The sequence below is a fragment of the Acartia tonsa genome, chromosome 11 (assembly GCF_053477335.1).
Source record: "Acartia tonsa isolate MP-2025a chromosome 11, ASM5347733v1, whole genome shotgun sequence".
NCBI lineage: Eukaryota > Metazoa > Arthropoda > Copepoda > Calanoida > Acartiidae > Acartia > Acartia tonsa.
Window position 1 is genome coordinate 47,990,114 of NC_137270.1, and position 72,089 is coordinate 48,062,202.

The 72,089-nt window shown below is 34.5% G+C and overlaps 1 protein-coding gene and 1 long non-coding RNA gene across 2 annotated transcripts; one reads left to right on the forward strand and one right to left on the reverse strand.

The window, feature by feature from the left end:
- Positions 1 to 18,569: 18,569 nt before the first annotated feature.
- Positions 18,570 to 21,020, reverse strand: LOC145332805 (uncharacterized). Its single transcript, XM_080177868.1, has 2 exons — positions 20,261 to 21,020; positions 18,570 to 19,892 (listed from the first exon to the last, which is right to left on the reverse strand). Exons 1-2 carry the CDS (start codon positions 20,981 to 20,983, stop codon positions 19,641 to 19,643), a joined length of 975 nt encoding a protein of 324 aa, XP_080033994.1. The 5' UTR covers positions 20,984 to 21,020; the 3' UTR covers positions 18,570 to 19,640.
- Positions 21,021 to 49,656: 28,636 nt separating this feature from the next.
- LOC145332336 (uncharacterized) lies at positions 49,657 to 52,435 on the forward strand. The gene is made up of 2 exons (XR_013884160.1): positions 49,657 to 49,887; positions 51,552 to 52,435. It is a non-coding gene; the product is annotated as an uncharacterized LOC145332336 (long non-coding RNA).
- The last annotated feature ends 19,654 nt before the right edge of the window (positions 52,436 to 72,089 follow it).

Sequence of the window (72,089 nt, forward strand, 5' to 3'; positions counted from 1 at the left end):
TATATATAGTACATATAGATGGACAAACTGGCCTAATAATCCGTCAATACATTCCATAGAATAATAGATATAATATATTTAGATAGTCAAACTGGCCCCATAATCCGTCAATATATTCCGTAGAATTATAGATATAGTACATCTAGATGGACAATATTTCCATAATATCATCAATACATTCCATATAACAATATATTTAGTACATCTAGATGGACAATATTTCCATAATGCCATTTATACAGGGTGCGCCACATAAAACCGGACTTTTCTTAAATGGTCATAGCGTCAAAACTACTTGACCAATCAGGATGTTTGACCCCACTATAAAAAGCTTAGGTAATGACCTTTTAGCACAAAAAAATCTTTGGATAAAGATGGGCTCGTACTCCAAGCTGGCCGCGCTCATATTCAACAAGGCAGATTCGAAATGCGCTGGTGATATAATCTGGATTCTCGACTAGGGCCTACTAAATCAGACCTCAGCCCATCTGTAGATGAGGTAGAGTTATGCAACTTGCTGGGGATACTGTTAGATACATAAGTAAGACACTATAAAAGACTAGAAATCTCTATCTAAAATGGCTTGGCTGTAGTACTCCGGCAAAGTGAAACGTGGCAGATTTAGAGATGTCAAAAACGTCAAAAATCGTGTAACATCTTGAAAATTTCTTGGTTCTCGAGGTTAAAGACCCATATGGAACCCTAGCTGAATCTTGATGCTATTTCCAAAAAGGTATAGAACGTCGTTCTAGCTCAACTGTGGTCCAAATAAAGGCCTCCGTGTCAAAGGGTAGCTTAAAGTAGGGTGAATTTGGATCCTGCGGTTACTCACAATCCTAAGGAAATGTGGCCACCCAGCAGCCCGAACTTAATTCAATGGACTTTAGGGCCTGAAGCTACTTTGAAGCATGCACCAATAGACGTGCTATTACCACAAAGACCTCCCTCATTGCCACTATCAAGGAGAACTTCGCCATCTTGTACAGGTACATTTTGACCTGGGACTGCCGGCAGTTGAGGAGGCGGGTAGAAACGGTGATTGATGCTGGCAGCGATTTTATTCAATGATCTAATAGTCATTGCCAGTTTTTAAAATTTAATAAAATCTTTAACCCTTACAGATTGGGGGGGGGGGGTCATATTGACCCCTCCCTCTATTTTTTCAATGTCATTTTTTTTTTGTAGGTAAGATAGAGAGTTGTGACTTCATGACTTTTTAAGTTTAGTAATTACACGTCAGCAAGAGTTGATTTTATTAGGATATCTGGTCTGTGTCGGTCGTGGTGTCCGGTCAAAGTCGGTTGGGTATCACCAAAATTTTAAAAAATTATAAATAAATCTTAATTTCTACATTATGACTTTGTATATAAGGTAGAAACCTAAAATTTTTTTAGTGAATATCAATGACCTTATGAGAAAAGTGGTGTTATGACCGTTTGACCGCACCCTGACCGACTTTATGACCGATTTTTGTCCGGCTTTTACTATAGACATATATCATGAATATTGTGGCTTCTATTACAGCTAGAGACCTATACATTTTTTTGGTAAATCCTTGAGCCATAATAAACAGATAAAAATATTAATTGGAGCCGCCAACCGCCGTTTTACCGCCATAACTGCCGAAAATGGTGGTTTCCGTTATTTTCCGTTTTTTGGCGATGATCAGAAAAAGTTTTTTTTTGTTATGAAAAATAAAAGTTCGTCCTAAAATTTGGTCATCCTAGCTGCAAAATTGGCTGCTCTACAGCTGTTTTAAAATTTAGCGGCTGGCTGCTAAAAAGCGGCTAAGGAGCGGCCTGACCGCTATGACTAGAAAAAGTAATTTTACGTCTTTATCTGTAACAGAAGCCGAGATAGAGGGGGGGGGGGTCAATATGACCCTCCCTCCGATCTATTAAGGTGGGAATAGGGGCCCAATCTGTAAGGGTTAAAATTGACGATTTTATGTTCATTTGTTTACAATTTAGAAAAAGTCCGGTTTTATGTGGCGCACCCTGTACATTCCATTATTAGATATAGTACATCTAGATGGACAAACTGGCCCCATAATCCGTCAATACATTCCATAGAATAATATAAATTTTCAACAATATAATTTCCACAAAATTAACGTTATCCAAACAAATTTAACTATTTATAGAGAAATCTGCAAATGAATTGATAAAATAATTTCCATTTTGTAACAAAATGTGTACACTATCTAACCAATAATAAGGCCGGATCGTCTCCCACTGATTTCCTACTGGATGATTTGGAAAGTGTGTATCTGTATATTTTATATCTATTACATTCCTTATACTTTACTCAATAAATAGATATATAATATACATGGATATTATGACAGGGGAAATATTTCGTTCAAAATATTTCGTTCATTTAGGTGTCTAACATGGAACTCATTTATTGGTCATTTCGTTCATCCAGTAATGGGATTGGGGATAGGGTAAAGTGATTAGATGCAGGGTATCGTTATTTTAGCTGCTGCAAGTTTAACTTTATTAGAGAACAAGAAAATCTGGTGTAACATCCAATTAATAATAAATCTATTACTAAATAGTTGTAGGGATGGTGATATTAAGTTATCAGGGATTTTAAGGGATAAGACAATGAAAAAAAAAAATTTATATTGTACATCACCAAAGATGATAAACAAAATTGTCATTTTTTTTATTTGAGATTAAAAAAACGTTCTAATAGCTAACAAACTAGAAAAAACTTTGATGACCAGTTTAGTTTACAGTCAAATTGGCGGGAGTTTTTGGCTTATTTACATGTTCCTTTAGTTTATAATACATTTTTGGTGATTGATATAAGACTACAAACATAGCTAGATCTATAATATACAGTGTGATCTGTCGGGATAAGACAATGGCCGATAAATTAATGTATTTATTCAATGATGAAATACACAACTACCCCTTCTGTAGATTACACTTAGTGGCATTGTATTATATATAGCTTTCCGCGAATAGTGAAATATTATAAGATTAAAACCATGCCTTGGCTAACTAATCTGGTAATAATTTTATCATCTTTTATTTATATAGGAGTGGAAAATTGTGTGTAATACGAATGCAATATAGAATTTTTTAGCATGGCTGAGAACTGGTTCTAATCCAGCAGATAATAATCAGTTTTTAAGACATACATGAAATCCAAAATATTGACACTCTATGCATATTTTCTATATCTCAGATATTCATAATTCCAAAGAAAAATATTAAAAGAGGAGGTTTAGTGTTTCTCAATATTAAAAATATATTTTTTTATATTAAAAACAAAAAAAATCACTATTGAAAGATATAGATATTTAAAAGAAAAGCTTTTCTATAATTAGAATCGGTCTGTCCGTCTGAGACAGTTAGTTCTTTTAATTAATTTAGCCATGTTTGAATGGTCCTAACGATTTCAAACTTTGCATGATGATTTTATAATAGTTATATATGATTTGGGAAGCATGGCAACTCAAATTCGTTGATTTGTTGTAAACCTTGTTCTAATATAGACATTTTTAACCTATTTCTATATTTCAAACAAAAACTAAATTAACCCTTAACGGTCGGGGGGGGGGGGGGGTGGGCGTTGAACGCCCCCCCATCCGGTTTTTTCTATCTCATTTTCTGTGTGTGAAAGATAAAGAGCCCAAACTGCTTGACTTTTTAAGTATGGGTATGACACATAACTGAGAGTTGGAATTTTTTGAATATCTTCATCCTGGCGGGCACAGGATGCCAGCAAACCTGGCAGGGTCATCCAGGTAAAGAACAAAAATATTTTTTTGACTTAAACAAAGCATTTTATCTTACCAAAATACTAAAATATCCTTTAGTAGTACATCCTCATCTTAAATACAGGTGTTCAATTCAATTTCAGGTTCCAGGTATGATCCTGCAGGTCCTGATCCTCCAGGTCTCCAGAAATCTTTAAAATGCTCCTGTGGCCGCAATTTTTGACTTAGAGACTTAAAATTTTAAACTTAAGCTTTTCTTACATGTCTACATAATGTATTAAAATTTCATAAAGATCCGCCGCCGTTTTCCCGCCGACCGCCGACTGCGGCGGCTGGCAGCTGCCAAGTACAGCTTCGGCCGCTGAAACTTATGTTTTGATATTTAAAATATAAAATTTACATAAAAATAAACATTTTCTGAAAAAAACATTTCTTCTAGCTTCAAAAATAAAAAAATTACAGCCATTTAAAATTTTTAAGTAAAAAAGGACCTAAAAACAAGGGTTGTTAAATAAAAGGGTGAAGGAAGTGGAGGTGCGACCCTCAATTTTCAAATTCTTTGAACGTACATATGAGACTTTTACAGAAATGCTTCGCATCCACAACTATCTATCTATGCTTGATATAAAGTCAACACTTTATAGAGCATATTATGAATACTTGATTGACACGTGCCCTGCAATTATCTAGTAGCACTCAGGGGCAAGACACAATTACTTTAGCTAGGCCCAAGGCATTATTTGTATCAATTTATGCATTCATAGGCCTATCTTTACCTATATGACACCATATATGGGTAACGCTAGCCTATTCATGGTAATCTGTATGTGATTTGCTAATAGTATATGTTTATTAAAGATATTATGTTTATAGTTAATGTAATCATATAAACAACCAGTACATATATGTATGCCTACAACCATGCCTGATTTACGTCACATATTAACACACAGATATTTAATTGCACAGACAAACACTAAAATCCTGGTCCAGAGCTAATGTTATAGCATGTACCTCTTGAATTTATTCAGTTATTTATTAACTCTCCTACCATCAACTTCTCTTTCTGGCTTTAAAAGGTAATGACTTAGTTGTTTGGCATGCATTGTAGTTTAAATTTAGGCCCCTTAGTACTTAGCATGAATTGAGCTCAGGCCTTATGTTAGAACTCTAACACTTAGCACAATTCACTGCTTGGGACTTAGGGCACATTTCTGTCCTACTCTACTTATAATTTTAACACTTATCCTGTAAATATTTTCATACTTAACTTATGCACTTGTAATATAAATACACTTTATAAAAACATTTTCCTTCCTTAATATTTAATATGCTTATATAATTCTGATCGAATATCAAAACCAACCATTTATTCTTAGGTTAAAGCAACATAATACCTCGCGTGGGTCTTTTGTTGAGCTTCCACCAGCTCAACCAAATTCGTATTATACTTGTGGGAATAGAGGGTTAAGCATTCTAAACAAACGAACCGACGATGAGAATGTCTATGTGTATTGCATTAAAATTAGGTTTTAGTAGTACTCATAGAAGAGCGGTCTCCATACCTAAATATGGACAAACGCCCCATTCGCACACACAATGGTGCAACTTACCGGTTGTATCTTGGAAAAATTTTACTTCATAAATTTTTTTTTCTTTTTTTCCTTACTGTACCCGAACCGCCTAAGGCAGGTATTTTTACCAAAATCGAATAATTGTAGTTATGGCAAAATCGGATTTACCAAAACCTGTGAAACTATTTGAGAGCAAGGTTAGGACTATGAGGCGTTTGAAGAGATAGGGACTGAAAGGCACGACACAAATGCAATTGAGAGCCTCGTGTACGAGCAGTTGCACTAGCTGACACTCTAGAGGCCCTAGAGAATGCTAGCATATTTGTGGCCATTGGTCGCCGCCCTATAAGGACACTCGCACTGGTTGACACTCTAGAGGCCCTAGAGAATACCAGCACACCGGCACCTCCATGTCCGCCTCTCTTTAGTAAAACACTTGGGTTGGAATAATCTATGATTGAGCTATGTGCAAAATTTTGATTTTTTTGGACTAAGTCAGAATTTTGAAATTTAGGAGTTGTGCTAGGTGGCGGAGTATATATAAATCTTCGGACTTAGTATGATTTTTACTTATTCGGAAATTCTCTAAGTGTTGAAATACTTGAATCTTTGATACTTAAACCAGAACTTATTAAGAATCAAGCATGGAGTAACTTTTCATTTATAAGCTATCAAAATACTATTTGTAAAGGACCATTTTGAACTGTCTTATTAAATGAAAACTTAGGAGCAAATCCTATAGAACACGGGAAACGCTGTTAGTTGGGATACATATTGTCTTTGGAGCCATGTTTCTGAAACAATATGCCGAAAGCAGTTAGTACTCTTGAGTCGTAGTAAAGGGCCAAAAGATTATTACAAACTTGTAGCATTTATACTCAAGTTAAACTGTACTAATACTTTGGTGCCGTTAGAACCGATTTTCTGAGATTTGCACTTACTTATACATGCCTAGGACTTATATTCTTAATGCAATTCTGATTTATATGCGGATGTATCAAAATAACTATTGCCTCTAAAATTTTGAGTTAAACAAAATATTTCAAAGTCTCAAAGATATTCTCAACATCGATCGGTTGGAATGATATAAGTATAAACAAATTACTGTATGAAATCAGAAATAATTCCAGAGATTTCCTGAGACTCTGAGCAAAATATTCCACTTTTGGACTTAGCACCGTTCTATTTCTTTTGTTACAGAGAGAATCTTGAATTTCTGGACTTATAGTAATTTTTATGAAATTGTGAACTTGGTTGGAAATTTACCAAAATTCGGACTTGTAATAATTACGATTTTTCCAACTAGATTAACAAATTTCATTTTCCACACTTAAAAGAAAATTTTGTCTTAGAGTATTTCTGTCTTAGCCAAAATATTCCAATTATGGACTTAGAGAGATTCTATTTCTTTTGGTGAAGGATAATTCTAACACTCTAATACTTTATAATTTTAAAATCCTTAACTTAGCGAGATTTGCATTTAGTCAAAATACTCCAACAGTGGACTTAGAGTGATTCTATTTCTTTTGACTTATAGGCAATCTCTAAAGTAGCCTTGTGAATGAACTGCTAGGAAATTTCTTCTCAGACAAAATATTCCACGTCTGGACTTAGAGTAATTCTATTTCTTTTGTCTCAAGATAAATTCACTATTTTTGTACTTAGCATAATTTCATTGAAAAGTTTTGGACTTAGTCAAAATTCTCTAATTTTGTACTTAGTATAATTTCATTGAAAAGAAATTTTTTTGGACTCAGTCAAAATTCACTAATTTTGTACTTAGTATAATTTCAATAAGAAAATTTTTTTTGACTTAGTCAAAATTTATTAATTTTGTACTTAAGATATTTTCAGAATTTTTTTTCCTAAGCCAAAATTTATTAATTTTGTACTTAAGATATTTTCAGAATTTTTTTTTTCCTAAGCCAAAATTTATTGATTTTGTACTTAGAATAATTTCATTAGAAACTTTTTGGACTTAGTCAAAATTTTCCAACTTTGGACTTAGAGTGATTCTATTTTATTTTGACTTAGAAAGTTTTTAATTCAAACTTAACTTAGAAAATTTTTTTTTGTTTGTATGTTCCTTACAAACACATACATAAATACAATACACAGTTCACTCAACAATAAGTAGGACATGAAAACTAAATTTTTACTTGCTTTGCTAATGCTAAAATTTCTATTTCATGTGCCGCCAGAATTCAACAGACAACTTGAGAAGAGTTATAAACCATCAATCATTAGTGATAGTGAATATTAGTGATTTAAAAGTATAGTCAACAACCTAAGCCCTATATGTAATAAAAAAAAAGCACACTTATAAGAGACAAAGTTCTAGTAACCAAACGCAGCAAAAGGTTGCAGCAGCCTATATTGGGAATCTTGGGACGTCTCTAAAAGAAGTAGCTAGTAATATTGGAAGTACTCTACTGTCTTTATAAAAATCCGGATTAAAACAAAGAAAGAACATTTTCTTTTTATACCATTGAGAAAATTTAATTTTACTTAGGATTATTAGCATAAAGACTATAACCAAGTAAAGTAAAGTGTGTACATATAGTTTATAATCTTTATAACCTAAAATTGTTACCATTTAGAAAAAAAAGTGCACTAATTCAGCTAATTTGATTTTCAATAATATTTGACCAAATAATAACACCAACCTTGTAGTCTACTTTAAAGAGTCTGATTGACAACTTCCAGCGTATAGATTGATCACCTTGCGTAGGATATCACACTTCAGTAAGACACATAGAATATTGTGTTCTCACTAATTAAGTGGAGTACATCTGGTCTATAATAACCTTGAAAACAAACTGATTATATTCATATATATAGGACAATCTAAATTGAGTCTCAATAACATAGTTATAAGGATTGAAATCACAAGTGAAGCCCCATAATAATTCGCGAATAATACTTAGTAGGATTGGTAGGCATACCCTAATACAACTATAAGTATTGGGTGCGAGATCTTTGATATTCAGGCAAAACTGTTGTAATACTAATAGAATATAGACGATCCTTTGGGAGTGAACCTTAGTAAGTTATATTCATAAAGCCTTACAGGAATAAGCAGATTGTAAGCTACATATCCTTAGAGTGGAGTAAGAATTCAACAAGGATTATAAATTGCTGTTTTTCTCAACAATAACATTTGCTAGGAAAAGTCGACGCCTAAGCAAATAACAGTTAATTTGTGATAGTATATTAGCATACCCAAATTAACTTCGCTGCAAACCTTAACATTCTATTTAACTTTATAGCTAATTTGTACAGCTAAACAACCCACATTAGCTTTATAAGCAAATATAGAATAAATCTAAGTAGAAGTGTTTCTACAGTTGAGCTTAATTAAGGATAAGAGTGCATTAGCGCACACTCCAGAATAAGACTTAACGCTCACTCGCAAGCATTCACGACGTAGAAACAACTGTAGGTGAAGTAGACAATACATACTCATCTATATTTAACAATTTTAAAAGAAAAATTTGTTATTGTAAACAATTTTTGATTGTTTTAACTTTAGGCGCATTATTTAGTTTCTTCTTGTACCTTTGCTATTTAAATCCTAAAATAGTACAACATCTCATAAGCTTCTTTAAAGAACTCATAGAAAGTTTAAAAGCTTTAAGCTAGCTGTAATGCCATTATTTAATAAAAGTAAGAAAGATGACAACGCTGAAAAGGCGAACACTCCACGTCGAGGACGCTCGACGACGCCTGGAAGAAGAACTCCATCAGCTGATGCAGCTTCTGCAGGAGATGATACACGAAGGGAGGAACCGATGCCCAACCAGGAGGAACCAGAACAGAATGGTGAGAGAACCAAGACGCCAGAACCAGACACGGAATCTGTAAGATCCATACCTATGCGCGAGGACTCACCAGACGCATTGATCAGAGATCGATATGTTAGAGCAACACTATCAGATCCTCTGGGAAATTTCCTGTTCCCACAATTCCTGGATACAATAAGACTTTGTAACCCCAACATACGTGTGGACTCGGAAATGATGAGGAACTTCTGTACCAACTACACACAGAGTATGAGGGAATACAAAGAGGAACAAAGACGTGAAGTTGAGTTAGAAGCCCAGCGTATTGTACACGAGGAGAATGACAAACGCACTCAACGACACTTCAGTAACTTCACCAACCAAACTGGAATTAAACCACCAAGCAGCTATGCAAGCAAGAGCACCCTATGCAACGATCAAAAGCTTAAGTTAGCCAATGGAACCTTCCCTCTCAAGCATTGCTTCAAAGGAGACGGCAAGCCACCTTACATTACTGATTATCTGTCAGAGATGAACACTGCTCAGGAATTATGTAACCTCTCAAGATCAGAATTCGAAACCTTTATGCTTAGAACCACAACTGGCGAAGCATATACTACTATCCAGCAGAGTTTCAATCTTGGACTATCTATTGAAAGTGTCTACAATAGCTTACTGCTACAGTACGATATACTCATCAGCCCACAGGAAGCTCAAGCTAAGCTGATAGCTTTTAAGGGAACCAAGGCCATGTCATTCCCTAAGCTTGTCAGTACCATTCAGAATCTTGCCAGCAGAGCCGCTGTTCACTATACAGACAAGAAGGAACGACAGAATGTATTCAACATAACTGCAGTGGAGGCACTCAAACGTAGCTTACCAACAAATAGCCGCAATATAGCATCTGAAAACCATCACAATCTCAGACATGATCTTGGAAGATCCCCCACATATCATGAGTTGACCGCTTCCATGTATCCTAGAACTGAAGACCTAGATATGGACCTACAGCAAAATGGTGTATCAGCCAGTTACAATGGAGATTTGTCGCTTCATAAAAAGACAAACAACACCAACTACTCACATGACAGGGATACAAGAATGAATAGAGACAAACAGCCTGCTAAAGTTGCCGCTACGTCAAGCTAATATAAAAGGCCAACAGTTAGAGAAGTTACTGCTAAACCAGCCTATCCTAAAACCTACAACAGAGAAAACAGGGATAACAGAGATAGACAACCACAAAAGAACACCAAACAAGATTATCATATCTCCTATGGTACATCCAATAAGCGCTATTGCGGTGCATGTGGTCAAAATACCCACAAAATATCAGATGGATGCAGACTACTGTGCGATGACCAAGGACGACAATATCAAACAGCACTAACATCCGGATACTGTCCAAGCTGTCACAAGAAGTATGGCAAAGACCTATACCATGCTCAACACCTATGCCCTGGACGACCAGCGATGATGGAACTGTACCATAGTGGTAAAGTAAGACCCGGTGGTGTGTTTAAACAGGCATATGAAGAATGGGTTGAGGCCAAAGCCAATGGACAATCCAAAGAGCGTGGCAGAACAAGTAGGGTTAACGCTATCACCGTTCGAATGGATCCTAATGACCCTAAGATTTTAGCGGTAGATAGTTCTGCAGCTATTATGGATGAAAACAGGAAAATGTACCTGAACTGCTCCGGATGTATGTCAAATGGAAACTATGATGTATACATGACAGCTTTGTTTGACTCAGCAGCAGACAGAAATATCATGTCAACCAGCTATTTTGGAATGTTATTTGGAGTACAACAAGATGAGGTTAAGAACCATCTGGAAAAGAGTGACATGGTTCTTGTCAGCTATTCTGGACACAAAATCCCAGTAGCTGGAGAAATAACTCTCATGATTCGCCTCACACAGTTCTCAGGCATCTATAGACCAGTACCATTTATGATTGTACCTGAGGAACACAAGAATGTCACACCTATGATCATCGGAATGAATGGCATTAGAGATCTCCAATTAGGGTTGACTTTCGTTGCGGACAACCACCCGCCAGCACCATATCTATACTCTATGTTCCATCCTGGGAGAGTACTAGATAGCCTATTCTGTTCTGATTATGAGTTACAACTCTGCACAGGGACAATTGACAAAATTGACTCTAATGAAACTCAGACTATAGAAATGAACATCAACCATTTCTTCAACTTGGCTCCTGGAACAAAAGTCATTCTCAGCGATGACCACATTGCCAACGATAGAAATGGAGGAATTAAAATTCAGCCTGGACAAACGCAACTGACTGTCAACAACCGAGGACAACTCAGTGGAAGGGCAATGATAACAAATGTCACTGAACATGCAATCACTAACACTGTTATCACCGGATACTTGGAACCAAGCAACCAATTTGTAGTCAAGGAGATCACCACAGACTTTGATTTTACGCAATCATTCCTACACAATGTATCTGTGACAACTGAGCTAGACGAGATTGTACAAGCCCTGGAGCAACACGCAGAGAAAGCTAATACTCCAGCTGTCAATCAGATCTCACTAGACACCAGAAACAACTCAGTTCAACTCTTATAGCTACCAAAATACAGCGCCATCAATCTGGTAGAACGATCTTTTCCTTTAGCTGATGGATATATACCGAATCCTACAGCTATAAACAATGACACTCCAGTACCAGGAGTAGCCTTATCTGACTACCATTCTAATATTGATGAAATTCTAACTACACCAGATCCTGAAAAGAATAAACTCTTTGAAAATAGTGATGACATTATTGAACTTGGCTTAAAACATATAGCTGAATCTGATAACCTCATGGACTATGTAACAGAACCTACTGGCTATAGTGTGCCAAAGGACCAGTTTGTTAAACCAGAGGATCTTGTGGTGCTGTCAGACTATCCACCAGAGGTAAGACATTATATAGAAGACATATTCCTAAAATCTTACCCCGATATCATATCTACACACTCTACTGATAGAGGTAACATGAGTAAATATCTGGGCAATTATACAATTAGACTAAAACCTGGTCAAACTTTACCCCAGCATAAGAAATTATATTATTTATCACCCGTAGAGAAAATGCAAATGCAATCTATCTTAGAGTTTTTGTTAAAGAACGGCACCATTGAAAGAGCTAATTTGGATGGGGATTCCTATAACAACTATGCAAGCCCAGCTTATCTGATTCCAAAGTCGGATCAGGGGAGCTGTCCTCGTTTAATTGTAAATTTTCAACAATTGAATCCTTGTCTGCAGTCTGAACCTGCACTGCTACCCACAGCAGAAAATTTGATTCAGTCACTAAGGGATAAATTTGTGCATAGTAGTAGTGACATGGCTAACGCTTTTCATAGTATAACGCTAGAACCTTCTTGCAGAGACCTAACATTGTTTGCAACCCCATTAGGAGCTTTTAGACACGCATCCTTACCAACTGGCATTAAGACTTCACCTGAAAGTCTATCACGCTTTATGGAAAAGATATTACACTGGGAATTGGTTTATGATGATAATGGTAATGTTGTAATGGACGGTGATTTAGCCAAAATGGTATACTCACCTATCCCAGAAGTCCAACACATTTATGATGATTTCATTGTCTCAACTGAACTAGCTAAAACTAGATCAGAATCATTGAATATACATTTTAAGATTTTGAAGAAAGTTATGGGGAGAATACACACGCATAAAGGAAAGATTAGTTTAAAGAAATCACAACTTTTTAAAAGTAGGGTAAATTTCTTTGGATTCTTCATTTCACATAACTATTGCTGTGTAGATCAAAGGCGAGTACAAAAACTTCTAAATATTCCCATGCCTACTGATATTACTATAATGAGATCTTTTATGGGAGTATTACAAAGTATGCATAAACATTTAAGATTTGATATTATGGCTCCTACACATATTCTAACTTCACTTACATCTACTAGATTAGGTAAAACTTTTGTCCCAACTCCAGAACAAAGACAAGCATTCGAAGACATTAAGAAAGCTTTAGCTTCAGGACCAATTTTTAGCAAATTAGTTAACTTATCGGCACCTAAGATTATCTTGTCAGATGCAGCCGGCACCTCAACTGGCTCATATTCAGCAGTCTTAGCGCAAATAGTGACACCAGAATTACAGGCTAAAACCCTACCCCCTGGGCTAAACTTCGATGATCCTGTACACCATGTTATTTATGATAACAGATTACCAATTTTACCCCTACCTTTGCAGATTGAAGGTGAAAACATTAAGGATTATGCTAAGCGTATGTCTGAAGATGGACCGCCCGAATTTGAATATTTGGCTAGTAAAACTTTGGGCTATCCTGAAGACGCTGTACACAATAGTCTTGGGATATCTTTACAATTGCTTTTGGAACTAAATAAAGTTCAAACACCTTTGACCACCATCCTGCAAAGAGCATCAAAAATTATACGTTCTACGATGTTGAGACAAAAGTATATTCAATTTGTATTTAATAATGATAGGGATAAATTCTTAGAATTTATTCGCAAACTAGAGCATGGATATGTATATCTAGATCCGCAACAACTCATATTTGAAGCTCTTAGTGTAGCTATGTACCGTCCTGTGATAGTTATCACAAATATAGAGGGTGCCAAACCTGTCACTCAACACTGTTCAGACAAAACAAAACCCCCTTTTGTATTTTTACTATATGGACACAAGGAGCAACACATAGTAAGACCAGCAATGGTTTCATCAACCAATAGCTTTAATTTAAAATCTTTAGCGTCTATGTTTGAAATTATCGCATACACCTCAAAGAAAATTACCGTTGCTGAGTCAAGATTACATATCATAGACATTGAAATCCTAGGAATTATTTATGCAGCAAACTCGTTTAGAACTCTAATAGGTCCAAGCTGTGAATGTACTTTGTTAACAGACGCAAAGTGTGCTTATTATCTCTTCAATCCTAAAGCATTAACAGCCGTTAATAAATTGAAGAGGTGGAATACCACTCTGTTAACTCTAATACCGAAGCTAACAATGTCTTTCTTAAGAGGAGAAGACAATTTGGCAGATTTCTTAACAAGGGCATATAAGGCTACTTTACCAAGCATCAAAAAGGTAGCCCTACCTAAATTTGTTAAATCTGGATTTGAAGATAACTTACCCCAATATAAAGTTTGGACTATTGAAGAATGGACACAGTTCATTATGGATAACCCCGACTATTTGGGTTATGATGAACAACCCCCACAGCTAAAGCAACAAAAACCCAAAATCACCATAAATTCACTTGCCGCAGAACATAAAGTTATAGGCAAAGTACTAAGACCTTTGGAAATCCTAAAAGAAAGGATTAGCATAGAAAATATAATTGCAAACCAAAAAGAGGAATACTCTGATATTTACACACGTTGTCTAACCTCTAAATCAAATACCTACACTTATAAAAGACAGAACTACGAACTTAAAGACACGATTCTGTTTACAAAAATAAAAGGAGATTTAAAGGTTTATCTCCCAACCAAACTATTACCAGTATTAGTATGCTATACTCATCTTTTGTTAGTACATAGTGGAGAAATTAAAATGCTTTTGAATATGCAAAATTTCTTCCACCCTAACCTTAAGAAATATGTTAGAAATTACACTAGATCTTGTTTAAATTGTCAACTTCAAAATTCATCTACAAAACTAGAACAAGTAGGAACTTATAGTACAATTTCAAGACCTTTTGAATGTGTAAGTATTGACTATATACAATCCTTACCCCCCTATCGTAGTTATAATCATATCCTCACTATAGTCTGCCAACTAACAGGAATGATTCTTGCATATCCCATGAAATCACTCACATCCCGTGAATTTATAGACAAATTCATGTTTTATTTCTATCCTAATTTCTCCCCCAGACAAATATTGTGTGACAATGCAAAATCATTTTTAGAAAAGCAAAATTTGATATTCTTTGCTTCTATTGGCATCCGAGTTTTGTATTCTACTGCGTACTTTTCACCCTCTAAAGGATTGGTGGAAGCTAGCAACAAAGTAATAAAATGGCCAATCATTAAAATTTTAGCGCAAGACTCAACAACCTCATGGTTATATCTAGTACAGTTAATAGTCCGACAATATAATTGCACTAAAATACCAAAAACTGGATTTTCACCCATGGAATTATTATTCGGGACACGTAGCTCCCTGTCTAAATTGTTCTTTGGAGCAATAAAACCGGATGAATATCACCCTGAAATAGCACGCACAGAAGCTTATGTGCAAGACCTCTCAGACGGTATACAAGAAAACTTGGACATTTCAGCAAAAACTATTGAAAAGGGAAGGGAGGCAAGACTAAAGTATATTAATAAAACCCGCATACACAAACAATTTGATATAGGAGATCTTGTCTTGGTTAGAAATAACACTATTACACCTGGTGTTAACCCAAATCTTACTCCTATCTATCATATTTCACCCTATAGAGTTTTGGATGTAAGCCCTAACAGTTGCAAGCTTGAAAGAATTTCTGACAAGAGAACTGAAATATTTAAATACTCTTTCAACGAAATCAAAAAGTTCAAGCCAATTGACGAACATTTTGACACCCTCCCAGAGGAAATAAAGGGAATTATTACAAAGCCTTATAATAAACTCACAAATCAAGAGATAGCCACATTAGTTAAAAATGACACACTTCCGCTTATATTCCCGGTTAATTCAAAGGATCCACAACCAGGAATACGCGCACACTCACCCTTAGAAACACGAAAACAAGCGTCACAAAATAAGAAACCATTAGACTCTGATTCGGACATAGAGGACTCAAGTGCCGATGAGGACATGACAATAGATTCCGTATTTATTACCGGAGGTCGACGACTTAGGAAAATAAATGATAGACATGTCAGATTTCGGAATGGCACAAGTTCACAACCATAATTTACATTTCCATTTACCCTGTAAACTTGTGAACAATATGATAATATGTTATTCTAATCTGATAACTAAGTTATCATATTCATGTAAATTTTCCCACTCAAGGTTATATATCCAGTGGTAAAATATACATCTTTTCTCTTCAGCAGGGGAGACCAACTATATGCAATATACGTCGACTAAAGAGTCGATCCCTTCAAAAACACTTACATAAAAATTGCATATAGAGAGCTTTGATTCTGTATAGGCAAACAGAGTCAAACGATTGATACAGATTGTACAAAAATACGAATGTTACGAATGTTAAATACGCACCCTGACATATACACAAAAACTATTTAAAACATTTAATACAAATTGTATAAAGTATACAAACATAGCAGTACTAGTAGGCAACCTATATATATACGCCTTGAATTGTGATGAGTTGATTAGTTATTAGAAACTATAACCACTCTACATACAAAAAAAATATGTCAAAAACTTTAATTATAACTCCGGACAGGAAACGCCCACTCAGAATTTTAGTAGTAGTGAACAATAACGATAACTTAAATTTTATCCTGAAATTGAGTCAGTTTACTATAACATATCCACAAGTGAGGAAATCACCAACCTTGTGAATTACTACAGTTATCACATAACACGTAAGTCTTAACAGAATATTTTACAAAAGTTATAAAATGCAAACTAGATTCCGAAAGCCTATGCCTAGATCACAACGAATTCTACATGAGACCTTCGCGAACCTAGTAGAATATTGTTATAACTTGCTTACGATGATTAAAGAAATGTTATCGTTTAAAATTAGTTGTGGAATCAGCCAACCTAGTCGTATTGTACGATACTTGCATTGTCGTATACTTAGAAACACTTACAGAGATGCATACAACCGTTTGGTTATACGGTATAGACAGCAAGAGTATAGAAGCCGACAGACTATAACAGACGAATTACGGGCAGTAGCACGCCAAATAGAGAATCTGAGAGACACAGTCCTCCTCATTTCTGGACATTGTACTCTCCCCACTATCCACGAAGAGTAAACTAGATTAAAACTGATTCTTATAATCTGACTTCTAAACAATGACGTACGGACGTATCCTAACGATATAAAAGTTTTGCATATGATAAAACCTCTTGTACATATGTGTATTGATGTAAAATACTTATATTCTCATATATCTCTATGTAATTATTGAAAACGATAGGAAATTAATCGCATAAATCATAGTTGAGATATCAAAAAGAACATAGCAAGAAATTTTGTTATTTATAAAAGTTATCATAAACCAAGTGAATGTAAGCTAGACTAAGCACCTTGTAAAAATAAACTTTAATTATGTATCTAACTAAATTAAGGAACAGATAGTAATACTTATAGAGTAGCTACGTAAACGAGAGCTGTACACAACAAATACTAAATCAGTAAATAACAGTGTATATGCTACTTAAAATCTCTATATTTATTTTAACAAAAGTAAATAATCTTTAGAAAAGGTATAAAATTTTTGACAAATATTTTTCTTTGGTGAAAATATAAAATTAAATCAATTTTGAAAACAGAACATAAATTTTTATTTTTTTTACAGTATTTGAAAAACATTATGATAGTAAGAAGTTTTTCTGACAATTTAACATCTTAGTTAATATAATTTGGACATAAGCTGTATATTGGCACATAATAAAACTTCGAGATTGCTAATACTATTAATTGAACGCTAAATGTTGAATTTTGTACATATATAAAAGGCACATAGCCTAACAACAAGCCAACGTGAGCCAAACATTTAACTCTACTTGTTGGAAATAAGACTTAGGTTTAAATTTAAAGGGACATAAGAACATTTTACTTTGAAACATTAAGCTTTATGACTATTGTATTGAAATTTAAAAGGGAAACGCTATTTATTCTAAGCCTTACTAATTAAATAAAGCTTCCTTAATGAGATCATCCAATCAATGATATTACTTTAACTACTTGAATCACAAACAGTCTTTACATGAGTTTTCTTAAAAATACTTGAATAAGCGTATGTAAATAACTTTGTCTAACGTCAGTCTTTCGGTCTACTTAGATATTGGTCACAAAAAAAACATATATGCTATTTACAAGTCCTCTCTATATCACAGCACAATTAAAATTCACGATTAATGCACAGGGATGGATATAAATGAAATTTAGAGAAAAGTTACTGAAGTGCGAGTTCGATTAAATATCTATATATACATAACCCTTACAAGCTAACAAGAATGAATAAACTGTGACATAAGGCTGTAATTACAGTTGTTAACATACTATTGAGAAAAGAAAAGGATTAGTTCGCTTACGAAGAAAGTAATTAAGATTGAATGAAGTTTTAAATTATGGGCATAAAGAAAATACAACCTTATAATCATTTCCTTACATACTAAATATCCTTACAGACTAAACATGTATATACATAACATAATGGCAGAAGTGTAAATTAATATTTGGTTTTGTACAGTATAAAAAGTCATAATGTCTAATAACAAAAGTCTTTACTTCATAGTGATTACTATTTTGACTAGTTACATAAAAATTAGAAAATCTGTAAATTTAGTCACATGTTGTCTAAAACTGGTCATTGTCTTAAAATTTGTATGTCATATTTCAACCAAGCTAACAGCGCCACTTTACGGCGTACGTTTAGGGAACGTGGGACCCCGACGTCGAGGGACTCCCTCAACGCCGGAATCCTCTGTCCTGTTATTATCTGAGGAACGCGTAGCTGAATTGAAGCTACTCTCCGCTGATGTTATCTCTTCCAAGATGGCAGGAGTTGGAGTACGCATGGAGCGGCGCAGACGCTCTAAACTGAGAACTCGTAGTGGAGTGGGGTACTCGATTTCATCACTCACCGCATTAAATCTAATAGGCGGGAGATCGGCGTCCTCGATATCGTCAACCAGTGGGACTAAACTGGCCGCATCCTAAAATTAAGAAAAGGGGCATTATTAGACAATCATTTTAATAAATGTTCACAAGAAAATGTATCAACACTTATCCATACATGTTTGCGAGTCAATTTTTTTATACATCACTAATACTTTATCCAGAATCTTAATATTGACTATTAGGAAGGAACTACACCATAGTTAAAGTAAAATTATTGTCTAAAAGCATAGCTATCTGAGCTAAACAGCCTAGTCTAAGTTACGTAATTTTTGCAACAAAGAAAATAAGAATATTATAAGAGCTTATCAAACTTACCTCAGACAAATCAGCTGCAGATGGAGACTCAATGTGACTAAGGCACATAATAGAGCTCAAGGAAGAGCTGTCGCTGGATCCCTCAGCTGTCCTCTCAGAACTGACCCGATTACACCTCCCCATAGTGGTGTAGAACCGCGTCAGGGGGATTGAGTTGGTCGCCTAAAATATAATAGATTTTATTAGTTTAATCGCAACACCAACAAAGAATCTAGGAAAATCAGGAAATGAGAATGCCTAAAATCCTGTAAAGCTATATGATTAGGTAGCGATTCGACCCACTTTATAATAGAATTAAAATCTCAGATCGGTTCAAAAATGCTTATGCAACCATACATTTTAAGATTAATATTCTACCAATAAAAGAATTTTAGTTGCAAATACCTCTAGATACGTGTACAAATGTACGGCCTCTTTCTGAAAATTAATAGAAAAACTAAAGCATGGATACTTACATGTAGACGCTCTGTTTGATCAAAGATCAACGGACGGAAGCCAGGACTTCCCGACGGGGTGTCCAATCCCGCAGGCACATTACTTCCAGTAACTCGATCCTCAGTGGCAGACAGGCGGTGTACAGCAAACAGCCCAACTCTGGATCTCACTTCGGCTGGAGTCGATGGACTAGCAGAGGGAGCCTAAAACAAAAAGGAAACATTAAAGTCTTGATCTAACACTTAAAATCCCAATGAGAAACGTGCGGCACGAGCAAACTCTCAACTTTCCCAGAGGGAAATAATATTAGGTTGCTAATTAAGATTTTAGTAAATGTTAACTGGTATCTCAATTTAATTGCGGTAATCGAGCGGATTTCTCTGGTGACATAAAACGACGACAAACGGTGAGCGATATATATGGAAGAGCCGAAAGTCAACGTTGAGGAAGTGAGAATAGGACAGAACAACCCTGCAACATCATGATGCTTTATTAGACAAAACGGGTGGCTAGAAAAAAAAAAAAAATATATACAAAACAGAAAAGAAATATACAACAGAAGAAATCTCACCTGTGTATCTGACAGAATATCATCCATCACAGAGGACGCGGCTTCATACATGCCTGTATCCGACGGCTCCACAGTTGGCGACGTAACTCCAGATCTAGTCCTGTTGGTCCTGTTACCGCAGTGAAGAAGCTCAATGGTCCTGACGCCTATATTACGGAGGCGCGTACATACATCTCTTATCCAGCGAGCCAGCGACCTGTCTGAGGTGTTGTCTAAACGTGTTAGAGTCTCAAGCCCTACAGCACCGAAGAAGACCACTATGAGAGCACATGAAAACAAGCCTAAACCCAACAACATGTTAATTAAGCCATCCATGTTGAGTGCGTCCAGACTCGTCTTCTGGTCTCTCCTCGACTCGGCAGACCCAGAATCACCTCCGGCAACATCGTCACCAATGTCACCGCAGGAGTTCTGCATCACCGAATTGAGGAGAGACCAGATGATTTGTATCGTTCTACTAAGCATCAGTGAGAGATGCTCGTTGCCAAACATCTCCCCTTGATCCCTTTCGGACTCTACAGTATCAAAAGTACTTGTACTCCCATAGTCATCGACGTCAGCAAGGCTTGGCATCCCAGACGCGTCGCTGTACACTGAACTCGAGTCGTCTAAGGAGGTTTCGAGAAGCGAGGAATTGGCAAGAGTGGCCGCAGCCGCTCTCATCGATTCCTCGAATCTCTCCTTAATATTCTGATGCGCGTCGAGGCTGTCAGGAATATACATTATGAGCGGATGTAAATTTAAAATAAAGGACTAGTGATTCTGAAAGGCAATATAGTAAAGTTAGTTTTATGAAAAAGACTGTACACACGAATATTTTTTAGTATTTTAAGCAACTATGGTTGAGCTTCCTAACCATTAAAACTTTGATTTATCATTTTAAAAGTAAAATTCTTTAAGTTAAAGAATATGTAATTAATCTTACATAATTCAACACTTAAAAATAGCTATCGTTAAGCTATTCAAACATTAAAACTTTGATTTATTTATTTATAAGTAAAATTCTTTAAGTTAAAGAATATGTAATTAATCTTACATAATTCAACACTTAAAAATAGCTATCGTTAAGCTATTCAAACATTAAAACTTTGTTTTATATCAGATTCAATTAAGTTAAAGAATATGTAATTAATTTTACATGATTCAACACTTAAAAATAGCTATCGCTGAGCTATCAAAAACATCTTCATTATGATGTATCAAGCAATTAAAACTTATGTACTAGCTAAATCTGAATATTTTCAATGACGTTTTAAAAAGCACTTTCGATAAAGCTAGCTAAATATAATTTTTGTAAGCGACCATTTTAAAATAAATATGGTTGAGTTACTCGTAACGTAAATAACCTATCAATTAGCATCATTATAATTGAATTAAGTAAAAAGAAAATCTTATTTTAAAACCTATAGTAAAATTGTTTTAGAAGATTTGAATCAGGACTCAATAAATTTTGATTATAAAAAGGGACGCTGTAATCAAAAGTTAAAACGAATAAAATGATGGAACATATCTGTGTCAATATAAGTTTTGCTTACGATGAACGAATTTAACTTTTGCAGACGGAAAACGTAAACAAAACAAGGTACGTCAATTTACCTGATGATTCAGATATGTCCTATCAAAACTACAAATATTATATAAAACAAAATTGTCATAGATTGAAGATATACCCATATTGCTTCTAACCCACTTTCGATCAAAAATATAGTGATAAAGGCCTTATCGACAAAGAAAGTAAGATTCTTGAGTCTTAAATAGAAGCTAACGAATGCAATAATGGGCATATCAACAATCTATAACATAAAAACATTCATATAAAACAAACGGGTTACTATATTTTATCACTTTTATATAAATTCTCTTGGAATTTAGCGGTAAAATTAAACACTCGAACGCAAGCTCCGCTCGCAAAGACAATTATTAATAAAATGAGCATAATTACTGAGCCGCCAGCTTTTTATAACCTCGCTCAAATCCAACCCCTATCACTTTTGACCGCCCAAACATAAACAAAGGGTTGACAACTTATTGTCACGTAAAATTTAATTACGGACGTCGAACGATATATTTTGTAGATATTAAGTCTAAAAGGTATACTTGACAAGCGATGTAATGTAAGACATTAGTCTTTAAAATGATTAAAATTTATTCGTGTTAAAAATAAAATAAATACAGCTAATGCCAACAATGGTATAAACCATATGTACATATACAAAACATACAAACAAGGGTTACCAACTATTGTTAGTAAAATCTTATATTTATACATATATACGAGTAATGTAACCAAAGAAATTAATACGATATGTAAATACTAATTGTACTTATACATTTTTATATAAAATATTGTTTAAATTTAGGAAACAGTTATATTTAACAGAAATAGAGATAACTAATCAATCCATTATAGGTCTATCTGTAACGAAAAGAATTTCTATAATATCCCAGGGATAAAATGATTAATAAAAGATTATTAAAATTTCTTTTGTTTAGATTACCATAGCCAGGATACCCCAAGGAACCGGTTGGAGCACGCGCACTAACTCTTTTTAGGATCTACCATGGACCAGCCTGGAGATAACCTAGATGATCATGGAGTATTGGAGCCCTACCACCACCCTACCTTGGACGGATTGCGGTTGTGTTCCTGTCAACACCTTGACACTATAGACGAGAACAACAACATTATCACCACACCAGAGTACGATGGATTCTCAGAGAACCTGTCCATCACCATCAGGAATTTCTTGTTAAATACAGCCCTGAATACCAGAGAAGATAGTAGAGTGGAGACCGATAGTGACATCAGCTCCAGCAGCACACTATCCCTCTCTACAAATGACCTCAACCAACTCTACTATGACCTGGAAAATCACTCAATCGCCTTGGACGAGAATGGTAACGAGGTAGCACAAGTGGACGCCCTTGGCTACATATCTACCTCACCCCCAACCTCAACTTACACTTCGAAAGAGAGCATCTCACCACCTAGTTCATCATCAGAAGAAGCTGAACTATCCAGAACAACCAACGCAAAAACATTTATTGATGTGACAATGTTAGATAAAACTAAACCCCTCAAGAAAAGAATGTATTCTATTTGGGAGGTTTATCATCTTGTATACCCAGCTATGAAAATACGCAAAGCTTACTTTCTTAATGGAAAGCGTATTTAACTTAGCTTGGAATACATTTATAGTTTATTATATATGCCTATATACTGGGACTACTAAACTTTTTCTTTTTCTCTTTTTTCTTTTTTAACAACTTACCCCCATTGGAGATGCGACCCTCAATTTTCAAATTCTTTGAACGTACATATGAGACTTTTACAGAAATGCTTCGCATCCACAACTATCTATCTATGCTTGATATAAAGTCAACACTTTATAGAGCATATTATGAATACTTGATTGACACGTGCCCTGCAATTATCTAGTAGCACTCAGGGGCAAGACACAATTACTTTAGCTAGGCCCAAGGCATTATTTGTATCAATTTATGCATTCATAGGCCTATCTTTACCTATATGACACCATATATGGGTAACGCTAGCCTATTCATGGTAATCTGTATGTGATTTGCTAATAGTATATGTTTATTAAAGATATTATGTTTATAGTTAATGTAATCATATAAACAACCAGTACATATATGTATGCCTACAACCATGCCTGATTTACGTCACATATTAACACACAGATATTTAATTGCACAGACAAACACTAAAATCCTGGTCCAGAGCTAATGTTATAGCATGTACCTCTTGAATTTATTCAGTTATTTATTAACTCTCCTACCATCAACTTCTCTTTCTGGCTTTAAAAGGTAATGACTTAGTTGTTTGGCATGCATTGTAGTTTAAATTTAGGCCCCTTAGTACTTAGCATGAATTGAGCTCAGGCCTTATGTTAGAACTCTAACACTTAGCACAATTCACTGCTTGGGACTTAGGGCACATTTCTGTCCTACTCTACTTATAATTTTAACACTTATCCTGTAAATATTTTCATACTTAACTTATGCACTTGTAATATAAATACACTTTATAAAAACATTTTCCTTCCTTAATATTTAATATGCTTATATAATTCTGATCGAATATCAAAACCAACCATTTATTCTTAGGTTAAAGCAACATAATACCTCGCGTGGGTCTTTTGTTGAGCTTCCACCAGCTCAACCAAATTCGTATTATACTTGTGGGAATAGAGGGTTAAGCATTCTAAACAAACGAACCGACGATGAGAATGTCTATGTGTATTGCATTAAAATTAGGTTTTAGTAGTACTCATAGAAGAGCGGTCTCCATACCTAAATATGGACAAACGCCCCATTCGCACACACAGAAGCGAAAATTGACCTTGACTTACTTAAGGTTGGAAATTCATCATAACATAGGGGACTTGCACAAAAAATTTTAGCCCTCTAGCTCTAATAGGAACTGAGATAATGAGGGGGGGGCGTTGAACGCCCCCCCCCCCCCCCGACTGATTAAGGTGCGGCAAGGGGCCCGACTGTTAAGGGTTAAATACTTCCTGGTTGAACCAAAATCTTTAAAGGTTTCTGAGATACACACACGGACAGACCAGCAAACATCCAGATACTTACATATATTATAATTATATGTATATGTATATGTATTTTCAAGGAATTAATATACCTTATATATGAAATGAGAATCTATATTTAGAGGAACAACATTTTTTATATATTTTGTTTACCTCAACCAAGATATATATCCAAGTGCTTTCACTCAAAAGTAACTTGTTAGGCACTGCTACCCCTCCCATCTCTTTTCTTTTGAGGTGGACTGCTATGTCAGATGCGCGACTTAAATGGTTAGAGTAGGGGGAATACCTTGGCCTAAAACAGGCTCTATTTATTACTATGCGCGGTTAGGACTTTTCAGACAAAGGTCGTGAAATCAAAGGGTTGGTTGTCTGATCGGTGTTACCCTGGTTGATTGAGCCTGTTTTAAAATGTAGAGTATGTTCAAAAGTGACGTACCTGTACTTGAAGCCTCACCAAGCCCCCATAAACCATCTTAATCTAAAAGATATGTAATTGATTTTACAATTAATGTACATGAAGTACAATGAATTAGACCACTTGTTGATCCCTCCATGTGTCATGTGACATCATAAAAATACATCTAAACCCAACTCTTTTTAGGAGTTTCCTTTCCCACTTCTCCTCTAATCATTCCTTATTATTTTTATAACGTCATACATGACACTTGTAATTGTTTGTACAAGTAATGTACATACTGTACAACAAATTGAACCACGCTTTGATCCTACCATTGGTCATACATAAAGTGGGATCATGTTTTTGTGTACAATTAATGTACATAATGTACAACAAATTAGACCACTTTTTGATCCTACCATTGGTCATACATAAAGTGGGATGGATAATTTTTTTGTGCACAATTAATGTACATAATGTACAATAAATTAAACCACTTGCTGATCCCACCATTGGTCATACATAAAGTGGGATGGATAATTTTTTGTGTACATAATGTACAATAAATTAAACCAAGCTTTGATCCTACCATTGGTCATACATAAAGTGGGATGGATAATGTTTTTGTGTACAATTATCGTACATTATGTATTATGTACATTAAATTAAACCACTTTCTGATCATACCATTGGTCATACATAAAGTGGGATCATGTTTTTGTGTACAATTATTGTAATTATGTACAATGAATTAAACCACGCTTTGATCCTACCATTGGTCATACATAAAGTGGGATCATGTTTTTGTGTACAATTAATGTACATAATGTACAACAAATTAGACCACGCTTTGATCCTACCATATTGGTCATACATAAAGTGGTATGGATAATTTTTTTGTGTACAATTAATGTACATAATGTACAATAAATTAAACCACTTGCTGATCCTACCATTGGTCATACATAAAGTGGGATCATGTTTTTTTCTATGCCTAACCATTCATATCTATTCATCAATAGATATCAATTCAGGGATCTAAAGGGATAAGACAATGGCCGATAAATTGATGTACATCTCCAAAATTAGCCCTTGTGAAGATTACATTGAGTGGTTGGAACGTTTGGACAATCAAATTAATGAACCAACCTATAAAAATTTAATAAAAGTCCCCAAAGTTGTTAAGACAAAGAATAATAAAACGTTACTATAAAACTTTGGGGACTAGTGTAATAAACTGCCCAATGTCCCCTCCCTCCCTGATTGATATCAATATCTTTTCATCTTAGTACTTAGACAGGGAGGGGATGGAGGGGACCATGGACTGTTTATTACACTTGTACCCAAAGTTTTATAATAACGTTATCTTAACAGTGTTGAGGACTTTTATTAAATATTGAAAGGTGTAGTGTTTCAATATTTCAACCACACATTGTGGTAATTTTGTGTATCATTATTGGGGATGTACATAAATTTATCGGGCATTGTCTTATCCCTTTAGATCCCTGGATCTTATAATATTGAGCTAGAATAGTAATATTTTCTCTTGGGTTTCCGCGCTAAAAATAGCTAAAAACCTTCCAAGAACATATGAGAAGCTACATTAGCTACGTTAGCGAGATTTTTCGGTACACACAGACTGACAATTACAAATGACCAATGATAGGCCAGTATACTTTTTTACGCAAATAGAAAAAGTCGCTAAATGTGACGTCATAAAAATGAGGAATATGAGAGGAGAAGTGGGAAGAAACCCCCTAAAAAAGATATGGATAATGACTCCTTTTTATGACGTCACATGTCTTTTTTGAGCGATTTTCTCCATTTATCATTTTACCATTGGTCAATATAAATGTCACTGGCCTATTAACGCATTTGTATTGTATGACGTCATTTTTTATTAGGCCCTTTAAGCTGCTTCATCGGCCAACTGTATCAATATTAATATTGATATCTTCGATCAATTATATACAGGTGGGGCACATAAATCCGGACTTTTTTTAAACGGCCATAGCGTCAAAACTACTTGACCAATCAGGACGTTTGACCCCACTATAAAAAGCTTAGGTAATGTCCTTTTAGCCCAAAAAAATATTTGGACGATTGGGGACGTGTACTCCGAGCTGGCCGCACTTATGTTCAACAAGGCAGATTCGAAATGCGCTGGTGGTTTAATCTGGATTCACGACTAGGGCCCACTAAATCTGACCTCAGCCCATCTGTAGGTAAGGTACGGTTATAAAACTTGCTGGAGATACTCCTAGATACATAAGTAAGACACTAGAAAAGACTAGAGCACTCTATCTGAAATGGCTTGGCGCCGTAATACTCCAGAAAAGTGAAACGTGTCAGATTTTAAGATGTCAAAAACGTCAAAAATCGTGAAAAATTGTTAATATTTCTCGGTTCTCGATTTCAACGACCAATATGGAACTTTAAAACTCATTTTAGACTATGGATTGCGCTGACAACCGTAGCTAAATTGTCATGCCATTTTCAAAAAGGTAAAGAACGTTGTTCTAGCTTAATTGTGGTCCAAATAAGAGCCTCCGTGTCTAAGGGTAGCTTGAAAGTTGGGTTAATTTGGATCCTGCGGTTACTCACGATCCTAAGGAAATGTGGCCTCCCAGCAGCCTGATCTTGATTCAACGGACTTTTGGGCCTAAAGCTACTTTAAAGCATGCACCAATAGACGTGCCCATATCACAAAGACCTCCCTCATTGCCACTATCAAGGAGAACTTTGCCAGCTTGGACAGGTACATTTTGACCTGGGCCTGCCGGCGGTTGAGGAGGCGGGTAGAGGCGGCGAATGAGACTGGCGGCAATTTTTTTAAATAATATAATAGTCATATACCTATTCTGCCTCCCAGTTTTTAAAATTCAAAAAAATCTTTAAAATTGACGATTTTATGCTCATTTGTTTAAAAATTTGAAAAAGTCCGGATTTATGTGCCCCACCCTGTATATAAAATATAAAAAGAATATCTATGCAAATAATTTATAATACAAGGAATACTCACAGCTAGGGAGATGGATTCTAAACAATTTTCAAGTATGGATTGGAAGCAATTAATATCCGCTGGATAAGAACTGGTTCTCAGCTATACTGAAAAAATTATGTATTTTATCGTATTACAGACAATTTACTATGAATGTTGGAATGAAAAAATTGTTGAATCTAATCTTATAATTTTTCATTTTAATATCCGTGGAAAGTTGTCTATAATACTATGCTAGAAAAAAATAAGGATGTTTCAGTACAAACAGACAAATAGACAGACAAACAGACAGACAAACAGACAGACAAACAGACAGACAAACAGACAGACAAACAGTCAGACAAACAGACAGACAAACAGACAGACAAACATACAGACAAACAGACAGACAAACAGACAGACAAACAGACAGACAGACAGACAGACAGACAGACAGACAGACAGACAGACAGACAGACAGACAGACAGACAGACAGACAGACAGACAAACAGACAAACAGACAGACAGACAGACAGACAAACAGACAGACAAACAGACAGACAGACAGACAGACAGACAGACAAACAGACAGACAAACAGACAGACAGACATACAGTTATACAAATAGATGGACAGACAGACAAACAGACAGACAAACAGACAGACAGACATACAGTTATACAAATAGATGGACAGACAGACAAACAGACAGACAAACAGGCAAACAAACAGACAAACAAACAGACAGACAAACAGACAGACAAACAGACAGAAAACCAGACAAACAAACAGACGGACAAACAGACAGACAAACAGACAGACAAACAGACAGACAAACAGACAGACAAACAGACAGACAAACAGACAGACAAACAGACAGACAAACAGACAGACAAACAGACAGACAAACAGACAGACAAACAGACAGACAAACAGACAGACAAACAGACAGACAAACAGACAGACAAACAGACAGACAAACAGACAGACAAACAGACAGACAAACAGACAGACAAACAGACAGACAAACAGACAGACAAACAGACAGACAAACAGACAGACAAACAGACAGACAAACAGACAGACAAACAGACAGACAAACAGACAGACAAACAGACAGACAAACAGACAGACAAACAGACAGACAAACAGACAGACAAACAGACAGACAAACAGACAGACAAACAGACAGACAAACAGACAAACAGACAGACAAACAGACAGACAAACAGACAGACAAACAGACAGACAAACAGACAGACAAACAGACAGACAAACAGACAGGCAAACAGACAGACAAACAGACAGACAAACAGACAGTCAAACAAACAGTAACACACTTAAAGACATCCTGTTACTTTTTTAAAAGGATTATTGGACTATTTATCTGTGTCCCAAATTTTTGGGGTATAATATTTATGAATACATCCTTTTAGAAGATGTAATGTATTCAATAGATGGAATATTAATAACAGGTTCTTTTATATTAACAATGGACTACGCCCCTAGAGGTATCTAGGGGCACTTGATAAGGAGGGGGGATAAGATAGTCCCCACCCAATTTCAAATTGGTTTAAAAAGAAAAAGGGTGCATTTTTCTTAGGAGGATGGTGGTACATTCCCCAAAAATAGTTATAAACCTTCCTAGGGCCTATTATAATCTACATTATAAATGAAAATCATAATGGTTCAACGGTTGGTGATATTTTTTGGTACACACAAACTTACAACATATTACTTTTGTAAAAGGATGTACGGAAACGGCACTTGCCTCCAGTTTCATCCAACAATTTCCGCGGATATTAAAGTGAAAAAAAGGGCACGGGAAAACAAAACTGGTATTAATATCAGGATTTTTATTTAATTTTTCATGGAAAATTGTCTTTAATTCCATGCTATACATGATTTTTCAGTATAACTAAGAACCGATTCTAATCAAGCGGATATTAAAGGTTTAAAGGTCAGAAAAGTGGGTAATTTAGCGTAGCTATACATGATCTTTCAGCATGGCTGAAAACCAATTCTAATCCAGCGGTTATTAAAGCCATAGTGAAAAAAATATATATCCTTTTTGAAGATGATTAAAGTCCCTCAACAGATTATGACGTCATGCGATAGAATAACCAATGAGAGGCCAGCATAAAATTTACCATCAATTACAGTGTATACTGGCCTCTCATTGGCTATTCTATCGTATGACGTCATAATCTTTAGAGTGACTTTAATCATCTTCATCCTTTTTTTTTGCAATGCCCTATCCCTGCCAGCGTGGTTGTGTTGCAATCAGAAAAGTGGATAATTTAGCGTAGCTATACATGATATTTCAGTATGGAAAACCAATTCTAATCCAGCGGTTATTGAACGGTTTTGAGGCCATACTGGAATAAATATATCATTTTAAAATGCCCTATCCCTTCCTGCGTAGTTGTGCAATCGATCAACTGAAAATTGATTGCCAATTTCTTCCCTAAATTCCGAAAAGCGATTTATACATTATACATTCAAAATTTAATTTTTTTAATGTTGATTTTTTTTGGAAGTTATAAGCTTTTTATCTAGTAGTAAATTGAAGATAGGATGAGGAAACAATGTACACAATCGGAAACTCAAATTCAGCTGACCGTGCAATCAGAAAAGTGGGTAATTTAGCGTAGCAAAACAATTGTAAGTAGGTGAGAGGTTTAACCAAAATTACAACTTCAACCAGGGATAATATGAGAGGTAGATTAGATTTATTATTCGTGGATGTACATACATAAAATGAACAACAATACTTAATGAATTAAATGAATATTATATATAAATCAAATTTTATTGATTTGGTTAATTCATATGAAAATTTTCTTCCAAATTGCAGTTTTCTAAAACGTAGGAAGTATGCAGTAATGTGTATTCACACATTGTTTTCATACAGGCCATATTAAAAAATGAATATAATATATAAGTAGATATATTGATGCTAATATTTTCATTTATTGGTAAGTTCATTCATCCAGTAGAAGTGGAAGGAACGATTAGCTTCAGGCAAACCAACAATTTTTTGATGTTTTAATTAGGCAACTAATCACATTTCCCCAATAGCGCTACACTGACGGATGAACAAACAAAGAGAATTATACTGTAGCTTTCATAAAAGATGTTTCCTAATAGATATTTTTGCATCATAGAATAAAAGAAAGGATGGGGGATAATTAATTTGTCATCTTTAATCTTTTAATCTTACTGTATATTAAATCAAATTACTTATACTTATTTCCCTGATCTAATATGAAAGAAAAGGAGTGGAATGGAGAAAAGAGTGAGAGAGAGAGTCAAGTTTTTATATCAGAGTCAGTTGTATAACAGGATTTTATAAATTTTACAGTATTCGCTGGATTAGAACCGGTTCTCTGTCATACGGAAAAATTATGCTGAGCATCGTATTACTGACAATTTTCGACAAATATTAAAATAAAAATCTTAAAATTTATTTCAATTTTTGTTAGCTTTCTATAGAACGATACGATAAATAACTATTTTTAAGACCATACATAAATTACTATGCCTTTGGAACTTTGGTTTTTAATTTGTCTAAGTTTATAAAGACAAAATCGTGACACTTTTATGAATCTTTTAATGAACTTTAATTAGCTTTAACCTTCAAATTAGGAACTCTAAAACAAATCAAGATACAATACATTTAGCAAAGTATGTTTTTTTAAAGTATAGTAGTTAAGGAACTCTGATTTTGACTGTTCGTCTGTCATTCAGTCTATATAGCACAATGAAAAACTATCAATATCACAGTTGCTATTCAAGATAGACGACTGATTTTTTTGTCAAAACTTCTATACCAATAAACTACTAATGGATGTTGTCATCTTTGTTCACTAAGATGTATATTGCAATAACTTGATTAGAAAATACGCCATTGTTTACATCTGACCAAAGATTTTATAATAAGGTATTAATTATAGAGGAACATTATGAATACAACTTTACTCTGTAAAAGTAGTTACTATCTGTAGATTCAAATTATAAATCAAATTTTAGTACCAGTATAACTGATCGGCAATTTCCCAGTTGAGGAGTGAGATTCTACCCCATCTGAAAATTTAACCCCCCCCCCCCCCCGCCATCTATCAAAATAAACCCCCCCCCCTGGCATCATGAAATTTTATACCCCATCGTGTGATTTTGTCCCCATCATGTAATTTGATCCCCATCTTCATATTTTGTACCTCTCCAAGAGAAACAAAATAATGACAGAGAAGGGATAAATTATTCAACAGGGGACAAAAATGAAGGATTGGGTCTAAATTGGAACATGAGGCCAGAATTGGAAGGTGGGGTCTGATTTGATAGATGGGGGCATGATTGGCAGAAGGGGAAATAAAATCTGGGTAGGGGGGAGGGGAGAGTCTAGAGGGGTTTGCGAGGTGAGCCTCGCGCGAAAGAATTTATAATAGGCTAGCATAAAGCTACCATGCTCCACTGTAGTGAAGCTATGCCTTTCAATCTTCTTGATTTTGCTATATTTTAAATAAAATTTGAAAATGCCTCTATTTATTTTTATTATTTCTCTTTTAAGACTTTTTTTATACTAAATCACCAACATATTCTAATACTTTACTTTACCTAATATTTTAAGAAAAAAATTTGGCTCCATTGAAGAAAAATAACAATAGTTTGTTTGAAATAGGAACATCTAGTGGCAGATTATTAAACTACATAATATACATTTTCTGGATGTCTTCAAACATGATTTGTGGTTGAAAAACACAGATAGGGTAGCAAACAATGCTATGATATTAAAATTGAAGCAAGGGGTTAAAACTCACACATGGAGGTTGAAAAATTAATATGGGGTCATTTTTTCATGATGGGGTAGCTTCAAGTGCTTATATCTGGAGAACCGTAAGAGATAGAGGCCTAGTTGCTTGACTGTGGTAACTCAGATTTACACAAGGAAGCCATTTATGCACATGGGGTGTCAAAATTTGATATGGGGTAATTTTTTCATGATGGGGTGTCAAAATTTGATATGGGGTATTTTTTTTCATGATGGGGTAGGTTCAAGTGCTTATATCTGGTGAACCGTAAGAGATAGAGGCCTAGTTGCTTGACTGTTGCAACTCAGATTTACATAAGGAAGCCATTTATGCACATTGGGGACCAAAATTTGATATGGGGTACATTTTTTCATGATGGGGGTAGTTTCAAGTGCTTATATCTGGAGAACCATAAGAGATAGAGTCCTAGTTGCTTGACTGTGGTAACTCAGATTTACATAAGGAAGCCATATATGCACATAGGGGACTAAAATTTGCTATGGGGTATTTTTTTCATGATGGGGGTAGTTTCAAGTTCTTATATCTGGAGAACCATAAGAGATAGAGGCCTAGTTGCTTGACTGTGGTAACTCAGATTTACATAAGGAAGCCATTTATGCATTTAGAGGACTAAAATTTGATATGGGGTACTTTTTTTCATGATGGGGATAGTTTCAAGTGCTTATATCTGGAGAACCGTAAGAGATAGAGGCCTAGTTGCTTGACTGTGGTAACTCAGATTTACATAAGGAAGCCACTTATGCACATTGGGGACCAAAACTTGATATGGGGTACATTTTTTCATGATGGGGGTAGTTTCAAGTGCTTATATCTGGAGAACCGTAAGAGATAGAGGCCTATTTGCTTGACTTTGGTAACTCAGATTTACATAAGGAAGCCATTTATGCACATGGGGGACCAAAATTTGATATGGGGTACTTTTTTTCATGATGGGGATAGTTTCAAGTGCTTATATCTGGAGAACTGTAAGAGATAGAGGCCTAGTTGCTTGACTGTGGTAACTCAGATTTACATAAGGAAGCCATTTACCCACATGTGGTACCAAAATTTCATATGGGGTATTTTTTTCATGATTGGGGTAATTTCAAGTGCTTATATCTGGTGAACCGTAAGAGATAGAGGCCTAGTTGCTTGACTGTGGTAACTCAGATTTACATAAGGAAGCCATTTCTGCACATGGGGGACCAAAATTTCATATGGGGTATTTTTTTCATGATGGTGGGTAAAAATTGAATATAGGGGCCATTTTTAATGATGGAGGGGGAATTAGGATAAGTTAGGTTAGGTAATGTTGAATATAGGGGGCATTTTTTATGATGGAGGAAAATTAGGTTAAGTTAGGTTAGGTAATATTGAGTAGCCCTGCAGGGCTACTCAATCTTAAACTAACCATTTACTTAACCTAACCCAACCAAACCCAACCAAACCCAACTTAACAAGTTTTAAACTAACCTAAACCAACTGAACCTAATCTAACCTAACTTAACCTAACCTGACCTAACTTAACCCATTTTAACCTTACCTAACCCATTTTAACCTAACCTAACCTAACTATCCTAACCTGACCAATTTCAACCTAAGCCAACCCCTGCAAGGTAGCCATTATGAAAAAAAGTACCCTATATCAAATTTTGGTCCCCTAAGTGCATAAATGGCTTCCTTATGTAAATCTGAGTTACCACAGTCAAGCAACTAGGCCTCTATCTCTTACGGTTCTCCAGATATAAGCACTTGAAACTACCCCCATCATGAAAAAAATACCCCATATCAAATTTTAGTCCCGTATGTGCATATATGGCTTCCTTATGTAAATCTGAGTTACCACAGTCAAGCAACTAGGACTCTATCTCTTATGGTTCTCCAGATATAAGCACTTGAAACTACCCTCATCATGAAAAAAATACCCCATATCAAATTTTGGTCCCCCATGTGCATAAATGGCTTCCTTATGTAAATCTGAGTTACCACAGTCAAGCAACTAGGCCTCTATCTCTTACGGTTCACCAGATATAAGCACTTGAAACTACCCCCATCATGAAAAAAATACCCCATATCAAATTTTGGTACCACATGTGGGTAAATGGCTTCCTTATGTAAATCTGAGTTACCACAGTCAAGCAACTAGGCCTCTATCTCTTACAGTTCACCAGATATAAGCACTTTAATCTACCCCATCATGAAAAATTATACCCCACATCAAATTTTGACACCCCATCATGAAAAAAATACCCCATATCAAATTTTGGTCCCCCATATGCATAAATGGCTTCCTTATGTAAATCTGAGTTACCACAGTCAAGCAACTAGGCCTCTATCTCTTACGGTTCACCAGATATAAGCACTTGAAACTACCCCCATCATGAAAAAAATACCCCATATCAAATTTTGGTCCCCCATGTGCATAAATGGCTTCCTTATGTAAATCTGAGTTACCACAGTCAAGCAACTAGGCCTCTATCTCTTACGGTTCACCAGATATAAGCACTTGAAACTACCCCATCATGAAAAAATGACGCCATATTAATTTTTGGACCTCCAAGTGTGATTTTTGTTCCCCATATTTTATATACTTACCCCATATGTAATATTTTACCCATATAACTCATAGTTTATTACCACCAAGCTTTGTTTTATACATTGAAAATTACAGGGACCAAAATTTATGATGGGGTACAAATCACGTGATGCCGGGGGGGGGGGGGTTTATTTTTTCACATGGGGTAGAATCTCACTCCTCAACTGGGATGGTGCCTAACTGATCGTAAAATAAATACATCTCACTTTTTTATTTTATTTCTAGAAAAAAGTTAGATATATCACTCTATATTTTGTATGTCTATTACTTTATAAGTTTGCAAGCTTAGGTAAACAAAATGTCCGAATTCAATCAAGCTAAGTGAGACCAAAAGAAATTGTTCAAACTTTTGCGCTGAGCATACAGCTCTACCCCCCCCCCCAAAAAAAAATTATATTTTCTCCATTTCCCCACCCCATTCTTACAGTTTTATTTTGATATCAATTACACAAATCATGGTTAAGGAATATTTTTAAAATCATAAAAAATTGAAAAAAAGGAAATTTAGATACACTATCATTAAAGTAGTAGGGTTTTATTAATTGTAGATAATTATTTCGATAATGACTAAACCGATTGAGTTCTCCTTTTCATGGAAGCTCTATATAGATTCTGGGATGGTTTTAGACTATTATGTATTTAATATTTGGGTAGTTTTAGGCTATTTTTCTGTCCTTCAATGTCATTTTTAACCCTTAACGGTCGGGGGGGGGGGGGGGCGTTGAACACCCCCCCCCATCCGGTTTTTCTATCTCATTTTCTGTGTGTGAAAGATAAAGAGCCCAAATTACAGCCGTTTGAAATTTTTAAGTAAAAAAGTACCTAAAAACAAAGGTTGTCAAATAAAAGGGTGAAGGAAGCGAAAATTGACTTAGACTTATAAAAGGTTTAACGCCTCCCCCCCCCCCCCCCCGACCGATTAAGGTGCGGCAAGGGGCCCGACTGTAAAGGGTTAATACATAGCCCCTAGATGTTAGGGGCGAAGTAACTAGTTATGCTTGAAGTAGACAAATTGGAAGATAATTGGTATCATATTCAATTTACCTCTTTTACTATTCTGGACCTTAATAGGTTGGAGGGGGAGGGGGGAGGAAACTCGAACAATCCACAAAATTATTCCATTTAAACTAAGAAAAAAGTCATTAATGACAAACGACTGTCCAACCTTTCTTATTTACATTATTCAATTTTTAAAGCGAAGCATTTCTAAAATTAGGATTGGTCCGTCCGTATGTACGTCCGTCTTTTCGTTAATTCAAACAGGTTAGGATTATTTGGTTATCAATTCCAAACTTTGCATGGTCCCTACGTCCATTTTAAACATGTTGATTTTTAAATTTTTTAACAACAATTTTTTATGATAAAATTATCCCATTGATTGATCTGACTTTTGGAATACTGATTCCTAGGACAACAAAGTAAAATGTTATAAGCGAAGCATCTCTATAATCAAGTTCTAAAAATGTAAGTATGTCCTTAAATAATACCCTGTATTTAAACACTTTTTCAACAAATTTACTTACATTTTTTTCGACTTTTATACATTTATATTCTAATTATTCAGCTCTACAAGTGTTAATGTTCGTTTGTCCTACCGTTTTAAAGCTTCACTTTTATGGATGTTGTCATCCTTGTTATCTAAAAGAAACATTACATAACAACAAATGTATTGGAGCAGAGAAAAGTTTTTTTTAGTTGTGGCACACATATTCTGCCAAAGTTTGTAAATAAAAAGGTAAACATTGAAGAAACTACTCTAATAATGGCAAAAATATTGGCTGGGGCATCATTTCCCCATCAATATCAATAATATATCAGATCTATAGTATAGATGTATATACAGACAACTACCCCCCTTCATTTTTCAAAGACCTCTTTCGTCTACTTTTAAATTATTTTCTGCTACTTGTCTGAGTTAATATAAGCGATACCATTGCATTGGTTGATTTTCAATGACCCAATAGGAAGGTTGCACAAGGTGGTTGCGATGGAGAGATACAGTTATATAACCCTTTCTCCCTCTAGTGCTTTACTCTAATAATAATATAATAGATTATAGTATACTGACCAGATATCCTTATAAAATCAACTATTGCTGACGCATAATTACTAAAATTAAAAAGTCGCGAAGTCACAGCTCTCTATATTACCTACAAAAAAAATTACATTGAAAAAAACTAGAGGGAGTGGGGCTTATTAAGCCCACCCCCCCCCACTCCTTCCGATCTGTAAGGGTTATTAACCCTTTACAGTCGGCCCCTTGCCGCACCTTAATCAGTCGGGGGGGGGGGGCGTTCAACGCCCCCCCTTATTATCTCAGTTCCTATTAGAGCTAGAGGGCTAAATTTTTTTGTGCAAGTCCCCTGTTTGATAATGAATTTCCGACCTTTTATAAGTCTAAGTCAATTTTTGCTTCCTTCACCCTTTTATTTAACAACCTTTGTTTTTAGGTCTTTTTTTACTTAAAAATTTCAAACGGCTGTAATTTTCTTATTTTTGAGGCTAGAAGAAAATTTTTTTTCCAGAAAATGTTTAACTTTGTGTAAATTTTACATTAGAAATATCAAAATATAAATTTCAGCGGCCGCAGCTGTACTTGGCAGCTGCCAGCCGCCGCAGTCGGCGGGAAAACGGCAGCGGATCTTCATGAAATTCATGAGTCCGACCTTAAGTAAGTCAAGGTCAATTTTTGCTTCCTTTACCCTTTTATTTAACAACCTTTGTTTTTTGGTCCTTTTTTACTTAAAAATTTCGGCGATCGGCGGGAAAACGGTGGTTGATCTTTATGAAATTTTAATACGTTATATAGACATGTAAGAAAAGCTTAAGTTTAAAATTTGAAGTCTCTCTAAGTCAAAAATTGCGGCCACAGGAGCCTTTTAAAGATTTCTGGAGACCTGGAGGATCAGGACCTGCAGGATCATACCTGGAACCTGAAAGTGACTTGAACACCTGTAGTTTATATAAGGATGTACTACTAGAGGATTTTTTAGTATTTTGCTATGATAAAATGCTTTGTTTTAGTCAAAAAAATATTTTTGCTCTTTACCTGGATGACCCTGCCAGGTTTGCTGGCATCCTGTGCCCGCCAGGATGGAGATAATCAAAAAATTCCAATTCTCAGTTGTGTGTCATACCCATACTTAAAAAGTCAAGCAGTTTGGGCTCTTTATCTTTCACACACAGAAAATGAGCTAGAAAAAACCGGATGGGGGGGCGTTCAACGCCCCCCCCCCCCCGACCGTTAAGGGTTAAGCTTTTCAAACTACCCAATTTTGTAATCTTGTATATAAGAAAACTTTTTGCAGCATAGTTTCGAAACTGCTTAACATCTGGTGGATTAGAACTGGTCCTCAGCCGTAATGAAAAACAATATATAGCATATAATATTAAAACACAAAAATTGGTTTTAATCCTATAATTTTTTATTTCAATATCTACGGAAAACTGTCTGTAATATGATGCGATAAATACCTATTAGAACATTTTCTGCATCTGCTCTATCTTTTCCAATACAAAACCCCTAAAAGCTATGGTCAAAGGCACCACAAGTGACCTAAGTGTTAGGGTTATATCAAATATTAAGCTTTTGCTTCTAAGTAATTATTTGCTGAATTTTGCGAAGTTGATTGTACACCAAAATATTTAGATGTGGCACAATAAACAAATGGAAATAGAAAAAGAAAATATATACAGGGATCTAAAGGGATAAGACAATGGCCGATAAATTGATGTACATCATATGTGATTATACACTAAATTATTCCTACTGTAGATTACAATTAGTGATTGAAACGTTTGGACACTCAGCTTAAAAAAGCAACAAATCAAAATTCCCAAAAGTTGTTTAGCCAACAAGTAAGAAAACATAATTATAAACTTTGGGGACTAGTGTAATAAACAGCCCAATGTCCCCTCCCTCCCTGAAATAAATAAAAGTTTATATATTTAATGTTAAAGAGGGGGGAACGAACATTTTGATTAAATGGTTCCAAAGAGATTGTTTTCTTTTTTTATTAAATTATATGTCTTAGATGTTATTTTTTTATATATTAGATTCTTTTTTTAGTAGCGAAGCTACTCTATAATTCACTATGTCCGTCCGTCCGTCCGTCAGTCAGTCAGTCCGTCCGTAACGCTATGGGGGAAACGTGATTTTCTCGGCTCCTATTCAAGATAGACAGCTGAAATTTTTAGTGAAGATTCATATGACATATGCCCATCTAATCCATACATTGTTTTGTCCGTCTGTCTGTTAATTGGGGTGCTAGATCGATTCCTATATTTTTACGTTTTTGTAATTTTCTCGATTCCTGTTCAAGATAAATGGCTGGAATTTTCAGGGATTGAATAAATTTAGATTTTACATATTTCGATTAAGTTTTATTTAGATGCCTTTATTGGTTGGGGTGCTAGATCGATTCCTAGATTTTTAAGTTTTCATGATTTTTTCAATCCCTATACAAGATAGACAGTTGAAATTTTCAGGGATTGAACAAGTTTACTTTATACATAATTCCACCTATTTTTATTAAGATACCTTTATTGGTTAGGGTGCTAGATCGATACCTAGTTTTTCAAGTTTTTGTGATTTTCTCAACTCCTGTTCAAGATAAACGGTTGGATTTTTTAGTGATTAATTAAGTCAACATTCTTCATATTTTGTTTTCACAGTTTTTTAAAGACTTACTTTTTTTGGGGTGCTAAATCGAATTTTAGATTTTAACGTTTTTTCTTATTAGCTTAATGCTTCAAAAAAACATTATACAATATACATTTTAAAAGGTTTCGTGATTTTTGTTATTGAAGTTTTTTATTACATACTCTATAGATCATTTCCAGTTGTCTATTTATAGTTTTTGAGCTTCGCTACTTATGGATGTTGTCATCCTTGTTTCTAAAGTGCATCTTTTATAAACTTACTATATACTTTTCATCTACAAAAGACAGTAGGCATTTCGTATTTTTATTTTGGTTCCAGGACAAACGCAGGAGTCCCAAACGCGTGAGTGGACAAACGCAGGAGTGTTAGAATATCAATTTAATGAAGTATTTCTTTACAGATTAGGTTAGGTTAAGATATAAATGTACAAATAAGCCCCCCGCAGGGGTTACGCATTAAATAAAACCTAAAAGAAGGTCTAAAATAGGTTAGGTTAGGTTAAGTGTCCACTCCTGCGTTTGTCATAGGACCTTTATTTTTAATTAGATGATTGCGACTACGCCCCTAGAGGCCCCTAATGGAACTTAGGGGGAGGAGTTGGTTTTGAATACCTATATTTTTTTTTTTTGGGGGGGGGGAGAGGGGGTTAGGGTGGTAATTTTTCTAGTGGCAATTTCTTATGTTTGGGGTTGATACCCTCCCCCAAAATAGTTTAAAACTTTGTCAGGACCTATACAAATCTACATTGTAAAGGAGAACCATATCAATTCAGCGGTTAGTGAGATCTTTCAATATATACAGACAGACACATAAAGATCCTGTTATTTTTATATTAGAATATAGCCAAAACGAAAGGACGATAATATTTCATCCATTACTTTTTTTACTGAAAGATGGACATACAGACGGACATGGTATGTTATAGAGTATAACATCAATGGAGATATGAATTTTCACAAGATATATTAAACATCTATCTCAAATAGCAACCGGATAATTATTTTTTTCCCAAACGTTTATTGTGGCAGAAGTTTTAATTTACATATACAATTATATATTTGTATTGCTTTGATTTTATCCAAATTTTTCTATTTTTAATGAGCACCCCAATAATATTATACTTCGAATCTGACACCATGGTATGCCCTAGTAGGTTATTGGTTATCATTTAGTAAACAACCAACACTCACAGCTATAAAATTCAGCTACAAAATTCAAAAATCAATATGTCTTGCCTGAGATCAGCAATTTTAAAGACCCTGCTAAAAGTTATTGGCAAAAGTTATACAGTGGAAGAAGTGGCAGAATATTCAGATTTCTACTGGATATTTATGGAGGTTGAAATAACGGCCAGTGAAGATTTACACGGATTTTCTTCCTATCATAACATGCTAAGAAATTTTATCAAAAAACATCAAGAATTGGCCATTGATGATGACTCACAAAATGGCAAAAATGCGGAAAATTCTGATGGTATTTATGAGTATACAAAAGTGATGCGTTGGCTAAGCAAGGAAACATACAAGACCAACAATAAATTTACTGACATTCAAACGTGGCTTGGACATCAAAACAGCAACTATAGTGATAATAATTCTACCAAAGACGTTTCCAATAGCACAAGCGATGAAATAAGTTATGATAAAAACGACAGTAAATCAAACTACAGCCAAACTATGAGAAATAGGCCTAGGTCATTATCAATTCACAGTAATGATTCAGATGCCTGGTCTATTTATACAACCTCAACCCCTTGGGAGGTCACATGAAAGCCCCCCCCCCCCCCCAGCCAACAGACAACCAACTCGTGTGCTGATTATCAGGACAGCATTTGGATTTAGATAAATTCGCAAGAGAGAAATCTTGGAAAACTTATGAAAAATGTATATAAAAATAATGTATCCTAATTTCGAACCCAATTTAATGATATTTTAATTGCACATAATATAATTGTATATCCTGTCACAATGATAATAACAATATCATTAGGCTTTTGATTAATTCTTTAGTGGTTTTGTATTTTTTAACATGTTGATTTTATGTGTTATGTATGTCAAAGTCTATTTAATAAATTATTAAAATTAAATTAATTAAAATCATTAAAATTTTGTTTTAATTTTTGTTTCTTACGAAAAGGGCAAAAAAGTCCATAAGTAGCGAAGTAATAAAAAGCAACAATATGTATGTTTTGAAAATTTATGACCGGTATTATCAAAAAATCATTTATTTATTATTTAAGATTATGTATTAAAAATGAAAATACCTTAAATAAAGTCAGTTGAGGTTGAAAAAAATCTTATTACAGTTTCTCATTTTTTTAAATTTGGATAACGTTGGCTAGAATTAGTTTAAATATCAGAAAATCAAGCCGTAATCTATTTTCAAGTATGGCGTCGAAACCTAATAATATCCGCTGGATTAGAACCGGTTCTCAACCATACTGGAAAATTATGTATAGTTCTTTATTACAGACTGTATTCCAAGAATATTGAAATAAAACAAGGATGACAACATCCATAAAAGCGAGGCTCTGAAACGGTAGGACAAACGGACATTAACACTTGTATAATGTCAAAACTGAATAATCAGAATGCAAATGTATAAGAGTCAAAGCAAAATTGTAAGTAAATTTGTTGATAAACTGCTTGATACAGGATAATAATTATGGACATACTTACATATTTAGGACTTGATTATAGAGTTGCTTCGCTTATAATATTGTACTTTGTTGTCCCAGGAATCAGTATACCAAAAATCAGACCAATCGGATAATTAGGTCACATACAAATTTGTTGTTAAAAATGTAAAAAAAATCAACATGTTTAAAATGGACGTACGGACATTCTGGTAATGATTATAGAGATGCTACGCTTTCTATCTCGTACCTAACTACTAAAGGAATTACCATGCAAAATTTGAAATCGATAGGACAATTCTAACATGTTTAAATTAACTAAAAAAGCTATCCGTGACGGACGGACGTACGGACGGACCGACCCTAATTATAGAAAAACTTCGCTTTTAAAAACAATAACAGTAATGCCAGTTTTATTAGCTAGTCCTTTGGCTAACAAAACTGGTTTTAATTTTCATTTAGATATTCGCGGAAAGCTGTCTATAATACGATGCGATAAATAACTGTACTAGACTGATACTTACAGAGCCATTAAGCTTGTGTCAGTGTAACTTAAAATCTTTTAGATCTTTAGTCTGAAATATTTATTGAAGATGAGTTTATAATTCTATCTCTATGAATGGATTTAAGTTTATAAAGAAGTTATTAAACGATATTAATGTCTTATTTATACTGAATTATAAAAAAACAAGGATGACGACATCAATCTAAGCAAGGACGATAAATTGATGCACATTTCCAATGATGATAAACAAAGCCATCCCTTCTGTAGATTACAATTAGTGGTTTGGACGCTCAACTAACGAACCAACAAATGAAAATTCAATTCAAGTCCCCAAAGTTGTTAAGACAATGAATAAGCAAACTTTAGGGACTAGTGTAATAAACAGACAATGTCCGCTGCTTCTATATTTTTCTATATTTAGGGTCGGTCCATACGTCCGTCCGTCCTTACGTCCGTCCGTACGTCTAAGATAGATAGCTTTTTTCGTTAATTTAGGCATGTTAGAATTGTTCTATCGATTTCAAACTTTGCATGGTGATTCATCTGGTAGTTAGGTATGATTTACAAAGCGTAGCAACTCTATAATCATTACCAGAATGTCCGTACGTCCATTTTAAACATATTGATTTTTTTACTTTTTTAACAAAATTTTTTTTATGTGATCTAATTATCCGAATGTTCTGATTTTTGGTATACTGATTCCTGGGACAACAAAGTACAACATTAAAAGCAAAGCAACTTTATAATCAAGTCCTAAAAATGTAAGTATGTCCATAAACATTATTCTGTATCAAGAAGTTTTTCAACAAATTTACTCACAATTTTGCTTTGACTCTTATTCGTTTATATTCTGATTATTCAGTTCTGACACTATACAAGTGTTAATGTCCGTGTGTCCTATCGTTTCAGAGCTTCGCTTTTATGTCATCCTTGTTATGTTATATTTCAGGGACTTTAAGATGGCATAAGGCTCTATTTTATTTGCTTATTTGGGCTTTAAGTTTGTTTCAAGCTATTTTTCTAGTCATCTATAATACCAAGTAGAACGATGTCTGTCTGTCTATTTGTTTGTCTGTTTGTTTGTTTGTAGCGAAGGATATCGCTAACCGCTGAACCGATCGGGTTCTCCTTTACAGGGTAGCTTCTCATAGGTACTGGGAAGGTTTATAACTATGTTTTGGGAGGGTATCACCACCTTCTCAAAGAAATTCTCACGTAGAAAAAAATAGATAGATAGCTACCAGGGATCTAAAGGGATAAGACAATGGCCTATAGATTAATATACAACCCCAATGGTGTTACACAAAATAACTCCTCCTGTAGATTACAAACAGTGGTTGAAACGGTTGGACACTCAACTTAAGGAAGCAACCAATCGAAAAGTTCCGAATGTTTTGAAAGCAACGAATTAGAAAACCCTGAAAAAAAATAACCATCAAAAAACCTTCTTCCCAACTTTTTCATTTAACAAGGATGACAACATCCATAAAAGCGAAGCACTGAAACGGTAGGACAAACGGACTTTAACACTTGTATAGTTTTAGAACTAAATAATCCTAATATAAATGTACAAGAGTCAAAGCAAAATTGTGAGTAAATTTGTTAAAAAACTGCTTGATACAGGATAATGTTTATGGACATACTTACATTTTTAGGACTTGATTATAGAGTTGCTTCGTTTATTACATTATACATTGTTGTCCCAGGAATCATTATACCAAAAATCAGATCAATCGGATAATTAGATCACAAAAAATTTGATGTTAAAAAAGTAAAAAAAGTCATCATGTTTAAAATGGACGTACGGACATTTTGGTAATGATTATAGCAACGTTTTCTAAATCGTACCTAACTGCTAAAGGAATCACCATGCAAAATTTGAAATCGATAGGACAATTCTAACATGCCTAAATTAACGAAAAAAGCTATCCGTTACGGACGGACGGACGTACGGACGTACGGACGGACGGACCGATCCTAATTATAGAAAAGCTTCGCTTTTAAAAACTCGTATTAAAAATCAGGAGTGGTCGCCTACACCCCCGTCCCACCCCCCCCCCCCCCCACCTACACCTTAAATTCCCCTACAAGTTTGTTTCTACCTTCTCCCCGAAAGATCACCTCCACAACCGGTATATGCATAGAATATACCTCTATGCGCCACTTGGTTCTAGAGTCCTTTACACATTTATATGATACCATTGTTTCAAAGTACACAAAACAACTTTTTTCTTATGTATCCAAAAGTTTTACTTCGGTCTCGTAACCAACTATTTTGCCTGTAAATATTACGTGGATATATAGACAGGGAAAAATTTGTTGTTAACTTAGGTTGATAATATTGACTACATTTATTGGTCTGTTCGTTCATCTATTAGTAGAAAAGGGGATAAGGTAAAGGGGGTGTATGGAGGGTATCGTTATTTTAGTCAGATGGGAGTATTACTTGATGGGAGTAAATAAAAAATTATTTGTAAATCAATTACTATTTCCCTGAAATTTCATGGCGAAGGAACATAATTTTCACCAAGCCAACTCTTTAAAAATTCATTTCAAATGAAATGGCACAAAAATCCCCCTCCTTCTCAATTTTAACCTTCTAGTGGCTGCACCCTTATCATGTAGGAGATATATTTTGGAGGTATAAATAGCCTAAAACTAAAAATGCATATAGCCATCATAGGACCCATATGAAATAGAAATCTTTATCAGTTTAGCGATTGGTCAGATTTTAACAAAACTATATATTATAGGATTTTTCTTAAATTCATTGGAGATTTTTTGATGCAGTGTTAAACAAGGACGTCCAAGCTTTTTATTTTATTTTGAGGGGTGGCAAGGAATCAGGATAGTAGATATTTAATATTTTTTAGTAGGGGGGGGGGGGGGGGGGAAGGCGGCAATATGCCGCATAATGCAATTTATTTCTTCCCTTCCTCCCTCCATCTGATCTAAAACTTAAATAGGGGTGGGAGGAATTACCCCCTCTTAATTCTTCTTTTATAGAGGGATGTTAAGTCCACTTTCTGGGTGTATAATATAAAAAAAAATTTGATTTTTAAAAGCGAAGCTTTTCTATAATTAGGGTCGGTCCGTACGTCCGTTCGTCCGTCCGTCCGAGATAGATAGCTTTTATTCGTTAATTTAGGCATGTTAGAATTGTCCTATCGATTTTAAACTTTGCATGGTGATTCCTGTAGTAGTTAGGTACGATTTAAAAAGCGAAGCAACTCTATAATCATTACCAGAATATCCGTACGTCCATTTTAAACATGTTGATTTTTCTACTTTTTTAACAACATATTTTTATGTGATCTAATTATCCGTTTGATCTGATTTTTGGTATATTGATTCCTAGGACAACAAAGAACAATTTCATAAGCGAAGCAACTCTATAATCAAGTCCTAAAAATGTTAGTATGTCCATAAACATAATCCTGTACCAAGCAGATTGGCAAAAAATTTACTTACACTTTTGCTTCGACTCTTATACTTTTATATTCTGATTTTTCAATTCAGACACTATACAAGTATTAATGTCCGTTTGTCCTACCGTTTCAGTGCTTCGCTTTTATGGATGTTGTCATCCTTGTTAAAGTGTATTTAACCATGGCCTGAAGTCTATGGTACTCAAAAATTTGTCTTGGAAAGGGGGGGGGGGGTTAACATCCCTTTAACCCTCCCCCACTTGGACGTCCTTAGTGTTAAGCCATAAAAAGGGGTTTTCTTTTACATGTAAACTTGTATTCAATCAAAAGCAAAACTGCTAAAGAAAGTTTATTGACATTATTCAAGATTTCCTTTCTTAGAATTAAACTTTATAATTATAATTCAATAATCATACAGATAATCTTTAGTGGGTTATTTTAATGGTGCCTTTAAAAGATATGGAATGTCTTCAGACAGGTTTATTGTCAAGACGCAAAAGAAAAAGCATCCACTTCAGTTTATCTCTTGGTATCAATGTTTTAAGTAGGAAGTTTTTAAAATTAAGTGGAATGCTATACAGAACAATTTTAATATAAAAAAGAACACAATTCAATAATATAATAGTAACATAGAAAAGAAATATTTTTCTGTGATCTGTGAAGTGAAATGGCTAGTTGTATTCAAACATCACTTAAACTTTTTTTTGATGTTATCCTTCCCATTATTGATGTTGGAAGTGATATTTATACAACATGGGATGTATATAATGAAGGACAGATTAGATACTTTATAACATCAGGAATCTTTTTTATCAAAAATTCGTATATCATCTTTCCTTTCATAAACAATTTTTTTAGTGAAATAAAAAATACAATAAATAAAAAAGTTTTTCTATAATTAGGGTCTGTCTGTCCGGAATGGTTAGCTTTTTTTTGAATGTTAGAATTGTCTAATTAATTTCAAACTTTGAATGATGATTCTTATGAATATTAAGTACGATTTAGGAAGTGTCACAACTCTATAATTGGTACCAAAATGTCTGTATGTTCTTTTTAAATGTGTTGATTTTTACTTTTTTACAACAAAGTTTTGTATGATATAATTTGTCTATTCATCTGATTTTTGGAATACTGATTCCCATTACATTAACCCTGAACAGTCGGGCCCCTAGCCGCACCTTTATCGGTTGGGAGGGGGGGGGGGAGCTAGAGGGCTAAAAATTTTAGTGCCTATAACCTGTTTAGTTATGATTTTCCGACTACAAGTGGGTCAAAGTCAAATTTCGCTTCTTCACCCTTTTATTTAACAACCCCTTTTTTTACTTCAAAATTTCAAACGGCTGTAATTTTCTTATATTTGAAGCTAGAAAACCAATTTAAAAAAATGTTTAACTTTATGTAAGTTTTAGAAATCTCAAAAAATAAATTTCGGCGGCCGTAGCTGTACTTGGCACAGGAGCCCTTTAGAGATTTCCGAAGACCTGCAGGAGCATACCTTAACCCTTAACAGTCGGGCCCCTTGCCGCACCTTAATCAGTCGGGGGGGGGGGGCGTTCAACGCCCCCCCTCATTATCTCAGTTCCTATTAGAGCTAGAGGGCTAAAATTTTTTGTGCAAGTCCCCTGTGTTATGGTGAATTTCCGACCTTAAGTAAGTCAAGGTCAATTTCCGCTTCCTTCACCCTTTTATTTAACAACCTTTGTTTTTAGGTCCTTTTTTACTTAAAAATTTCAAACGGCTGTAATTTTTTTATTTTTAAAGCTAGAAGAAAATTTTTTTTTGCAGAAAATGTTTATTTTATTTAAATTTTATATTTGAAATATCAAAACATAAGTTTCAGCGGCCGCAGCTGTACTTGGCAGCTGCCAGCCGCCGCAGTCGGCGGTCGTCGGGAAAACGGCGGCGGATCTTTATGAAATTTTTATACATTATGTAGACATGTAAGAAAAGCTTAAGTTTAAAATTTGAAGTCTCTAAGTCAAAAATTGCGGCCACAGGAGCATTTTAAAGATTTCTGGAGACCTGGAGGATCAGGACCTGCAGGATCATACCTGGAACCTGAAATTGACTTGAACACCTGTATTTAATATGAGGATGTACTACTAGAGGATATTTTAGTATTTTGGTAAGATAAAATGCTTTGTTTAAATCAAAAACAAATTTTTGTTCTTTACCTGGATGACCCTGCCAGGTTTGCTGGCATCCTGTGCCCGCCAGGATGGAGATATTCAAAAAATTCCAACTCTCAGTTATGTGTCATACCCATACTTAAAAAGTCAAGCAGTTTGGGCTCTTTATCTTTCACACACAGAAAATGAGATAGAAAAAACCGGATGGGGGGGCGTTCAACGCCCCCCCCCCCGACCGTTAAGGGTTAAACCTGACTTGAACACCCATATTTTATATAAGGATTTACAAAATGCTTTGTTTAATTAAAAAACATATTTTTGCTCCATACCTGGATGACCCTGCCAGGTTTGCTGGCATACTGTTTAGACAGATTTGTAAAATGCATTATAAAATACACAATAATAGAAGTTATGTCTGAAAACAGTTATTACAGAATCTTAATTTTCTAATCACTAATACTTTATTGATTTCGAACCCAAATCTGTCCTACTTTGAGAAAGACGATTCCAGTGACGTCATATACGTTACGGGAAAGAAAAAGGGAAGGGGGGAGGAAAATCTCTTCAAAAGAGATGGGAGAAAAGGGAAGAGATTTTCTTCCCCCCTTCCCTAAACGTAAATGACATCACTGAAATCGTCTTTCTTGAAGTAGGACAGATTGAGGTTCGCCTTTTTGATTACAAATTATTGTTGGCATGTAAATAAAAAAGATTATGTAATAGTTGTCATTCTGGTTCTACCAATCTTGTTCAGCCTTCTTAATGTCTGTAGAAAACCAGACTTGAGAAGGAAGCCAAAAGAATATCTGGCCGCCCTGTTCAACCAACTTGCTGTCCCCTACCTGGGACTTCAGACCTTCATAAATCCAGAAGATGAAGAGCTTCAAGAACAATATTGGAGATTAAAAGTAAGTCAATTAGATGTAGATAATTAATATAATATAAATGTAATAAGGATTTCATCCTACATTAAGACTAAGATCACTAATTCTTACAGTCTGAACAAAATTCCAAAAAAAAAACTATCCTGAAATTACAAAAAAAATCATTGATAGACAGAAAAAGTGAATTAAAAGCAGATGTTTGGTTGGCACAAATCAGAAATATCTTTTTAAAAGTGAAGCTTTTCTATAATTAGGGTCAGTCTGCAAGCCCGTCTGTAATAGGTAGCTCTTTTTGTTAATTTATACAAAATTTTACAATTGTCCTATTGATTTCTAACTTTGCATGGTGATTCCTGTTCTAGTTAAAGAGATAAGACTCTAGGGGGCATCAGACAACCAACTCTCTGAGATGCACGACCTTTGTCTGAGAAGTCCCAACTGTGCATGGTAATGAGTTGCACCTGTTTTGGGGCCAAGGCATTCCCCCACTCTAACTATTTACGTCGCGCATCTGACATAGTAGCAGTGGGAACCATTTTTAACGTCTTTAGTTATGACGGGGTGTAGGACCAAGATTCGAACCTATCACTTTCCCGACAATGAGCGGATGCGCTACATGTTGAGCCACGGTCGCGGGTTTCCTGTGCTAGTTGGACACGATTTAGAAATTGTAGGAACTCTCTGATTGTTACCAAAATGTCCGCATGTCCATTGTAAACATATTGATTTTTTAACAAAAAAATATCTGATTGATTTAATTTTTTATGAAAACTGATTCCTAGGACAATAAATTACATTGATATATGCAAGCATCTTTATAATAATATCATAAAAATGTGAATAGTTCTTTTAACATTATCATATATTTATGCAGTTTACCAACAGATTTATATTTATTTTTTTTACTCAATCACATTTCCTTTGTAGTTTACTGACTGACTGAACTGGGCAGACACAGTAAATTTTACAGCAACTTATCAGACTCTCTTTAATTATTGAAGAATAGCAGCTTTGACCCTAGCCTTAGGGCCTTTTTTTCCTAAAGGTTTGAAGGAGAATTTTTAAATTTTGTTTACATTTTTTTAGATACTTTCTGTATTTTATAACTTTTTATAACTCTCAATAACTTTTTATACCACTTTTTAACTTTTTATATTTATTTATATTTTTAAAATCTTCAAATTTTTTCTCTTTTTTATGTTTTTAAAAATTTCTTTGCCATTAGCTTTTTTAGAAGAAGGAAGATTTCACAATATTTTTAAATTTAATAAAACAAAGTTTAAAAGAAGAAAAGAATTTTAAATAGAAGAAGAAAATTAAAAAATATAAAGAAATATAAAATTTATGAAAATATATAAAAACATAAAAATTGATTCAGTCTGTCTTAAGCTTCAGACAGACAGATAGAAGGACAGACAGACAGACAGATGGACGGACAGATAGACGGACGGATAGACGGACGGATGGACAGACGGACTGACAGACAGACGGACAGACGGACAAACAGACAGAAAGACAGACGGAAAGATGGACAGACGGACTGACGGACGGACAGACAGACAGACGGACGGACAGACGGATGGATGGACAGATATCATTCTACTTCGTATTATAGATATTTTTATTTATTTTTAAATTTGTGATAATTGTATAACCATTTCTTTTTATGTAACAAACTTTAATTTCAGGCGGAGGAAATTTATTATGAATCCTACTTGCAAGCTTGTCTCCAGATATTCATCTTGTTAAATGATGGCGTGCCGAAAGGAAGCCCTTCATGGATACATATTACAATTGGAAATATAGATATTCCTTTGAATGCTGTGTTTCGTCTTACAAGTGTGATTATATCTTGTTTAAGCCTATTTTATGGCTTAAGTAAGATGGACTTGAGAAATATGGCTAGGGGTGAAATTGAAACACGCTTAAGCATAAAATTATTTTTTACAGAACTTCTGACAAAACTAGCTATGTTTTTAAGAATTTTAATATGCTTTAGTTTGTATTATGTTGATCAAAGTCTCTTAACTTGTGCTATTATTTACACATGTTTAGATTTTCTACCTATTATCAGATTAATGTTTATATTGTTATATACATTTAAAGATTTTAGACTAATTAAAGAAATAAGTCTTGCAGACAAACTAAATGTAATAAGTCTTGCAGACAAAAATATCTTAGATCCTAGTAGATTAGCATTTCCAATGTGTAGAGATAAATCTATTGACTGGAAATTGATTGTTTTTGTTAATTCCGTGTTTACCATTTGGTATTCTCTACTTGGCATAATATTTTCTAGTATTTTTATATCTTCAGATTTTAGATGTAATGAATCATGTGATAAAATTAGCAGATTTTATGCATTCTTTATGTTTACTTTAGTTATTGATGTTTTTGCATTTATATATAGTTGTACATCACTTGTTTTGGCTCGTTTTGATATTATAGTGCTAATTCTTAAACCAGTCGAACAAGAAGAACAAGAAGAACCAAATTTTTTACTCATTAATTTTTTATTCAAAGATTGTGCTTTTATATATAAATGTATGTAAATATAAATCTTGTATTTTTTTTAGATTTTAAATATATTTATCAAAGGCAGAGTGACGCTATGAAGTGCTTTTATTTTATCCTATTATGATTCAAAATCGAAAGACATGCGTTTTTTAACTCTTATCTTATCAGTTCTTAATTGGAACTGATGATCTATTTATTAGTGTACAGATGTATTTCATAAATAAAATGAGGAAAAATAATTTGTGGTTATATATATATTTATAATACAAAGTAGAATAATGTCTGTCCGTCTTTCTATCTGTCTCTTAAGATCTCGGTAACCACTGAACCGATTGGATTCTACACTCCAGGGAATATACCTACTGTTCCTGTGGTGGTTTTTGGCTATTTTCTTGGGGTTGGGCCACCCTCAACCCCCCAAAAGAACAAAAATTCTCCCCCTAATTCTTTTTTAAAAAGAATTTTTGCGTAATTTGCGAATTTTGTGAATTCGCCATTTATTTGCGAAAATTTGCAACCCATGTTTTATGTCACATTTGAGTTGCTAGATACCCTAGGAGAGCAGTCACTAGTTCTATTGAATAGTAAGTACTAAGTTGCAAGGATTTTGTAGCTTAGAATTTAGTCCTGGAATCCAACCTATCATTTTCCTGAGGACAAGCTGATACGATAAATGTTCATTTATATAAAAGTCCAATCTAAATTATTTATGAAATTTGAATACCACCAACGACATTAGGATTATGACTATACAGCTCATTTAAAGGGATCTCGAGGGGTAAGACAATGTTGACAATTTGATATACATTATACAGTTAGGGAGTTGAATCCATTTTTATAGAAGCAGAAATATAATCTATGATTATGGTTTGGACCCTCTAAAACTGTAATCTACCCTTCCACTTTCCCCTCTCTTGGTAAAGATATCTTCAACGCCGATACGATTTTTGAAATATAAGATTCCACTTTTGTCTCTCTTGTTAAAGATATCTTCACCAAGAGAGGCAAAAGTGGAATCTTAAATTTCAAAAATCGTATCGGCGTTGAAGATATCTTCACCAAGAGAGGGGAAAGTGGAATCTTACATTTCAAAAATCGTATCGGCGTTTAAGATATCTTCACCAAGAGAAGGGAAAGTAGAATCTTACATTTCAAAAATCGTATCGGCGTTGAAGATATCTTCACCAAGAGAGGGGAAAGTGGAAAGGTAGATTACAGTTTTAGAGGGTCCAAACCATAATCATAGATTATATTTCTGCTTCTATAAAAATGGATTCAACTCCCTAACTGTTATACGTTCAAAATATGATAATAAGATTCTGTATGATACAATTATAAGTTGAAAAGCATAAATGATAATTGTTTGGGACTAACCAAAATTTAATTAAAGTACCCAAATTTTCTATTTCAATGAATAAGATAATGTAGTTATTAACTTTTGGACACCATTGTAATATACAGTACAATGTTCCATCATATGTTATGGACCAACAAAAAGATTTAAAATTATAGTTTTTATTATTTTAACAAGTTTAACAAGCTGAAATCAAATCTAAATTAGTCTAACGATGACAAACAAACACTTTATATAGATTAGCTTTGCTACTATAGATTTACACTATAAAATATAGGTAACACATTGCATTTGAAATAATGCTTTCCTTTATAGGGACTAAAAATAACCCCGTACCCAACCACGCAGGGCCTAACTTTCAATTCACTAACCCTGCGGGGCTATCAAGTGCCAACATAACCTAATATCACATTAAATAAAGGAATAAACAAACAAAGTAAAATACAACCTTCCCTTATCTTAAATTTAGTCAAAATAATTGTAAAGTATTTTCGAATTGTAAAGTAGCGTCGCTACTAATATCCAGCTATGTTCAGGTAATGTTTAAACATATGATGGCCATTGTGGTAATAGTTTTAGTAAATTATTCTACCCATGAAAAGGTTTATGTACAGGGTGGGGCAAATAAGACCGGACAAACTTTAAACGGCCATAGCGCCAAAACTACTTGACCAATCAGGACGTTTGACCACACTATAAAAAGCTTAGGTAATGACATTTTAGCACACAAAAATCTTTGGACGAATATGGATGTGTACAACGAGCTGGCCACTCATATGTTCAACAAGGCAGATTCCAAATGCGCCGGTGGTTTAAACTGGATTCTCAACTAGGGCCCACTAAATCTGACCTCAGCCCATCTGTAGGTGAGGTAGAGTTATGTAACTTGCTGGGGATACTGTTAGATATATAAGTAAGACACTAGAAAAGACTAGTGCTCTCTTTCTGAAATGGCTTGGCCGTAGTACTTCAGCAAAGAGAAACGGGGAAGATTTTGAGATGTAAAAACCGTGAAAATTCGTGAAAATTTCTCGGTTCTTGACTTCAGGGACCCATATTGAACTTAAAAACTCATTTTAGACTATGGGTTGCGTTGACAACCCTAGCTGATACTTCATGCCATTTCTAAAAAGGTAAAGAACGTCGTTCTAGCTCAACTGTGGTCCAAATGAGAGCCTCCGTGTATAAGGGTAGCTTGAAAGTTGGGCGAATTTTAATCCTGCGGTTACTCACGTTCCTAAGGAAATGTGGCCTCCCAGCAGTCCGATCTTAATTCAATGGACTTTTTGGCCTGGGGCTACTTTGAAGCATGCACCAATAGACGTGCCCATACCACAAAGGCCTCCCTCATTGCCAATATCAAGGAGAACTACGCCAGCTTGGACAGGTACATTTTGACCTGGACCTGCCGGCGGTTGAGGAGGCGGGTAGAGGCGGTAATTAGAGCTGGCAGCGATTTTATTAAATAATCTAATAGTCATATACCTATTTTGCTTGCCAGTTTTTAAAATTCAATAAAATCTTTAAAATTGTCGATTTTATGTTCATTTTTTTAGAAGTTAGAAATTGTCCGGTCTTATTTGCCCCACCCTGTACAATATAAACTCTAAAGTTGTGCTACAAAATTACAGTCTGAATTTTTTTTCACATTTTTAGATTAGAGGATTTTTCTTAAATATTTGATAGATTTTTTTCTTTAAAAGATGTTTATTTAACAAAAATATAGGAATTTTCATTAGAATTAGAAATATACATTCATATTCTACTTTATCAGTTATGTCACTACTGAATTGTTAATGTTTGTTTGTCCTACCGTTCCAGAGCCTAAGTTTTATGGATGTTGTCATCCTTGTATTTTCTATATTGAACTAGAATCCAATGAGGGTAGAAAAAGTAAAATTATCATAATAGAGAAATATATACTAATGGATATAGAATATACGTTGATACATTGACAGAAGAAAATTTGTTTTCAATTTTTCTCTACAGTTGACCTCATTTATTGGTCCGTTCGTTCATCATAGGAGGACGAAATAAGGGGGTTCGAGGTGTGTATCCTTATTTTAGCCAGCTTCGAGAATCACTTAATTAAAGTAATAACATATGGATATATAAACTTATAACACGAAAGCAGTTATTTTTGTTTCAAAATATGTTTTAGTTTAATATCCTATTATATAAAGTATTAATTTAGCCAAATGCGAGCACCACTTTATCAGAGTACATGGAAATATTGTGGATCATCATAGTAATATTATATCGATTGATAAACTATTGATAGCGTGTAAGCAGCAATTTTGTTTTTAAAATATGTTTTTTTTTAAGTTGTGCATTTATATTTTGAATCACCAACCCCTTTAGTAAGTACATAAATATATTTGCTGTTTATTTTGATTGTGAGGACTCTTCAGGGAGGGTGGGGACATTGCATTTTTTTTACACTAGTTCCCAAAGTTTTATAATAGCATTTTCTTATTTGTTGGCCTGTCAACTTTGGGGACTTTTATAAATTTTGATTGGTTGATTCATTAAGGGAATTATTCAAACGTTTTAACTACTAATTCAAATCTACAAAAGATTTCGTTTTGTGTATCATTATTGGGAATGTACATTAATTTATCGGCCATTGTCTTATCCCATTAGATCCTTGGAACACTTAGAAAATTACAACAAATTTGCAGGGAGGATTTATATGGCAAATATTTATATTTTGTGAGGAAGGGGGGGAGGGGGGTGGGTATATTTGGTTATAAACAATCTTTGCTAATGTAAGGGATCTAAAGGGATAAGACAATGGCCGATAAATTGATGTAAATTCCCAATAATGATGTGCAAAAATATCCCTTATATAAATTTAATTAGTGGTTAAAACATTTGGACAATCAAAAATCAATCAAAGTCCCAATGGTTGTTGAGCCTACAAATAAGAAAACTTTATAATAAGACTTTGGGGGCTAAAGTATTTAATAAATAGTCCACTATCTATCTATCTATCTATCTATCTATCTATCTATAAATTTATCTATCTATCTATCTATCTATCTATTTATCTATCTATCTATCTATCTATCTATCTATCTATCTGTCTATCTATCTATCTATCTATCTATCTATCTATCTATCTATCTATCTATCTATCTATCTATCTATCTATCTATCTATCTATCTATCTATCTATCTATCTATCTATCTATCTATCTATCTATCTATCTATCTATCTATCTATCTATCTATCTATATATCTATCTAATCTGTCTATCTATCTATCTATCTATCTATCTATCTATCTATCTATCTATCTATCTATATATCTATCTAATCTGTCTATCTATCTATCTATCTATCTATCTATCTATCTATCTATCTATCTATCTATCTATCTATCTATCTAATCTGTCTATCTATCTATCTATCTATCTATCTATATATCTATCTATCTATCTATCTATCTATCTATCTATATATCTATCTAATCTGTCTATCTATCTATCTACTATGTAGATATTTGTAAATTTGTTTTGACAGTTAGAATTACACTAAGGCCTATCCATTGCACATCAATAGAATGGCTCAATTTTTTTTAAGCAAAGCTTTTCTATAATATGGGTGGTCCATCCGTCAGTATGTCTGGAATGGTTAGCTTATTTTTGTTAACTTAGATATACTAGAATTGTCCTATCGGTTTCAAACTTTGTATGATTATTTCTGAAACAGTAAGATACAATTTAGTCTAACAATGGTTTTATGGTATAATTATTCTATCTATACGATTTTTAGAGTAATGATTCCTTTTTATGTACATCTTCAATTATGAAACTATTTTACAAAAATTACCCCTTTTGTAGATCACAACTAGTGGTTGAAACGTTTGGACACTCATCTTAATCAAAATACAATAAAAGTCTCGAAGCCTTCAGACAAGAAAACATCACTATAGAACTTTGGGGACTAGTGTAATAAACAGTCCAATGTCCCCTCCCTCCCTCCTTTTTGTTTTCTTCTGAAATTGAAAATATCCACACCAATGCATTGCACTCACATATAACCCTCAGTTTAGCCTCTATAATGATTCCTAGGACAACAGTGTACAAAATACATTGCGTTTTTCCAGTGAGAAATGGGACTTTGGTTCATTAAGCTGAGTGTCCACACGTTTCAATCACTAATTGTTTGGAAGGGGTAATTTTAGTTTATTATCATTGGGGATACACATTAATTTATCGGCCATTGTCTTATTCCTTTAGACTCTTCTGAAAATTGAAACAATATGTCCACTCTATTGCATTGCACTCACATATAACCCTCAGTTTAGCCGCCATAATGATTTCTAGGACTACCGTGTACAAAATACATTGTTTTTTTTCCAGTGAGAAATGGGACTTTGGACTTTTTTTACACTAGTCCCCAAAGTTTTCTTATTCGTTTGGCTAAACAACATTGGGGACTTTAATTTAATTTTCAATCACTAATTTTATGGAAGGGGTGATTTTTGTTTTCCATCATTGGGAATACACATCAATTGATCGGCCATTGTCTTATCCCTTCAGACCCCTAGTTTTCTTCTGAAACTGAACAAAAAGTGTCCACTCTAATGCATTGCAATAACATATAACCCTCAGTTTAGCCGCCATAATGATTCCTAGGACTACAGTGTAGAAAATGCATTGCTTTTTTCCAGTGAGAAATTGGACTTTGGACTGTTTATTACACTAGTCCCCAAAGTTTTCTTATTCGTTTGGCTAACCAACATTGGGGACTTATTTAATTTTAATTGGTTGGTTTATTAAGCTGAGTGTTCACACGTTTCAATCACTAATTGTTTGGAAGGGGTAATTTTAGTTTATTATCATTGGGGATACACATCAATTTATCGGCCTTTGTCTTATCCCTTCAGACCCCTAGTTTTCTTGTGAAACTGAACAAAAGTGTCCACTCTAATGCATTGCACTCACATATAACCCTCAGTTTAGCCGTCATAATGATTCCTAGGACTACCGTGTACAAAATACATTGTTTTTTTTTCAGTGAGAAAGGGACTTTGGACTGTTTTTTACACTAGTCCCCAACGTTTTCTTATTCGTTTGGCTAAACAACATTGGGGACTTTAATTTAATTCCACACATTTCAATCACTAATTTTATGGAAAAAGTGATTTTTGTTTTCCTTCATTTGGGATACACATTAATTTATCGGCCATTGTCTTATCCCTTTAGACCCCTAGTTTTCTTCTGAAAATTGAATAAAATTGTCCACTCTATTGCATTGCACTCACATATAACCCTCAGTATAGCCGCCATAATCCTTGCCACTATAGTCAGGGAGGGAGGGAAAGGATAATGGTACTTTGAAAATCTTTTCCAGTGTGGCTTCGAAACCGATTGATATCCGCTGGATTAGAATCAGTTCTTAGTTATACTGAAAAATCATGTATAGCATCGCATAACAGACAATATTTTACAATTATCAAAATAAAATCATAAAACAACATCCGCCAAAAGCCGTCTATAATACTAGACCTTAAGGTTGTGGGGGGTTAAATTTGCCACACACCTATTTTTTTTAGAAAGATTCATTAACCTAAGGAACCTCCCCGAATTAATACAATGCACGCCCTTGAACAATCTATCTATCTATGTATGCATCCAGGAATCCAAAGGGATAAGACAAAATTAATGTATATCCCTAATGATAATACACAAGTTAACCCTGCTGTAGATATAATTAGTGGTTGAAACATTTGGACAATTAACTGAATAAACCAACCAATTAAAATTCAATAAAAGTCTTCAAGCCAACGAATAAGAAAACGTTATCATAAAACTTTGGGGACTAGTGTAATAAACAGCGCAATGTCCCCTCCCTCCCTGATATGCATCTCAATAATGCACAAATAAAGTATCTACCCCTGATCTCTATGTCCAAACATATGGATGTACACATATGGATAGGTATTCTGAAAAATTATCGGTTGAAGTGGCTGAGTTATTTGGTATTCGTCCTTAAAACATAGAAATGAGGGGACATTAGGCTGTTTATTAAACTAGTCCCCAAAGTTTTATGATAACGTTTTCTTATTCGTTGGTTTAACAACTTTGGGAACTTTTTTTGAGTTTTGATTATTGGTTCATCAAGTTGAGTGCCCAAACGTCCTAACCATCAATTGTATTCTACAGAAGAGGTAATTATGTGTATCATTGTTAGGGATGTACATATGCAATAAAAATGACCAATGATAGGCCAGTATTTATTTAAATTGACCAATGGTATAATGTATACTGGCCTATCATTAGTAATTTGTATTTTATGATGACATTTTTTGTATAGGCACGATAAGCTGCTTCAACCCGTTGTCCTTTAAAGGCGACAATAGGTAGACAAAAATACTATTTTTTCTTGAAATAAAATGTTCCCCCTTCTGAACTAAATGTATATAAATACTGTGTTTGGCATAGATATACAAATATTCATGGAGTAGGGGATAGGATAACCGACTATAATAGTTATTTATTGCATCGTATTATAGACAGCTTTCCACGTGTATTAAAATAAAAAGAAATAGAATTAGAACAAGTTATGTTAGCCCCGTGGGGCCGAAGTATTTGTCTAACAAAACTGTTGTTAATTTTATGATTTTAGTTCAATATTTGTGTAAAATTCTCTGCTATACATAATTTTTCAGTAAGGCTGAGATCCGGTTCTAATCCAGCGGATATTAATCGGTTTCGAAAACATACTTGAAATATGTTTTTTCTTTTCAAAGTAATACATGGATGCGACAATGGATGATAAATTAATATACATTCCCAATGCTGATAAATAAAAACACTCCTATTGTTGTTTTAATTTATCGGTTGAAAAGTTTGGAACCTAGTAATCAAAGTTCAGTTTTGAACCTACAAATAACATAAAATGGTTATTGATTTATACCCAATAATGACCAACAAAATTGCTCCTTTTGTAGCTTAAAAGTATAAATAGAATAGTTATTTCTCGCATCGTATTATTAACAGCTTTCCGCGGATATAGAATGTACAATTATAAGATTAAAACTAGTTTTTTAGCCCCGAGGTGCCGAAGGCACGGGCTAAAAAAACTTGTTTTAATCTTATGGTTGTACATTTTTATATTCGTAGAAAGCTGGATATAATACGATGCTAGACATAGTTTTTTTCTTATGGATGAGAACCGAATTCGAATGAATACGAGAAAAGTATTTAAACAATATTAGTTTGTAACAAACCAAACCAAATTAAAAATAGTGATTGGCCGAAGTGTTTAGTTATTTAACTTTGGGTACTAATGTAGCTTACGGTTCCATTTTTTCCTTTCTCCATGTGTATTATTGCTTTTATTTAGTTCTTGGGTCTTATACTACAGGGATCTAAAGGGATAAGACAATGGCTGATAAATTAGAATACATCCCTTATGATGATACACAAAATTACCCCTTCTGTAGATTACAATTAATGGTTAAGACTCTTGAACACTCAACTTAATGAACCAACCAATCAAAATTTCCTAAAAATTTGATCCAACGAATAGAAATATATATGATGAAAATTTTGAGACTAGTGTAATAAACAGCCCAATGTCCCCTCCCTCCCTGGATATACTATGTGTGTGTGCGAATGGGGCGTTTGTCCATAGTTAGGTATGGAGACCGCTCTTCTATGAGTACTACTAAAACCTAATTTTAATGCAATACACATAGACATTCTCATCGTCGGTTCGTTTGTTTAGAATGCTTAACCCTCTATTCCCACAAGTATAATACGAATTTGGTTGAGCTGGTGGAAGCTCAACAAAAGACCCACGCGAAGTATTATGTTGCTTTAACCTAAGAATAAATGGTTGGTTTTGATATTCGATCAGAATTATATAAGTATATTAAATATTAAGGAAGGAAAATGTTTTTATAAAGTGTATTTATATTACAAGTGCATAAGTTAAGTATGAAAATATTTACAGGATAAGTGTTAAAATTATAAGTAGAGTAGGACAGAAATGTGCCCTAAGTCCCAAGCAGTGAATTGTGCTAAGTGTTAGAGTTCTAACATAAGGCCTGAGCTCAATTCATGCTAAGTACTAAGGGGCCTAAATTTAAACTACAATGCATGCCAAACAACTAAGTCATTACCTTTTGAAGCCAGAAAGAGAAGTTGATGGTAGGAGAGTTAATAAATAACTGAATAAATTCAAGAGGTACATGCTATAACATTAGCTCTGGACCAGGATTTTAGTGTTTGTCTGTGCAATTAAATATCTGTGTGTTAATATGTGACGTAAATCAGGCATGGTTGTAGGCATACATATTTGAACTGGTTGTTTATATGATTACATTAACTATAAACATAATATCTTTAATAAACATATACTATTAGCAAATCACATACAGATTACCATGAATAGGCTAGCGTTACCCATATATGGTGTCATATAGGTAAAGGTAGGCCTATGAATGCATAAATTGATACAAATAATGCCTTGGGCCTAGCTAAAGTAATTGTGTCTTGCCCCTGAGTGCTACTAGTTAATTGCAGGGCACGTGTCAATCAAAGGTTCATAATATGATCTATAAAGTGTTGACTTTATATCAAGCATAGATAGATAGTTGTGGATGCGAAGCATTTCTGTAAAAGTCTCATATGTACGTTCAAAGAATTTGAAAATTGAGGATCGCATCTCCAATGGGGGTAAGTTGTTAAAAAAGAAAAAAGAGAAAAAGAAAAAGTTTAGTAGTCCCAGTATATAGGCATATATAATAAACTATAAATGTATTCCAAGCTAAGTTAAATACGCTTTCCATTAAGAAAGTATGCTTTGCGTATTTTCATAGCTGGGTATACAAGATGATAAACCTCCCAAATAGAATACATTCTTTTCTTGAGGGGTTTAGTTTTATCTAACATTGTCACATCAATAAATGTTTTTGCGTTGGTTGTTCTGGATAGTTCAGCTTCTTCTGATGATGAACTAGGTGGTGAAGTGCTCTCGTTCGAAGTGTAGGTTGAGGTTGGGGGTGAGGTAGATGTGTAGCCAAGGGCGTCCACTTGTGCTACCTCGTTACCATTCTCGTCCAAGGTGATTGAGTGATTTTCCAGGTCATAGTAGAGTTGGTTGAGGTCATTTGTAGAGAGGGATAGTGTGCTGCTGGAGCTGATGTCACTATCGGTCTCCACTCTACTATCTTCTGTGGTATTCAGGGCTGTATTTAACAAGAAATTCCTGATGGTGATGGACAGGTTCTCTGAGAATCCATCGTACTCTGGTGTGGTGATAATGTTGTTGTTCTCGTCTATAGTGTCAAGGTGTTGACAGGAACACAACCGCAATCCGTCCAAGGTAGGGTGGTGGTAGGGCTCCAATACTCCATGATCATCTAGGTTATCTCCAGGCTGGTCCATGGTAGATCCTAAAAAGAGTTAGTGCGCGTGCTCCAACCGGTTCCTTGGGGTATCCTGGCTATGGTAATCTAAACAAAAGAAGTTTTAATAATATTTTATTAATCCTTTTATCCCTGGGATATTCTAGAAATTCTTTTCGTTACAGATAGACCTATAATGGATTGGTTAGTTATCTCTATTTCTGTTAAATATAACTGTTTCCTGAATTTAAACAATATTTTATATAAAAATGTATAAGTACAATTAGTATTTACATATCGTATTAATTTCTTTGGTTACATTACTCGCATGTATGTAAAAAATATAAGATTTTACTAACAATAGTTGGTAACCCTTGTTTGTATATTTTGTATATGTACATATGGTTTATACCATTGTTGGCATTAGCTGTATTTATGTTATTTTTAACATGAATAAATTTTAATCATTTTAAAGACTAATATCTTACATTACGTCGCTGTCAAGTGTACCTTTTAGACTTAATATCTACAAAATATATCGTTCGACGTCCGTAATTAAATTTTACGTAACAATAAGTTGTCAACCCTTTGTTTATGTTTGGGCGGTCAAAAGTGATAGGGGTTGGATTTGAGCGAGGTTATAAAAAGCTGGCGGCCCAGTAATTATGCTCATTTTATTAATAATTGTCTTTGCGAGCGGAGCTTGCGTTCGAGTGTTTAATTTTACCGCTAAATTCCAAGAGAATTTATATAAAAGTGATAAAATATAGTAACCCGTTTGTTTTATATGAATGTTTTTATGTTATAGATTGTTGATATGCCCATTATTGCATTCGTTAGCCTCTATTTAAGACTCAAGAATCTTATTTTCTTCGTCGATAAGGCCTTTATTACTATATTTTTGATCGAAAGTGGGTTAGAAGCAATATGGGTATATCTTCAATCTATGACAATTTTGTTTTATATAATATTTGTAGTTTTGATAGGACATATCTGAATTCATCAGGCACATTGACGTACCTTGTTTTGTTTACGTTTTCCGTCTGCAAAAGTTAAAGTCGTTCATCGTAAGCAAAACTTATATTGACACAGATATGTTCCATCATTTTATTCGTTTTAACTTTTGATTACTGAGTCCCTTTTTATAATCAAAATTTATTTAGTCCTGACTCAAATCTTCTAAAACAATTTTACTATAGGTTTTAAAATAAGATTTTCTTTTTACTTAATTCAATTATAATGACGCTAATTGATAGGTTATTTATGTTGCGAGTGGCTCAACCATATTTATGTTAAAATGGTTGCTTATAAAAATTATATTTAGCTAGCTTTATCGAAAGTGCTTTTAAAACGTCATTGAAAATATTCAGATTTAGCTAGTACATAAGTTTTAATTGCTTGATACATCATAATGAAGATGTTTTTGATAGCTCAGCGATAGCTATTTTTAAGCGTTGAATCATGTAAAATTAATTACATATTCTTTAACTTAATTGAATCTAATAAAACAAAGTTTTAATGTTTGAATAGCTTAACGATAGCTATTTTTAAGCGTTGAATCATGTAAGATTAATTACATATTCTTTAACTTAAAGAATTTTACTTTTAGATGATAAATCAAAGTTTTAATGGTTAGGAGGTTCAACCATAGTTGCTTAGAATACAAAAAAAAATATTCGTGTGTACAGTCTTTTTCATAAAATTAACTTTACTATATTGCCTTTCAGAATCACTAGTCCTCTATTGTAAATTTACATTCGCTCATAATGTATATACCTGACAGCCTGGATGCGCATCAGAATATTAAGGAAAGATTCGAGGAATCAATGAGAGCGGCTGCGGCCACTCTTGCCAATTCCTCGTTTCTTGAAAACTCCTTAGACGACTCGAGTTCAGTGTACAGCGACCAGTCTGGGATGCCAAGCCTTGCTGATGTCGATGACTATGGGAGTACAAGTACTTTTGATTCTGTAGAGTCCGAAAGGGATCAAGGGGAGATGTTTGGCAACGAGCATCTCTCACTGATGCTTAGTAGAACGATACAAATCATCTGGTCTCTCCTCAATTCGGTGATGCAGAACTCCTGCGGTGACATTAGTGACGATGTTGCCGGAGGTGATTCTGGGTCTGCCGAGTCGAGGAGAGACCAGAAGACGAGTCTGGACACATTCAACATGGATGGCTTAATTAACATGTTGTTGGGTTTAGGCTTGTTTTCATGTGCTCTCATAGTGGTCTTCTTCGGTGCTGTAGGGCTTGAGACTCTAACAAGATTAGACAACACCTCAGACAGGTCGCTGGCTCGCTGGATAAGAGATGTATGTACGCGCCTCCGAAACATAGGCGTCAGGACCATTGAGCTTCTTCACTGCGGTAACAGGACCAACAGGACTAGATCAGGGGTTATGTCGCCAACTGTGGAGCCGTCGGACACCATGTATGAAGCCGCGTCCTCTGTGATGGATGATATTCTGTCAGATACACAGGTGAGTTTTCTTCTGTTGTATATTTCTTTTCTGTTTTGTATAATTTTTTTTTCTAGCCACCCGTTTTGTCTAATAAAGCATCATGTTGTTGCAGGGTTGTTCTGTCCTATTCTCACTTCCTCAACGTTGACTTTCGGCTCTTCCATATATATCGCTCACCGTTTATCGTCGTTTTATGTCGCCAGAGAAATCCGCTCGGTTACCGCAATTAAATTGAGATACCAGTTAACCTTTACTAAAATCTTAATTAGCAACCTAATATTATTTCCCTCTGGGAAGGTTAAGAGTTTGCTCGTGCCGCGCGTTTCTCATTGGGGGTTTAAATGTTAGATCAAGACTTTAATGTTTTCTTTTGTTTTAGGCTCCCTCTGCTAGTCCATCGACTCCAGCCGAAGTGAGATCCAGAGTTGGGCTGTTTGCCGTACACCGTCTGTCTGCCACTGAGGATCGAGTTACTGGAAGTAATGTGCCTGCGGGATTGGACACCTCGTCTGGAAGTCCTGGCTTCCGTCCGTTGATCTTTGATCAAACAGAGCGTCTACATGTAAGTATCCATGCTTTAGTTTTCTATTAATTTTCAGAAAGAGGCCGTACATTTGTACACGTATCTAGAGGTATTTGCAACTAAAATTCTTTTATTGGTAGAATATTAATCTTAAAAAGTATGGTTGCATAAGCATTTTTGAACCGATCTAAGATTTTAATTCTGGTATAAAGTGGGTTGAATTGCTACCTAATCATATAGCTTTACAGGATTTTAGGCATTCTCATTTCCTGATTTTCCTAGATTCTTTGTTGGCGTTGCGATTAAACTAATAAGATCTATTTTATTTTAGGCGACCAACTCCATCCCCCTGACGCAGTTTTACACCAATATGGGGAGGTGTAATCGGGTCAGTTCTGAGAGGACAGCTGAGGGATCCAGCGACAGCTCTTCCTTTAGCTCTATTATGTGCCTTAGTCGCATTGAATCTCCATCTGCAGCTGATTTGTCTGTGGTAAGTTTGATAAGTTCTTATAATATTTCTCCGTTGCAAAAATTACGTAACTTAGACTAGGCTGTTTAGCTCAGATAGCTATGCTTTTAGACAATAACTTTACTTTAACTATGGTGTAACTCCTTCCTAATAGTTAATATCAAGATTCTGGATAAAGTATTAGTGATGTATAAAAAAAAATGACTCACAAACATGTATGGATAAGCGTTGATACATTCTCTTGTGAACATTTATTAAAATGATTGTCTAATAATGTCCTTTTTCTTAATTTTAGGATGCGGCCAGTTTAGTCCCACTGGTTGACGATATCGAGGACGCCGATCTCCCGCCCATTAGATTTAATGCGGTGACTGATGAGATCGAGTACCCCACACCACTGCGGGTTCTCAGTTTAGAACGTCTGCGCCGCTCCATGCGTACTCCAACTCCTGCCATCTTGGAAGAGATAACATCAGCGGAGAGTAGCTTCAATTCAGCTACGCGTTCCTCAGATAATAGCAGAACAGAGGATTCCGGCGTTGAGGGAGTCCCTCGACGTCGGGGTCCCACGTTCCCTAAACGTACGCCGTAAAGTGGCGCTGTTAGCTTGGTTGAACTATGACATACAAATTTTAAGACAATGACCAGTTTTAGACAACATGTGACTAAATTTACAGATTTTCTAATTTTTTTTTATGTAACTAGTCAAAATAGTAATCACTATGAAGTAAAGACTTTTGTTATTAGACATTATGACTTTTTATACTGTACAAAGCCAAACATTAATTTACACTTCTGCCATTATGTTATGTATATACATGTTTAGTCTGTAAGGATATTTAGTATGTAAGGAAATGATTATAAGGTTGTATTTTCTTTATGCCCATAATTTAAAACTTCATTCAATTCTTAATTACTTTCTTCGTAAGCGAACTAATCCTTTTCTTTTCTCAATAGTATATTAACAACTGTAATTACAGCCTTATGTCGCAGTTTATTCATTCTTGTTAGCTTGTAAGGGTCATGTATATATAGATATTTAATCGAACTCGCACCTCAGTACCTTTTCTCTAAATTTCATTTATATCCATCCCTGTGCATTAATCGTGAATTTTAATTGTGCTGTGATATAGAGAGGACTTGTAAATAGCATATATATTTTTTTTGTAACCATTATCTAAGTAGACCGAAAGACTGACGTTAGACAAAGTTATTTACATACGCTTATTCAAGTATTTTTAAGAAAACTCATGTAAAGACTGTTTGTGATTCAAGTAATTAAAGTAATATCATTGATTGGATGATCTCATTAAGGAAGCTTTATTTAATTAGTAAGGCTTAGAATAAATAGCGTTTCCCTTTTAAATTTCAATACAATAGTCATAAAGTTTAAAGTCTCAAGGTAAAATGTTCTTATGTCCCTTTAGATTTAAAACTAAGTCTTATTTCCAACAAGTAGAGTTAATGTTTTGGCTCACATTGGCTTGTTGTTAGGCTGTGCGCCTTTTATATATATACAAATTCAACATTTAACGTTCAATTAATAGTATTAACGATCTCGAAGTTTTATTATGTGCCAATATACAGCTTATGTCCAAACTATATTAACTAAGATGTTAAATTGTCAGAAAACTTCTTACTATCATAATGTTTTTCAAATACTGTAAAATAAAAATTTATGTTCTGTTTTCAAAATTGATTTAATTTTATATTTTCACCAAAGAGAAATATTTGTCAAAATTTTTATACCTTTTCTAAAGATTATTTACTTTTTGTCAAAAATAAATATAGAGATTTTAAGTAGCATATACACTGTTATTTACTGATTTAGTATTTGTTGTGTACAATTCCCGTTTACGTAGCTACTCTATAAGTATTACTGTCTGTTCCTTAATTTAGTTAGATACATAATTAAAGCGTTATTTTTACAAGGTGCTTAAACTAGCTTACATTCATTTGATTTATGATAACTTTCATAAATAACAAAATTTCTTGCTATGTTCTTTTTGATATCTCAACTATGATTTATGCGATTAATTTCCTATCGTTTTCAATAATTACATAGAGATATATGAGAATATAAGTATTTTACATCAATACACATATGTACAAGAGGTTTTATCATATGCAAAACTTTTATATCGTTAGGATACGTCCGTACGTCATTGTTAGAAATCAGATTATAAGAATCAGTTTTAATCTAGTTTACTCTTCGTGGATAGTGGGGAGAGTACAATGTCCAGAAATGAGGAGGACTGTGTCTCTCAGATTCTCTATTTGGCGTGCTACTGCCCGTAATTCGTCTGTTATAGTCTGTCGGCTTCTATACTCTTGCTGTCTATACCGTATAACCAAACGGTTGTATGCGTCTCTATAAGTGTTTCTAAGTATACGACAATGCAAGTATCGTACAATACGACTAGGTTGGCTGATTCCACAACTAATTTTAAACGATAACATTTCTTTAATCATCGTAAGCAAGTTATAACAATATTCTACTAGGTTTGCGAAGGTCTCATGTAGAATTCGTTGTGATCTAGGCATAGGCTTTCGGAATCTAGTTTGCATTTTATAACTTTTGTAAAATATTCTGTTAAGACTTACGTGTTATGTGATAACTGTAGTACTTCACAAGGTTGGTGATTTCCTCACTTGTGGATATGTTATAGTAAACTGACTCAATTTCAGGATAAAATTTAAGTTATCGTTATTGTTTACTACTACTACTAAAATTCTGAGTGGGCGTTTCCTGTCCGAAGTTATAATTAAAGTTTTTGACATATTTTTTGTATGTAGAGTGGTTATAGTTTCTAATAACTAATCAACTCATCACAATTCAAGGCGTATATATATAGGTTGCCTATTAGTACTGCTATGTTTGTACACTTTGTACAATTTGTATTAAATGTTTTAAATAGTTTTTGTGTATATTTTAGGGTGCATATTTAACATTTGTAACATTCGTATTTTTGTACAATCTGTATCAATCGTTTGACTCTGTTTGCCTATACAGAATCAAAACTCTCTATATGCAATTTTTTTATGTAAGTGTTTTTGAAGGGATCGACTTTTTAGTCGACGTATATTGCATATAGTTGGTCTCCCCTGCTGAAGAGAAAAGATGTATATTTTACCACTGGATATATAACCTTGAGTGGGAAAATTTACATGAATATGATAACTTAGTTATCAGATTAGAATAACATATTATCATATTGTTCACAAGTTTACAGGGTAAATGGAAATGTAAATTATGGTTGTGAACTTGTGCCATTCCGAAATCTGACATGTCTATCATTTATTTTCCTAAGTCGTCGACCTCCGGTAATAAATACGGAATCGAGTGTCATGTCCTCATCGGCACTTGAGTCCTCTATGTCCGAATCAGAGTCTAATGGTTTCTTATTTTGTGACGCTTCTTTTCGTGTTTCTAAGGGTGAGTGTGCGCGTATTCCTGGTTGTGGATCCTTTGAATTAACCGGGAATATAAGCGGAAGTGTGTCATTTTTAACTAATGTGGCTATCTCTTGATTTGTGAGTTTATTATAAGGCTTTGTAATAATATCCCTTATTTCCTCTGGGAGGGTGTCAAAATGTTCGTCCATAGGCTTGAACTTTTTGATTTCGTTGAAAGAGTATTTAAATATTTCAGTTCTTTTGTCTGAAATTCTTTCAAGCTTGCAACTGTTAGGGCTTACATCCAAAACTCTATAGGGTGAAATATGATAGATAGGAGTAAGGTTGGGGTTAACACCAGGTGTAATAGTGTGATTTCTAACCAAGACAAGATCTCCTATATCAAATTGTTTGTGTATGCGGGTTTTGTTAATATACTTTAGTCTTGCCTCCCTTCCCTTTTCAATAGCTTTTGCTGAAATGTCCAAGTTTTCTTGTATACCGTCCGAGAGGTCTTGCACATAGGCTTCTGTGCGAGCTATTTCAGGGTGATATTCATCCGGTTTTATTGCTCCAAAGAACAATTTAGACAGGGAGCTACGTGTCCCGAATAATAATTCCATGGGTGAAAATCCAGTTTTTGGTATTTTAGTGCAATTATATTGTCGGACTATTAACGGTAGTAGATATACCCATGAGGTTTTTGAGTCTTGCGCCAAAATTTTAATGATTGGCCATTTTATTACTTTGTTGCTAGCTTCCACCAATCCTTTAGAGGGTGAAAAGTACGCAGTAGAATACAAAACTCGGATGCCAATAGAAGCAAAGAATATCAAATTTTGCTTTTCTAAAAATGATTTTGCATTGTCGCACAATATTTGTCTGGGGGAGAAATTAGGATAGAAATAAAACATGAATTTGTTTATAAATTCACGGGATGTGAGTGATTTCATGGGATATGCAAGAATCATTCCTGTTAGTTGGCAGACTATAGTGAGGATATGATTATAACTACGATATGGGGGCAAGGATTGTATATAGTCAATACTTACACATTCAAAAGGTCTTGAAATTGTACTATAAGTTCCTACTTGTTCTAATTTTGTAGATGAATTTTGAAGTTGACAATTTAAACAAGATCTAGTGTAATTTCTAACATATTTCTTAAGGTTAGGGTGGAAGAAATTTTGCATATTCAAAAGCATTTTAATTTCTCCACTATGTACTAACAAAGATGAGTATAGCATACTAATACTGGTAATAGTTTGGTTGGGAGATAAACCTTTAAATCTCCTTTTATTTTTGTAAACAGAATCGTGTCTTTAAGTTCGTAGTTCTGTCTTTTATAAGTGTAGGTGTTTGATTTAGAGGTTAGACAACGTGTGTAAATGTTAGAGTATTCATCTTTTTGGTTTGCAATTATATTTTCTATGCTAATCCTTTCTTTTAGGATTTCCAAAGGTCTTAGTACTTTGCCTATAACTCTATGTTCTGCGGCAAGTGAATTTATGGTGATTTTGGGTTTTTGTTGCTTTGGCTGTGGGGGTTGTTCATCATAACCCAAATAGTCGGGGTTATCCATAATGAACTGTGTCCATTCTTCAATAGTCCAAACTTTATATTGGGGTAAGTTATCTTCAAACCCAGATTTAACAAATTTAGGTAGGGCTACCTTTTTAATGCTTGGTAAAGTAGCCTTATATGCCCTTGTTAAGAAATCTGCCAAATTGTCTTCTCCTCTCAAGAAAGACATTGTTAGCTTCGGTATTAGAGTTAACAGAGTGGTATTCCACCTTTTCAACTTATTAACGGCTGTTAATGCTTTAGGATTGAAGAGATAATAAGCACACTTTGCGTCTGTTAACAAAGTACATTCACAGCTTGGACCTATTAGAGTTCTAAACGAGTTTGCTGCATAAATAATTCCTAGGATTTCAATGTCTATGATATGTAATCTTGACTCAGCAACGGTAATTTTCTTTGAGGTATATGCGATAATTTCAAACATAGATGCTAAAGATTTTAAATTAAAGCTATTGGTTGATGAAACCATTGCGGGTCTTACTATGTGTTGCTCTTTGTGTCCATATAGTAAAAATACAAAAGGGGGTTTTGTTTTGTCTGAACAGTGT

Excerpts from the sequence above, each read along its gene's own strand:
- LOC145332805 (XM_080177868.1), bottom strand. The coding sequence starts at position 20,983 with ATGTATATTCCTGACAGCCTCGACGCGCATCAGAATATTAAGGAGAGA. Across the intron at positions 19,893-20,260 it reads ATATTCTGTCAGATACACAG|GCTCCCTCTGCTAGTCCATC; the intron begins GTGAGATTTCTT and ends TTTTTGTTTTAG.